General features: G+C 34.6%; 4 protein-coding genes across 6 annotated transcripts in view; 1 reads left to right on the top strand and 3 right to left on the bottom strand.

Moving 5' to 3' along the window:
• The window catches only part of LOC133306473 (probable polyamine oxidase 5), a 1,838-nt gene extending 1,607 nt beyond the window's left edge, over positions 1–231 (bottom strand). Inside the window, exon 1 of the mRNA XM_061506800.1 lies at positions 1–231. This exon is cut by the window's left edge and continues 1,607 nt beyond it. Coding sequence (XP_061362784.1) covers positions 1–228 — 228 coding nt within the window. The 5' untranslated portion in view covers positions 229–231.
• A 13,716-nt stretch (positions 232–13,947) lies between these two features.
• On the bottom strand, positions 13,948–22,417 carry LOC133306465 (WD-40 repeat-containing protein MSI4-like). Of its 3 annotated transcripts, XM_061506791.1 has the most exons (16): positions 22,216–22,417; positions 22,055–22,173; positions 21,914–21,977; positions 21,634–21,720; positions 21,458–21,520; positions 18,569–18,634; positions 18,394–18,468; positions 17,857–17,932; positions 17,544–17,751; positions 16,674–16,755; positions 16,266–16,339; positions 16,011–16,122; positions 15,829–15,903; positions 15,644–15,720; positions 14,828–14,927; positions 13,948–14,286 (listed from the first exon to the last, which is right to left on the bottom strand). In XM_061506791.1, exons 1-16 carry the CDS (start codon positions 22,321–22,323, stop codon positions 14,179–14,181), a joined length of 1,494 nt encoding a protein of 497 aa, XP_061362775.1. In that variant the 5' UTR covers positions 22,324–22,417; the 3' UTR covers positions 13,948–14,178. The 3 variants fall into 3 exon arrangements, with proteins under 3 accessions (XP_061362775.1, XP_061362773.1, XP_061362774.1); XM_061506789.1 differs by having other exon boundaries at positions 22,055–22,417; XM_061506790.1 differs by having other exon boundaries at positions 21,661–21,720; positions 22,055–22,417.
• Positions 22,418–26,344: 3,927 nt separating this feature from the next.
• LOC133306463 (receptor-like serine/threonine-protein kinase ALE2) lies at positions 26,345–36,054 on the bottom strand. The gene is given in 18 exon segments (XM_061506787.1): positions 26,345–27,502; positions 28,268–28,532; positions 28,625–29,014; positions 29,411–29,701; positions 29,781–30,152; positions 30,268–30,375; positions 30,536–30,607; positions 30,705–30,911; positions 31,581–31,709; positions 32,612–32,701; positions 32,866–32,955; positions 33,036–33,176; positions 33,271–33,396; positions 33,505–33,639; positions 33,762–33,896; positions 33,983–34,363; positions 34,471–34,590; positions 35,507–36,054. Coding segments are annotated over 18 exon segments (3,819 nt in total). The 5' UTR covers positions 35,595–36,054; the 3' UTR covers positions 26,345–26,823.
• A 32,152-nt stretch (positions 36,055–68,206) lies between these two features.
• Positions 68,207–68,925, top strand: LOC133306466 (pathogen-associated molecular patterns-induced protein A70-like). Its single transcript, XM_061506792.1, has one exon. The coding sequence runs from the start codon at positions 68,225–68,227 to the stop codon at positions 68,771–68,773; it is 549 nt and encodes a 182-aa protein (XP_061362776.1). The 5' UTR covers positions 68,207–68,224; the 3' UTR covers positions 68,774–68,925.
• The last annotated feature ends 3,164 nt before the right edge of the window (positions 68,926–72,089 follow it).

Here is a 72,089-nt window from a genome sequence, read left to right as displayed (position 1 = left end):
TTTGTGAATTGGGCTGCCTCCAATTCCATGAATCCAAGTAGCACCCATCTCAATCCGGTCACCACCAAACTCTGAAGTGTTGATTCTGCCACCAATCCTTGTTCCACCTTCTACAACACATAGCTCAAACAAGTCCTTGGAAGCAGTTGCAGTGTAGAGCTTGTTTGCAGCTGTGAGACCTGCCATTCCTGCTCCAATTATCACAATACGTGGTTTCTTTACCACCATATTTGCTAGCTTAGATTAGATAGCTTAGCTACTATGCTTATCACAACAAGCAAAGCAGAACAACAAAACAATCACACACGGGGAGAAAAAAACACAGAGAGAGTGTTACAACACAAGTGGTGTGAACTGTGAAGGTGAGATTTGAGTTACTGACAATGAATTTATAAATGGTTGCACTTTTTTTTTTTCTTTTTTTTTGGAGGGTGTAGTGAGGGCAATCACTAACTTACTCTTTTTATGTAAATAACTATTTCTATACTGATTAAAAAGAAAACACAATTCAAATTCACATACACATAAACGGGTAAATCTAAATATATAAAACAAAGACTAAATTTTTCAAAGATTTCATTCATGTCTCTAAATAGTAAAAATCTTATGTAATTGCAAGATAAGTGACATAACCACTTAATTCAGGGACCCTTTTATTTTATTTTATTCATATTGTCGTAGTTTACTAATCTCTAATAAAGACAGGGCTCTACTTTTTTCCTTTAGCTGTTTATTACAAGTTACAACTACAACTACAAGCAAATGGTTCAAATTCAAACCAACTAACTCAAGATTCACTTCAAAATTGCTATTGTTGCCTCTCTTCAACCATACCCCACTGTCATAAATGCCCACGAGTGAGTAATAATTCACTTACAGTCACTGACCACCTAGCTATATGCCTAATGACTATAAGTCTATATAACCTATGTCCAGTTTACCACTGGGGCAAAAAAAAAAAACAAAACAAGTTACATTATGACAAGAAAAAAAATATGAAAAATAAAACCAAATAAAAAAAAATTAAAGAAAAGGTTGACAGTGCCTTTCACCAACCTCACATGTAAATTGAGTTAGGAACGACCCACCAACTGAACAAGTCAATGGTCCTGATCAGCCGATAGGCTGTCCTTGGATCAGTCGTAACGAGGAGACCGTACAAATCTAACAATTATAATCAAATTGCTGCACACTACACTCCCATCCTTGGCCTTTTTACCATATTTAATGTTAAAAGGAAAACTTTTCCTTTATTAATTCAAAAGTTAATACATCATTCTTATACTGCAAAGCTCATTATACTAGGAAATAATTATTTCATATGTTTTATGAGATAATTATTTTATGTTACATGATATAATTATCTCATGCAACAGAGACAAAATAGGATTTATTATTTTATTTTATTTTTATGAAAAAGTAATAGACCCTATAATTTTATCTCTGTTTCATATAACATGAGATTAATAGATCTCTTATACAATATACCTATTATGTATCGTGTTCAGCAAGATGCATATCACCCCATACATATTAAGTCACGCACATCTCATACATATACGAGTAAATATCATTTTTGGTCCTCAGCAAATTTCACGATGCGTTTTAGTCCCTAGCAAATTGTGGTCTCTAAAAAATTCAAAATATACCTATTTAGTTGAAATCGTGGTACCTCATAAATTCAAAAAAGACTCATATTAGTCTTCAAAAGAACTAAAATGGGTTCATTTTAAATTTTTTAAGAACCACGATGGACCTTTTTATTTGCTAGGGACTAAAATGGATATCGTGAAATCTGCTGAGTACCAAAAAGATATTTACTCTACATATATCTTGCAGAAAACAATGTGGTTGAATTTTGCACAAATTTCGTATGAGATAATACGTGCGGAATGTGTCAAACATATGTTGGGTTTTGTATGGCTTGAATACTTGAATGTGCATATTATATATCTATTCGCATTAGATGATAAATTATTTTTTCAAAGAATTAAATGAATAAAATATTTCTGATTTTACATTATAGAGATAAAAAGCCATTCCTTTGAGAAACTTTAGGTATAGAAGAATTGAATTTATAAGTCTTATACCATAATATAATTTTTTTGAGCCAGGTTTAAGAGTCTTACGACAAAAGGTCTTGTATTAATATGAGACTAATTTTGAGGCTAGCGGTGTAAAGATTCCCACGTATCATAAAAGTTGATATTATACTTGAATCAACACTCTCAGGACATAATAAAATTTAATTTTTAATACATAAGAAGATGGGATTTTGTTAGCATTATATAGGGCCTAGAAAAACAAAATATTAAAGATATTGAACCAAATATCTAAGCAAGCATCTTTGGTATTTGTGGTCAACGGGTTGCAGACTTTACAAATGTTACTGCAGTACTATGACCCATCTTTGTTACTGCTTATTTATCGATTCTTTTGTCATTGCATCAAATAAAAACAAATCCCTTTTCACAGATTATTGTATCATGAACTTTCGTCTCGATCTTCATAGAAGGCAGTGAGGATACGTAAGTATCATAGAGAGAAAAGCTTGGAGACTACCCCATCTCTTTTTTTTTACCCTTGTTTACTTAACTAATTAATGTAGTGTACTTCTTAGGGGCAAGTGAACCATATAAAAATCATAACCAATCATATAAGGACAAATGCGCAATAAAATCAGTGGCATATAGAGTTCATCGTGCACAGTAACTCTACATTATTGAGTCAGATTCTTGCCAAAAACTTTTTGTTAATTAGATATAACGCACCATTATCAAAGTCTAATTAATCCCAAGTCAAAATCACATACACCCCCCATATATCATTCCACATCGTATGTCGTGAAAAATTTTCTTGAGCACTGAAAGGTATCACGTGTCTACTCTAGTGAAGGTTTACTTGCAAAATAATTGGAAGCTTAGAACACAATATTTTCTCCGTTAAACATTTTTATTATAATGTAAAAAAAAAAAAAAAAAAAAAACCCATACTTATTATTTGTTACTTCTTAGATTAAAGATAACCTGGTCACTATAATTTGGGCAAAACTTGTTAGCAAGCAACATGACTAACTTGTTAACAATTACACAAGTGAATAACTTCATCTTCATTTCGGCTTTTTGCTCTTCTGATACAAAATTCAAGACATATTAGAGGTTTAATTGTTTTGACAAATTATTTATCAATTTTAATACGAATGAAACACGTATTGAAAAAATATGCATTTAAGTCGTGCATTATCTTTATATGCGACTTATGTATAAATCAAAATACATTTGTCATGTATCATACTTTGCAAGATGCATATGAAATATGAAATGCATGTGCAATTTAAATGCCCACCATCATAATACAAGTCTTGGATTGAGCTGATTTTTGCTACTTAAATTTTCATATTCTTTATATGTATTTTACTCATATTAAATTAGTAAATAATCTGACATCAGGTTATATGTTTGTATTTTTACATAGGAAAATCATTTTCTCCTGCTATTAGAGAAAATGATCCATTCCTACACATACAATCATAAATGAGTCTCACTTTAGATTTTTTTTCTCTCACTTTTGATTTTTCTCTTTTCTATTCTCTTGTATCAGCCACATGAGAGTAGTTTTCTTCAATAAAAGGAGAAAACTAAACCCCTTTTACATAACCACCTTCATTTCGTATAAACGGTGATATGTTTGTATTTTTGCATAACATGGGTCAAAAAGCACCTTCATTTCTTGTAAACCATTGCTGGTCAATATATTCTCAATGTGGTGATAATCAGTCTCTGGTAGAAATATCAGAAAAGGTAATGACATCAAGTATCTTACAAGAATTTTGAAATTTGACCTATTTACAATCCTTGGCTGAGTTTTACTTTCGTTGAGTAAGAGACAAATGATTGAGACCCATATCTCACCCAATGTGACAGGGAGGGATTCATCTGAAGATGATTGTGTTGGAATGGGTACAAAAGGGGTAAAGGATTGGAATCATAACTCAATTTTTGTTGGGTCTTACTTTGCTGTGTCTTACATCACCAATTTAACTTTACACATCATGGTCGTCAAATCCAAAACAAATGCCATAAGCAGTTCAGCAATTCCCCTTCCTTATCTTTTTGGGTAATTTCAGTGTCCTTTCCTTTGTAAGTAAATTTGCACCCTTTTTTTCTTTTACAAATTTTATATATGAATTAATATATTACAAAAATTTAAGAGATAAATCTAATGATGTGGGTTAAAATTAAAATTAAAAGCAAAATACATAGGAGAAAACACTCATGAATGGAGGAGTGATGTGAGGTTTTGGCGTTTAGAGAAGCAAACCACATAGGCATAGGATTCTTGAGCCACAAACTCCCCCCTTAGCTGCTTTTGGAGTTTAGTGGAATACATATCCAAGTTTTTTGGCTTTTTTACTCTTATAACCCTTTATTATTAATTAATTACCAATTTGACCTTGATTATATACTATTTCAAAAATTTAACCCTCTCAAAAAACATAACACCAATCTGCCCATGTTTGACCGTTGACCACCAAGCCTACCCGGGTACACCCCTCTGTACTCGGGTATTTTTTGAAAAATTTTGTCTACCCGGGTAGGGAGGCGTGTACCCGGGTATTGTTCTTCGCACCTGAGAAATTGCTTGAATTATTTACCCGGGTAGAGAGGGGTGTACCCGGGTAAATCTTCGACCACCCGGGTATGATTACTCTTTGGATCTCCCATGCACTCTTCTTCTCCAAGCTTTGAATATGGAGGCACCCACTATCACATGCTCCGCCTCTGCAACTTTTTTGGGTCCGTAAAGCACACAAATATTTTTCAATGATTATTTTAGAAAGGGAATTCTCAGTTAACACTATAAAAGTAGACCCCATCATAATCGATACGAACAGGGACCGCTTTGATGAGCAGTAAAGTGTTGATGTATGGAAATTCCAAATCCATTCTCAAAGCTAAAAGCTCTTCAAATTGGTTAGGCATGCTTAACTTGATAATACTGATCTATCTCATTAGCTGTAAAAAAGAGAGAAAAAAAAATTACCATGAAACAATTAATTACACATCCGCAAATATAATTAACTTGTGGTAAAATCAAATAAATCATATCTGTTCTTATATCCATCAGCTACAAGTTGCCCCAGTTATAGCAAGTACCAAATGGGTGGTCGAAGATTTACCCGGGTACACCCCTCCCTACCCGGGTAAATAATTCAAGCAATTTCTCAGGTACGAAGAACAATACCCGGGAACACTCCTCCTTACCCGGGTAGACAAAAATTTTCAAAAAATACCCGGGTACAGAGAGGTGTACCCGGGTAGGCTTGGTGGTCAACGGTCAAACATGGGCAGATTGGTGTTATGTTTTTTGAGGGGGTTAAATTTTTGAAATAGTTTATAATCAAGGTCAAATCAGTAATTAGTTAATAATAAAGGGTTATAAGGGTCAAAAAGCCCAAGTTTTCTAGTTTACTCTTTTTTTTTTTTTTTTTTTTTTTTTTGAATAACAACTGGTTTTCATGTCTAGACCAAAATTCAAGGTAAGGTTACTCCTAATGTGTTATGTATCTATTGTCATAGAGTGGTCTCAATCCTTGTTCTATTCTAAATTGCTAAAGCTTCTAGGTTAGCCTTGATTATTACTATCAATTTATTTATTTGATAGTGTCTCTTTCCAAAGAGAACCAAACAAACAATGGCATGATGATACTTATCAATTTGATTGTTTTCAACATTGCCAAGTATACATCCATAAATTGGCTATCACAAATTAAGTGTGTTGAGATATATAGTCCCACATTGGTTGTATGAACAACTAATGTGGAGTTTATAAGACTTTGGGCACTCTCACCCCTTGAGCTAGCTTTTGGGGTGGTGTATCCCAAGGTTCCTTACATGGTACCAGAGCCTCATCGTCCCCCACTTTAAAGTGGAATTAAAACAAAAAGCACAAAAGGTAAACCAAAAATTGGGCCTGTGCATAATCCACGCTTCAAGCCCAAATGGCTCTTGTGTGAGGGAGCGTGTTGAGATATATAGTCCCACATTGGTTGTATGAGCAACTAATGTGGAGTTTATAAGGCTTTGGACACTCTCACCTCTTAAACTAGCTTTTGGGGTGGTGTATCCCAAAGTTCCTTACAAAGTGAACTATATATATATATATATATATATATATGAAATCTTATTACAACTTAATCATTGTCTATATAATTACCCGAGAAAAGTATAACCTTTTTTTCTTGTTTTTATTGATAATTTCCATTCAAGTGCAATATAGTCTCTTGGATTTTTCCCAAAGCTGTCCCTTTCCTTATTCTCCATTCCTATCTGTGAGGGGCAGACAAATATTATATTATTCAAAAGCGTGTAGAAGCTGGACGGACGTTTTTTTAATAAGCTTGAGCAATAAACCTTAATAGTAAATTTAATGTTAGACCTTAGTCTAAAACTTCAAGGAAATGAGTTTATAAGTATTTCACATTTATGGTGCGCTCACTTCAATCATTTATTGCTTCTGTAGGATTACGCTTACTATTTTTTTTTGGTAGGCTACGCTTACTATTAAATTTCTTACAAAAAACCCTGATACGAAAAAAAAAGTTAGAGGCTTATTTTAATACATCATCGGTTGCACTTAAATTTCTAAAAAAGAAAAACCTTACAGGTTAAAAAAAAATTATTCCAATACCTCAAAACATAAACGAGACACATGCCCATCTAAACCTATAAACTGTAATATCTCATTCAAGAACCGATTTGTTAATAATACGTATGACATTAAGCGCATTTACAATTACAACAATTAAATTAAAATACGGGTAATTTTTTTTCTTTTCATTAAAAAAAATATTTTTGTTTAAAATCAATTCCGTAATTAAAATAATTTCAAAGGTTGTAATCATAACTTGAACAATATGCGTAACACCTAAGGTTTATTGAACCATGCCATCCATCTCTCCCAATAAGCGCCAAATAGTTTCTTTAATCCAACAAAGCTTAAAACTCATTTTTATTCATATTCATCATTAAACATCTTCACTTTTTAATTACTCTAGGAATTCTATAGCTCCTATATCATCCTCTTCTCCCACTATATTATAGATCTTTTCGTTAGCTACATGTGGGTTCAAACCGCACTCAATTTGGAGCACCGTAGCTCAAGTTATGAATTTTTGAAGAAAATAATATTGAATTTCGAAGGGTCTTACACTGATAGTGCCAAATCTGCGCTAATAGCGTCACAACACTGACTTCCCACTATTTTACTGCACCGTCAGCGCCAACCCACTGTTTGGTAGCGCCAACAACGCCACGGGTCAAGAGATTACACTCTACTTTAGTATTTCACCTATAAATTGAGTTATACTTATCAGATTGACGCAATCTTGGTCTCGTTGGAAAACTAAGAAAAAGATCTATAACTTCCAAGAAGGCCAAATGATCCAAATCTATCATATAGGATATGAAAAATGGACAACAAGATATGATATCATTATATTTACATTGATTACCAACCTAAATGTCCTCTTTCACCTAATTGACATTGTATAACTACTACAAGACATAATCCTTACAATTTTACGGTGCACATTTATCAAAATAGGCATCCATACCCTTCCATCATATATACAATAAGTACAATATTCAAATGTCTTTAATACATAACCATGAGACTTAGCTACAAAACACTATGATCAAATCCTCGACTCTCATTAACAACATTAGACACCAAAGGAGGTGAGCATAGGCTAAGTCAACCAAAATAAATAAAGTATGATGTACATAAATCAAATGACTATCAAATATAAATCCTATACATGGGAACTACCAAATGACATGCATAACCAAAATAATGCAACATCCTCATGTATCAATTTAGTCCAAATATGGCCACTTGCCACCAGAGGCTCCTACAACATCTGTACCTGAAAAGGGATTCCAACAACACGGGGTGAGATATACATATATATCTCAGTAAACTAAGGGTCCTTAGAGAATTTCGCCACCCCAAAGTTCACTTGGCATAAAAGCATGACATTATGACAGTAAAACATATAAATATATAACAATGCAATGTGTGCAACAATGCATCTACTGGCCAAAGATCTATAACGTATGTATTACGCAAGGAAGCAACCGTCTTGCAACATACCATGCATAAGAAAACAACCGTCTTATGCCTCACACAAGGAAACAACCGTCTCGTGTGCCACACAAAACAATATACACAAAATGCTATACCTCACAATTCATGCAATTTACATATACCACAAAACCACAATCCACTTGGGACTTGGTGGGATAAATCCCAAGATCCGAAAGCTTACCTTGTAACGCTTCCTACCCAATGATTTATCCAAGCACCAAAGTTCCACAACCGCTAGCTTGCTCTTTAAGCAATAATCAATAACTTGCCAAATAATCACCTACTTGACAAGATTTAATTGCAATCAACATCAACACACCATCAATTGCAACTATGTGAATATCAACATATATTCACAATCAACAACACAAGGGAAACCACACACCACTCATATGGTCATGAACTCACCTTCACTTGAAATATCTCAAGTGCCAATATCAAGCTTCATTGGCTCCTCCAATACTTGATCAATCAAGATAGGTCCACTTGTCTCCAACCTAGAATCCTCCTAAGAGTGTTCTTCAACCTTCTAACAAGAGAATGCAACCTCCAAAGCTCCACTAGAATGAAGGGGCGCCACTTTTTCCATGGGTTTTCTCTCAATCTAAAGTTTTTTTGATGGATTATGGATTATGGGTTATGTAGAGGAGGAGAAACTAAGCATTTTTGCTCTTTACTTCATATGATTCCATCAAGTATCAAGGGAGATAGGTTTTTGAGTATTTGAGCTATGGCTTCTTGAAGGAGATGAAGTTTTGAAAAAAAATATCTTCTTTCCACCTTTTAAAAAGCATAAAGCAACTTCTCATCTATTGACTTCTATAATGACCCTAACTGGTAAATCTTAGTTAGAGATTTAATTTAAGGATTTAAATGCCATAATTAGATTCAGTGAGCGATTTCGAGTATTTTGACTGTAATCATGACTATGTTATGAACAGTGCGTTCTGCCGGAGAATTTACAGTTTTGTGAATTAACCGGTAGAGCTTAAAATGAGCAAAATAATTTTAGGAACATAATTTGAAAATTCTGATGACAAATATGAGTTCAGAACGAAAAATTGTATAGTCTGGCACTTTCCGTGAAAATCTCGTGAATAGTGTTTCTACCGGGTATTTTGTACTGCTGTTTAAGCAACCGGCAGAGTCCAGAAATAAATAATTGATGAAATAAGAATAAGAAAGTCCAATATATGCCAAGCAAGTCAATATAGGCCCAAGAAAATGATAAGTTTATAAGTTTTAAGTTTCGTAAGTAAAGGAAGTACAATTAGTGATGCACAGTGCATTTCGTCAAAAACGGTGCAAAAACCATACTGTGAATTATGAATATTGTTCCTTAGGAAATAAAAATTAATGTAAATGATTTTAGGAAATAAAAAATATGTTTGTAGCTTTGAGTTAGTTCCGGGTCAATTTAAGTTAAAATACGCGATAAAAAAACATCCGATGAAAATGGCCACATGTGCCTATATAGCCTTGTCACTTAAATGAAACACTATTCATTTCAGATTTTCTTCTTCTCTCTCTTGCATGGCCGAGCTGCACATGGAGGGGAAGGGGCTAGGGTTTCAAATTTTCCTTCTTTGATTTCTTCATCATCCATCCACCAAATCCAATGACCCACCACATGAAATTGATTGGAAACCACTCAATGAATCCATTCCACCTATCCATTTGAGCTATAGTTGAGTGTGTGAAGAGTTATTCCTCCTCTCATTTTCGAGTTACTATTCATTGGAGGAGAAAAAGTGAGTTTTTGGATGGAGCTTGGCTTGGAGATTGCTCTCTAGGCTTTGTACAAGTGTTTAGAGGTAAGAAACCTCTATTTCCATGATATTATTTTGATGATTTAAGTTATGAAATTGATGAGCATATTTTGTTGGGAAATAATTGATGTTAGAATGTGAAATTTATGATGGATTATTGTTGTTTAGGAAGTTATAGTGTTGAGTAAGCATCCACATGTGATATAAAAATTTAAAAGTCCTATTGCATATTCCTCCTAGGTTTCGGCCATCATGGAGTGAGTAGGAGTTATTGTGGAAAAAATTATATTATGTATTGTGAAGGTATAGTGTGTTGGAAATGAGTGAAAATGGATGAGTTAGTAAGAATGCCTAAGTAAAAAGGACTTGGTGTCTAAACTCAAAATAGGAATTTAGTGGAAGCATTCCTAGGTGTTTGCAAGTTGTAATGAAGTAACGAAAATGCATTGTAAAAGAGAAGGATCTTTGGAAATTCCCCTTGTAGGATTCGACCTATAGGGTATTTAGGGATATATTTTGTACATTTTATTTTAAATAAAATGTGTTGTAATAAATTGTATAAAGGTGATGAGTTTTGAAGAAAAATAGCATGATTTATGTTGAAAATTCCTAAGGGAATGGTTGATTAAATTAAAGAACACCAACAGTTATAAAGAGGTCTAGACTTGTGTATTGGCATAGGATTGGCAAAAATGCAAAGAAAGGAAAATAAGCGATAAAATGTATGCTTATGAAATAATTATGGTATTGCATCATTTTATTGATGCATTGTAAATTATTCTCTAGGTGTGCCTAGGGATTGAGAAGGATCGGAAATCTCTTGAAGCGATAAAAGTAACTTGTTCCACAAGTAAGCGTATTGGTAAAGCTTCAAGAGGTAAGCTCTATGTTTAAGGAGTCTTTTCCTGCTTGAGTGCTCCACCATGGTTAGTGAACTATGGTTGGACTGTATGACTGTGATTTAGATGCTTTGTATAGATGCATTCATATAGAGTTATTTGATAACATGATATGTTTTGCTCTGATATGACTTCTGTAATATGATTTCTGTAACAATCTCTGGCCATTGATTGTATAGTACCCGGACGTCCGCTTTGGGGTCCTCCCTCGGGACTGATGGTGTACTCCTCTGATATGTCTGGTTCCGCTTTGGGGTCCTCCCTCGGGAACACGTGCGTTGATTTCCGCTTGGGGTCCTCCCTTGGGAATGACGGCGCACATCTCTGATATGATATGGATATATGCTCTGTTCTGTTATGATATCTGTTATATGTTGTATTTGTATACTCTGTATCTGAATTTCATGCAGGAGTGAGCCAGGGGTATGGAGAATTCTCTATAAACCTGGAGCTTATTGAGATTTGTAATCTCACCCCTCTTTGGGGACACATTTTCAGGGGCCCAGATTTCCGGTGAGTCCTCACTAGGCAGGGACACGACACGTGGCTGAGGCAGTTGACAGACCGGATTTTGAGTGGCTGTAGGCTACTACCTTTTTGGAGTGTTTGATGTATTTTAGTATTTTCGCATTTGATGGATCATGATATTGATCCTTTATTTTGTATATGGCCTGTATATGTTTTGTACATGTCTATCAGTTGATGCATGTACATTTGAGTATTCAGGAACGTTATATGATGATGTAGTATTCAGATAGGTTTATGTTTTGATGGCATGCTGTTAGATTTAGTGGCACGGAGCCATGTTATGCATGCGCCCATGTATGGGTATTTGATTATATTTGGATATCTGGTATTTCTGAATTGATATGTTGTATAAACTGTTTATCAGGAAATGCTTCTGAGTGGGATTGGAAAATCCCCAGTTGTCCGATTTATAGAGGAAACTCTGCCCGATTTTCGTTTACGCCGAGTAAGAATTAAGTTAGAAAAAGAAAAAGTTAGCTCATATTTTTGTAAGTTAAGTCTTCCGCTGTTTCTGTTTGTATCATATGTATGTTAATTGAACCGGCTCGAGACGGGGATGTTACAACTTCCATGTCCTCTTTTTCATTTAAATTCTAATTCTAATTATATTGGTTCTCTTAAATGTATCTTCCCACATATTCACACACACCCCACATTAGTTGAACTAAATGCCCCACTTATTTTATCTACAATGTGTTCAATTAATATTTAATCTAAACTTTATATTATGCCTCTCACTTAATGAATATGATTAAACACGATTAAATCTTCAATCACAATTATCACTCCACATTGATTGAACTAAGTATTCTCACTTATTTTATCTACAATGTGCTTGATTAATATTTAATCCAATCATTTGTATTAAGCCTTTCACTTAATTAATCTGAATTATATATGATTAAATAGTTAATACCATACTATTAGACATATTTCGAACCAGGGTCATTATATAAACTATGATATATATGTTAGACACCTTTCATTTTCAAGAGTCTCTACATATGATAATGTTTTAATTAAAAAAATTTCCCTTGTAACTCAGTCTTCTATCACATACCAACAATGTTGCTTTATATTTGTGAGAATAAATATTGATTTTTTTTTGGGGGGTGGTACATATTTCGGAGTTGTGGCAAGAAGAGAAAACTAAACAACAATAAGAGCAACTCAAGGCATAGAAATCATAACGAAATCAACCATCAGAAGTGAAAAACTACCAACTGCAGACCTATCAAAAATAGCATTGTCAAAGTTGTGGTCTATACTCAAAGGAAAATAATTATCTCATGTTGCATGAGATAATTATCTCATGCAACAGAGACAAGATAATGAGGTCCATTATTTATTTTTTCTTTTTTCGAAAAAGTAGTAGACCCCACTATCTTGTCTCCGTTGCAAGAGATAATTATCTCATGCAACATAAGATTAATAAACTCCATACTCAAATTGGCCAACCAATCAAATTGGCCAACCAATCACCAACATATGTTCCCTTCTCTATAGGTATGCATGAAAGAGACATCCCATTGATTGGATGTTGGAAACTTCTAATCCCATTGTAAAACAATGGTCTTCAAGTCACACTCAATAACAACTCTTTTTGTAACCAGTGTCTCATTAAATTTGCGAAACAAGCAAACCACCCCACAATTCTGCTGACGAATAATGTGTTTAGAAAATCTACAAGTCCAATAGCCGTTTTTTTTTAATACAAATGGAAATTGAACACACAACCTACTTAAACCTCTCACCACTAGACCAATCATAATGACTTTCCAATGGCCGTTAATATAGCACGAAGAATACCACCACAACCAACTTCCCCAAGATTTCATCTAGATGCTTCATCGGTGATAAACCTTCACCCAATCATAAGGGGGAAAACACCACCCACTTTTATTTCTTCATATGTACTCAGGAAGCAAACATTCAGTTGGCACGTACAATGTCTGGTTTTTTTGTTGGAACATGACTTGCTCTATGATAAGGATGTGATCATGATGGGGTCTAGTAAAGTGCTGCTAAAAAAATCTCCTTATTTCCCCCCACATCCAAATCATCCAGCAAGTAAAAACCAAAACCTCTCTTACCAATTACGATTTTTGTAAGTGACTAAAGTCACCAGAGATATTAACATCAAACTACTATTTAAGATATAGGAGAAGAATTATGATATTTTGTCCGCGGCTATAAGTTGGGGTAAACTCTAATAATTGTCGTACAAGTGCCATCACTTCAGTTTTTTTTTTTAAAAGGCTTTTACTATTAATTTAGTTATTCAATCATGAAAAGCTTAATCACTTTAGTCCTCTAAAAGCTTTTTACATCAAATTAATTAGTCCGTTAATAGTACAAAGTTGTCCTTAATTCCATAATCATAAAAAAAATCACCACACTAGTTCTCAAGTTATGACTAATAAAATCATTCAATTTTTTAGTCAAGGAACTAACAAAAGAATGAGACTAACCACCTATTCGTTTTAAATTGACATCAACACTGCGCGTTAGATAGGAGTTGTGTTGCTCCTTTTGGCAAATTATATTCGGATGCATGCCAAATTTATCTATGCAAACAGAATTGTACCACGAGCAAAGGAACATAATCTTCAAACAGTAAACATAATTATAACAATTTGAGAAGACAATCACAAATCCTCATATCATTCTATGCTGCAATCTAAGATTACCTACTCCAGCCCACACGGGGTGGTTTTAAAAAGCTAAAAAACATCCACAGCAAAAGTAGATTGAATAAACAAAACAGCAAGAACGATATCCAGTGTCTAGACCACAAGCAAGCAAGAAAGAACTCAATGCCTACGAAGTATATATCATTTGTCGGACTTTGAAGCACACGCCACCACATGAGATTTGAATTTCTCCAGCTCTGCCAAAACCTCATCTTCTGGTCTGTAGATCAAATCACTCATGCGCCATATCTGCACAAAAGTGAATTTGAATGCATCAGCCAAAAGCATTTATGTTAAAACAGGCCAATTAAGCATATTTCAATCATAGTAGTTATTAAACTTGGACTGGACCACAATGGCAAGTTTGACCAGTCCATATGGGTAAAGCTGGGTACATAGCTAATAGATTTTTCTTTTCTGATTTTTTTTTACTCGGTATTAAACTTGGCCCCAAAGTTCAAATATTTGTATGTGTATAAATTGTATATAATTTCTTGTTTATATTAAATATTTATATATTTTTATTAATGCCATTCAACCAGTGCCTCATTCATTGAACCCCGTGCTTCAACTCAAATATGATTTCAATATTCAAATTTGTTTAGCATTATGTCAAGAATTGAAACAAATATTCTGATTGTGGAATAGGTTTAGCCTTCATCTGCACCAACAAATTTGGCCATCCCACATATAAATTGTTTCAACAAGTAGCATCCTCAATAATATAAAAATGAGATAAACAATGATTTTCTATACGTATGAGATGGAAAAAAACAAAAGAATTCCATACCTGCAAAGTTCCCCCACCGCCAGTACTTTCACAGTCATCAGACACACTAACAATCGTCCATGGATCATATGCATTCCAGTGAAAGTCAACTACTTTATCTCTGCATATAAATACAAAATTCATAAGCATAACAAAAATAACTAGGAGGGAAGGCGCTGGAACTAGTAAATATTTGGACGGAAACAGAAAATCATTTAAAACAAAATAATCAGTCCTGCATTTTCTGTCAGGCCCTCCACAACATGGGTTGAAAGATTCACAAGGGATAAACAGTCAAACAAAAGCTGCCTGAAGATGACAAAAAATGATATGCAAGACAACCACTACCTAGGTGCTATCTTACGGAGATTAGTTCTACTTGAATTCATCAAGAGGTCATGTGCAAGCTTGCAACCAGTACAGCTTGAACAGACAGGTATCTAGCAAGACTATGATCATAGCAAAATCACTCGTCAAGATTTTAAAGGGGGTGCAATAAGGGTTTGTGTCATTTATATTTGAGGTTCAGAATTTCTTCATGTTGTTGATATCAAACGATGTATGTGGAGAATTACAGATGAATGTAATCATGTATCAAAGATAGAGAATCAGGCAACATAAGCCACAAAGAAAAAACCAAAAGGTGTAAGATAAAAAACCTGAGGAGCTATATCAGATGACGAACAAAAACACCGAGAGATTCAGATTAAGAAAATCTTGCTTAAAAGAAGTTTAAATAATCAAAGTAAAAAGTAATCCATCAACTACAGAACTAGATGGTTGGAATAATTAACTCAAGTATATTTAAATGTACCAGAGGAGACAGAAGTTTCATACCTATGACCTGCATGTTGGAAAAACAACCCTGGAGGAGAACTTGGTGATTTTCCAGATCGTTCTATCTTTTTACCAACCTACATTACAGAACAAAAGCAAAAGGTGATGACATCAGGCATTATCTTACGTGACAAGAAAGCAGCAAAATACTATCCAATTGAAACACTATCTGATTAAAACAGCACCTTCTCATAGTCCCAAATATTTAAGAGACCATCTTCTGCTGAACTTCCAAATACAGATGATTTGTCTGGAGACCACTGAATTAAACAAACAGGGATTAGCATATGTTGCACCGTAGTAATAATAATATAATGCTAGAAGACATGAAGAATTATTAGAAAACAAAAAGCATGTATGGAATTACCTGAACACAAAGAACAGCAGCTTTGTGACCCTCAAATTTATGGATAGGAGACCCAACTCCATTAGAGGTAAGATTGCGGCGATCAAACATGCGAACAGAATTATCAGCTGACCTGGAGAGATACGGTGACAAGTCAAATGGGGGGATGTGATGCTTCATCAACTTTCTCATAATGATATATATAAAGTAGGGAGCATGTCCAAACTATATTAAATGACAAATTAATGACAATTAGAACTATACAACAGAGCATACCCAGTAAGAATCAGATTATCATCATGGGGATTCCAGTCAACACAGTGAAGATCAGCATTATGAGCTTTTTCAACCTGTCACCCAAATCATAACATGGAAAACAAAATTAATTTTTCTTCAAAGAAATAAAAATAAAAATAAAAATACAATGATGCGTTACTATGTTACACTGTGTATTACCAAAGTGGTTATGCATATAAATATCTTAAAAGATGGGTGCACAATTGCCCAGTTGATAAAACCTCAATGGCATGGTATACTCCTAACTCAATGAGTTTAGGAGTGAACTAAAAAAATATACTCGGTTCAGAGTTCACCAAAAAACATTCCTAAAATATTGTACTTAAATGAAAAAAATAAATAAAGGGAAATAAATTCAAATGCATGATTGAAGTATAAAGCATATACCTTTACCACAGGACTGGAGCCAACACGTGCATCCCATAATATGAGACAAGAATCATCTCCAACGCTACAGAACTCCTGTGCACTTCAGCATGATTATAATGATGTCAGGAAGATATGGTTATCCCATAAGCCGTGGAAGGCATATAAAAATATTATTATATCTCTTAAAATGCCTCTCACGTAAGAACTCTTTGGGCTTTGAAGCATAGATATTGCAAAAGCCATTTTTTTTTTTTTTTTTTATGTTTACCATGTACTGAAATTTAACTTTTATTAGCAAAAAATGGGGCAGCAAGGAACAAGCTCTAGACCACTTGGTCATAGGCTTTGATACCATCCGAAAAGTGAAAAGACTGCATTGAATTGATTGTTCCAGAATCCCAATCCAAGAGGTCACAATATATACAAAACTCTAAAAAGGAAATAAGAAAAGTAATTGATTACATGGATTTACCCTAATCAAAGAAATAATCAAAAGAGACCCGATTGATCCTTGAGAATAAAAACCTGATATGACCTAAGATACAAAGATATCCAAAGATATTCAACAAGTACATATTTAGTTCATGCTGTTATTATAGTACAAATACACTAGATCCTCAAACAGAAATAAAAAAGACAGAATAATTTTGCCCCCTCCCCGCCCCCCTCTTTCCTTTTAAGATATACTGGAAAAAGGATATCTAGGACATTAATAAAGGAAATATGGAAGAGTACGCCACGCGCGGGCTGAAGAAAAGAGAGGGATGTAGTTTCTGTCACTCTTGGACACCGTAGATTTTATCATAAAAGTGGTAACATGAGAATAGCCACTTCATTAAGGAAAATCACAGAAGAATGAAAGAACTCCCTATACACTATGCAAATTACCTAGAAGGGCAGAAAGTCACATCTTCAACAGTATCCTCATGCCCACAGTAAACACCTCGTGGTCCAACAGAAGGGCCATCGGCAGTTTTATCATTGCCTTCCCCAGATTTAGAGTTTGGTTTGATAATTGACCCACCAGATTTGGAGTCCGATGCAGCCGATGTTACATGGTCTTCAATACTCCACAACACCACCGTTCTGTCCTTTCCTGCAATGTAACTTGCTTCGTTCAGATATAGAACCACCACATCAAGAAATGAGCAGGAATTTAAAAACTTAAATTGTCTAAAGAAAAAACGGTAAGTATGCCAACCTCCTGAAAGCACATAGGGCTCAGTTGGGCACATTGCAAGAGCAAATTCTGCATTATCTTTGTGTCCAGTCAATATCTGGAAAAGAAGCTCTATGTGAATATATCAAGAAGCAGCAGCCATGCCAAATAACAAAAATAGGAGTTTTTGCATTAGGAGTTTCTTTAATAACGGATAATTCAAGGGAACTAAAGACAGGTGCCAATTAATTCAAAGTGGAGGGGCCAATTTGATAATATCCATTTGAATATCCAAGTTTTTGCACCCAAGGCCTGTTCTAGCCCCACTAATGCTACTCCACTCTTCTGTTTAATAGAGCCACACGCTCATATAACTAAAAACTACATTCAACAAAGCAGTCAAATGAAGCTGCGGCATGATCTAACTCACTCACATCACAACGTCCCACTTTTATCTCACAAAAGGAAAATATATGGGAGCATGCATCTGCTTCATTCTATCTCGTATTACTAACTGGATTGAAGTTTCAAGATGAAAAAAAGGTTACAGAACACGAATTTCCAGTTATAAAGCCATACCAAATCTGGACGAGAGTTTGTAGCTCCAAGGACAGCATGACGATTAGGTTGATTTTCAACATCCCAAACAAGGACCTGATATTTGAAGAGTTACAAATAAGGAACCATAAAGCCAGGAAATCAAACTAATTCCAAAGAACAAACACAAGAGGAAAGCAAACTGTAAAGTTCTTACATCAGGGCTGTCAGTGTGAGTAGCCACTATCTTAGAATTTTGAGGCAATTCCCTAATTCTGTTCACCTACAAAACAGAGCATAAAGATGAGATCAGCAAACACCAACATCCGGATTCAAGATAGTTAAAATTGAGATCTTATCTGGGATTGGAAGAGTGGAAGACACGTAACTCGTATGATCATAAAACAGAAAGTAAGATCTTAGTTAAGATACAAAATTATATTTAAATATATATAGAATAATAAATAATAACATAAAAAAAAAACCACTCTTTGTTAAACCTGACTAGTGAGCGTGGGGTGGAGGCAATCTTTGTACGCAGCCTTACCCTTGCATAATTGCAAAGAGGCTGTTTCCTGGATTCGAACCCATGACTTTTTCAGTCATGAAAGAACAGTTTTATCACTGCTCCGGTTTGCCCCCTTAATAATAAATAATAACATAAGTAAAAAAAATCTTAAAATCACAACTGATATTACAATAAACTCCAAATGAAAATACATAACAAAGTCAAAATCAAAATTAGTGTTACAATCTGTAATATAGAAGACGTAAAAAGTTTTCAACGTGACATAAAATTAAGAGACAGCAAAACACTCACAAAACACAGCCAAAACTTCGTGGTGTGAATATTGTAATGTTAGGTCTTTTGGGCCTTGGCCCAGACATGTTAATGAAAATAGAAAGACAATTTGTGGGTGCTTCTACAGAACACACCCAGTCACCCACGAGTCCGCGACTGAAATGACTCAGATGCAGGACAACACCATGATGAACCATGCAGCACCTTCAAGTTTGATTAATGAAGGGGAAGACCAAGAAAGAGTTGTTATCAATCTCATATAGCGTCGCGTGATGGCTAAGCCCAAAACCACAATAATGGGACAACGGGTAGTGGTATAAACGCTACAATGAAGTCCACATAAACACTATACCAGGCTGTACGCTTTTATAAAAAAATATACACTTACAGCACATTTATTTGACATTTGAAAAACTAATAGGCATCAAAGGATATTTTTTCATTTTAATCATAACAGTGTGACTAGATCTATTTTCTTTGGGTTTATCGCACTTCCAAAACACAATTATACATGGAAACTTATCTGATATTAACAAAGAAAACAACAAAATTCCAAATGTTTCAGAAATATATTAATTAGCATCATCATATTCCAAAAATAAAAAGGAGATAAATCAATGAAATATACATAGAAAATAAATTAGCACCATCCTATTCTTAGAAAATACGAACAAAGGAACAGTTGAAGAAGCTTGCCGGAACAGAAGAACTGACTTTGGTCAGACATGGAGCCAGGAGGTAGTGGGTAGGGTTGGCAAAAACGAGCCAACCCGTCGGGTTGGCTCGCAACCCGTCCTAAATGAGTCGGGTTGGCCTAAATGAGCTGCCAACCCGATACAACCCTAACCCAAACGAGCCAGCCCTCGGGTTAAACGGGCCAGCTCGCGGGTTGGGTATTTTTTTTAAATTAAAAAAAATAAAACGTTTGGTTTGAGCTTTTTAACGCTGAAGACCAGAATCCTTTTCCAGCATCAGGGCGCTAAAACGTTTGAGCTTTAACGTTTTAACGCTGAAGACCTGCATATTTCTGGCTTTGACGTGCAGCAGAACGCTAAAACGTTCTGGATGGACGTTTTAGCGCTCCAGACCAGTATCTTTTGGCTCTTTCTATCGCAGGGCGCTAAAACGTTCCGGATGAACGTTTTAGCGCTCAACACTTAGAATTTTTTCTCTTCTTCAGAATCTTCTTCCTTCTCCTAGAGCCAACCCGCGAGCTTTTTTCCGAGCCAACCCGTGAGCTGATTATCGAGCCAACCCGCGAGCCAACCCTAACCCGGCTCGGGTTAGGCTGGGTTGGGTTTTCTGGCTCGTTTATTTTTTTGAGCCAACCCTAACCCGACCCGATTTTTACGGGTTGAATGCGGGTTGGGCCGGGTCGAGCCGGGTTGGCCCGTTTTGCCAACCCTAGTAGTGGGCTAGCCCCGAAAATTGAGTGGTGGGCTTCCCAGAACAAAGAGAGAGCTCGATAGGGTTTAAGGTCATAACGGTAACATATCAGAAAAAAGGGGGCTGAAAGTTTGACTCGCCCCTAAATTGCTCCAGGGAATTGCACAAACAGGGGCAAAGGAGCGATTTGCCCCACATTACATCAGCACAATTTGCGGCCGCTACTCAAAACCGTAGCATAGCAGAATGAGAATAGCGGAGGGGAGCCACTGAGCAATGCTGCGATGGCAGCGCAAACGCAATGGCATACGATTGATAACCTAGGCCATAGCACACCACTCAGAGTTGCAGCACCACCAACGCAGTAGGATAGCAACTCAGATCGGTGGGCAAACCAGCAGGCAACAATGCCCGTGAACAGAAGCAGAAGCTAGATGGATAACACCATAGAAGACGTAGGAACAAATACGAAATGGGGGTTAAAAACTGGGAAATGGTCAGGCTCTTCAGTCGGGTGTGCATGGGTGTTTAGAAAATGAGTTTTTCAGGATTGGTGGGATCGTCCGATTCTAACATCCCACAATCAAGCGCGGCAATCCCACCCAATCCTACCAAAATGCATTCCAGGGTATGAATGAAATCATGAGGAGAGGCAAATCGTGTGATCGGACGACCTTACGAGCATACTCGCAATTTTGACTACCTAGCCCTGATTATCAACATAATGAAATTCAAGCCAAAATATAAATCATTGATGGGTGGCCATAAATAAACAAAATACAGGAGAAAAAGGAAACAAAATTCTCAAAATCAAGGCAGATTAAGGAACAAAGTTAAATTTCATTCATCTTCAGATATGCATCAAATTCGTCCAATTTTTAGCTTATCCATCAGTGTGAAATGTGAATATATACATACCTCTCCTGGATGTATGATGGTCTTGTACTTCTTAACAAATGGCGACCGCGCCTCTTCATTAAACTGAAGGAAAAAAAAATCCTAACTGCTTAATCAAATTTCAAACATCAAAGCAAAATTATTTAAAGATAAAAGACATCACTATCCACATGCACATTCACATAACAATAATTCACCTGTGAAATGTGTTCGGCAGCTGCAACCCTAGGCTTCACAACCTCACAATTCGCAATAACCAGAGTATTTGGAACGCTACCATCAGTCTACAAACAAAATAATAAAAAAAATTAAAAAATTGATCTTTTTCCTCTCTTTCAATTAATCACAACAGCATATACACATTTCACCATCACAGAACAAGAACATAACAAAAACAAATTTCATCAACTTAAAACTAATAAAAAGGTTCAATTTTTTTTCCCCATAAAATTAAAAAAAAAAAGGTTGTAGCGTTGCCTGCTCGGAAAGGTAGAGACGCTGGCGATTCTTGTAAGTAGCTTGTTCCAGCTGAGGGCCCCACCTGTTATGAGATTAGTAGTGAATTAGATTATAGATTAGAGATGAAAAACCAAAAACCCTAGAGAGAGAGAGAGAGACCGGCAAGAGAGAGAGGGCCAAACGAGGTTGTGGTTGGCGAGCCAGTCGTAGAGGACAGGTACAAGGGACTTCCATTGTGTGTACTTCTCGTCCACCGAAGGTTGATGTTGTTGTTGTTGCTGCTGTTGTTGTTGCTGTTGTGTTTTCCTCGCTTCCTTCGCAGTCTTCGCATGTTGTTGTTCCTCTTTCTTATCGTCCTTCGGCTTAGGCTTTCTGCCCCTTGTCTCCTTCTTCTTCACCACACCTTGCTGCTGAGGAGTTGTCTCCATTTTTCCCCCCCTTTCTCACTAACTCACTTTCTCTGCGCTCTGCAAGTACACTCTAGTGCTTGGCAGCGCTACTAGTTATTGTTATACCATTTGAGAAAGGGTTAATTTTATGAAAATATCGGGCAGTCTACTCGCTTTATATTTCAAAAAATATATATATTTGAAGAAAGATACTTTAACAATTAATTAGAGCCTGTTTGGATCCTCTTATTTTTAAGCTAGAAGCTACTTATAAGCTAAAGCTAAAAAAAAGAGCTTAAAAAAAGAAGCTAGAAGCTGTTTGGAAATTATATAAAAGTTTTAGCTTAAAAATGACTTAAAATCACATATTTCAAGAAAATTATCTCTCTCTCTATCTTTATCACTTTTCATTTAAAAAAAAGCACACAATTCAAGAAAAACAGATAAGAGATTAAAAAAAGCTCCTCCTAGGAGCTTTTAGTTTTCAGCTTTTTTCTTCATTATAAAAAAAAGAGCTTTTCGTTATAAGAGCTTTTCCCAAAACCTGTTTGGCCTAGCTTATACTTATAAGGAGCTTCTAGTTTTAAAAAAAGAGAATCCAAACAGGCACTTATTATCAATTAATTTTATCATTAAGTCGATTATGTTGATCAAATAGTTATATTTATTTTTATCATTATTATTCTTCATATTTAATATTTTATATTTATTTTCACCTTTATATGTTTATGATTTTTCATATTTAATACTTTCACATTAAATATGGGGAATCATAACTATATCAAGATAGAAATAAATATTACCGTTGAATCAACATAATCGATCTAACGGTAAAATTAATTGATAATAATATTGATAGTAATCTTAATTAATTGTTACAATATCCTACCTCTATATATGTATCTTAACATTATTTTATATCAACATAAGTTATATTTTTAATTATATTATTGATTTTATTATAGAAAAAAAATATTTTTGTTAAAGAAAATATTTTTTTGTCACACTCACATAAAATAAAAGTGAACGAGTCTCGTTATAAAGAGAAGAGGAAAAAAAATAAAACTCACTCATTTTTATGTCAATGTAATAAAGAAATGTTATTGGTAGTAAAAGAAAAAATGTTAAACCTTTATATTATATTTAGCTGTTCTAAATTTTTTAATTATTCAAATCATTGAATATAAATTAATTAATTATTAAAAATGGGTATAAAATAACATTTTTTTATTTTTATCTCGTGTAAAAATATCTTGCCTTTTTTTTATGTATATAATATTATTGTATTATTGGTTAATAATTTTTTTACTATTATTTATGCGGGGAAGATTATACTTACAACATATTTTTCTTTACAACCTCTTACAACTCTTATTTTAACTGTTGATTTTCGTCAATCAACGGTTAAAGTTTTCACAAATAAAATTTATTAATTAATTATTAATTCACAATAAATGATAACCGTTGATTGGTGAAAATCAACGATTAAGATATGATTGTAAGAGGTTATAAACGAAAATAGGTTGTAAGGATAACCTTTCATATTTATACATATAAATGATCTTACAGGTTTGATCATTCCTAGATCAAACGTAACCTTTATAAGATAGTCTTTATTTCCTCTTGCCAAACGCTCCCGAAATATATGCAATAAAGTTTTTGAAGAAAAAAAAATTTCTAAAACAAACATGATGTAAGGAAGATGAACCGCTCTCAAGATAATGGAGAAAGCAATGTAATTTATATTTAACATTTAATTTATGTGTTAAAAACGCATATCATATAAGTAATGTCTAAATTAATTGCTGGGACCTGGGGCTGGGGTATAGGCTAATAATTTCTTCTATGACTAACCATTTAGAGTTTAACAGTGCAACAGATGTGGCATCAATGTGCAATTATGTCTACTCACCACCTAGTGTGGGACTCTGTATTATCAAATGGATAAAAAAACAAGATTGATCAGGAAAATGTTGTTTAGAACGATGGGGAAGTAGGATGGAAAATGTTTTTTTGTCCACGTTTGGTATAAGATATCATAATTTACTTCTTGCAAAAAAAATTCTCCCGTCAATCCACTTTTGCACTAACCATTGGAAAAAAAGAATTCCCCCCAACCTATGGTATTTTTTTTCCTCATATACTCCGATTCTGATTTTAATGAATTCATACCATAATGCCCTCTTGATGTATATGTAGATGTTTACTGGATTCACAACCACTGATTGTGGAATATCTCAAAAAACATTAACAGAGCAAGATCTTAAGTATGGATATGCTGGGACAGATGCAGCTTGCAGCTCGTTCCCAATGTTGGCTCCAAACGACAATTGTTGAGGTTTGCAGTTGGTGGGTTTCGACAGCAAACGAGGTGGGGGACAACCAGGTGTGGACAACAAAGGGACAGGGCAGCCTAGCGCTTTTGCCGGTGTGGATGAGTTCTCGACCGGATGGAGGAACAGAGATGATTTCTCTGATTTTCTAAAACAACCATTCCAACCTGGACATAGGGAGACAACGCACAAGAGGAATGTTTGATGACAGAGATACAAATTCAAAATTTATGGGTAATTTGGTCACTGTTGAGATTCCCTTCAATGTTCTACCATCAACCAAACATACCATCAATAAAATTAACCTCATTTGCCCACTAAAATTTTAGCATACCAAACACTTTTTTGTTACTTTCCTAGAAAAAAAAATTCCACCATATTCTTAGAAATCTTTTTTTCCCGGTAAAAAAATATCTCCGGTACCAAACACCTCCCAAGAGTTATTTTTGATTTAATAATAAGCACTTAATTCTAACATTAATGCTAAAGATTAGAGTTAGTGGGGTAAATGGGTTAGGTAAGCCTACGGCCTAGCCTATATTAGGTCGGTTTTGACTTATATAAATAATCAAATAAAACAGGCCTAAGATTTAAAAAAAAAAACCTATTTAGAAAGCAAGCCATAAGTTTTTTCATACATGTCAGGCCTATAAGCCTACAGGGTGACCTATATCATATTATTTATTTTAAAGAAAATAAATAAAATTATTATCTTAATAATTTTGAATAATAAAGTAAATTATTTTAGTTATTTTTTAATAATTGAATGTTTAATAGGCTTAAACAGACTAACAGGCCTAGCCAAGATTTTAAATTTTTAAATATAGGTCAAACCAAACATATAATTTAGACCTACACAAGGCTAACAGGCCGGGCCATGCCTAAGTATTTTTAATAAGGCATGGCCTATTTAAGCCAAAGCCAAACCTAACTTAACCTAACCTATTTACATCCCTAGATAGAGTCAACCCAAATCATGTAATTATAGAAATTAGGAAATTGTATAGTTGTATTTTATCACATTAGTACTATATATGCACACATTTGGTTGTATAGTTGAGTCACATAGTTCCTATGTAGCACCGATACTGACACGAGACACGTGACACGACACGACACGACACGACACTCCGACACATTAATTTTAAAAAATGTTAAATTTCGACACGTTAGGACACGTTTTGATATTAAATAATTTTTAATTTATGTAGTATATATTATATTTAATATTCAATAATTTAACAAAAAAATGTATCTAAACTTATAATATTCATAAATTTTGCAAAGAAACATAAGATATCTCAAATATTTATATTAAACTCAATAAAATAGTAATCGTAATCCAACGAATCTAATAATTGAAACTAAAAACTCAACGCAACTTAACTTTTGAACCTTTTTTTGAATTTTTATAACGCGTGTTGGAGTATCGAGGAGTGTCGGAGTGTCCAGAAGTGTCGGACACGTGTCAGAATTTTTGAAGTGTCGGTGCCTCGTAGCATAGTTCATATGTTGTACTTTAGCGTATTTTAATATTAGCAAGCCTTTGTCTCTCTTTGTAACTCTCAGCATCATCAATAGCTAGTCTTGAACTTTATTATAGACTTCACTTCAGTACTTTAGCAGATGAAATGAAGATTTTGAGCGAAGTGACACTCAGAAGTCAAAACTGCACAAAGACGAAATATGCTAACAGATTCGTTTACATTAAAATAAATTAAAGCACATTTCATGTATTAAGGGATAGGAGTGTATGGGCTTTAAATTAGGCCTAAAGCCATCGTTCAATTCCACACAACTAATTAAACAGATTCCATTCCGTCCTCATCTAACTACAAGTGGGAGTATTGACAACTTGAACATTACAAAACTCTTCTGACTCGTTTTTATTGTGCTGCATCTGCAAAGACTGCATTTTGTATTTGACAATGAAGGTCTTAGTAAAAGCCAACTTCAGTCATCATCTATTATCAAGCTAGATTTGCATTGCTTACCCTCTTCACAGAGTTAGTACCAGTTACATATGATTTTACAGGTTAGAAGAAACAAAACATGTCACATCCTATTTACAATAGGCTTGTATTCTATTTGTCAAACTTCAAAGGGCTCAGGCAGAGAAGCAATGCCTCTAGCAGAGTTGTGAACTGCAGATTAACAAGTTGAAGGAGAGCAATATGCACAAAGAAAATTCAAAAAATGCAATGACTCAATCAGAACCTGGTCATAACTTGAACATTCTTCCATGTTCACTGACACTACCACCAGAAAGCTTTCTAATTATCTGCCACAACCGCCTGCTTCTTCCGGTTCTCAGAGGACCCGAATAAGAATGTCTTCTAAATGATCCAGAAGCTTGCCTTCCAAATCTTGCTGACGAGCTGAATAACTCTGATGCTGACAACGCATTTTCGATATCAACTCCAGAATCGTAGTTAGTGGCTGAGAATTGGCTTTGGAAATTATCTGGTAGTTGTCCAGAAACATTATTCAAATCAACAGATAAACCCTCCTGGCTAGAACTTCTTGAACCTGCTTCTTTTGCTTCATCACATTCATTACATACGAGTTTTAAAGCTTGAACAACCTCACCCATAAAAGGACGATCTGATACCTCTGGTTGTACACACATTGAAGCAATGGCTGCAACTTTAGCCACACTATCAAAAGGCACATCAGTTCCGAGAGATGGATCTATTATTGCTTCCAATCCTTCTCTACTTGTGAGGAGTGGGCGAGCCCATGCAACGAGATTCTCTTCACCAGGAGGTTGTGACATATCTACTGGCTTTCTTCCTGTCAAAAGCTCAAGAAGAACAACACCATAGCTGTAAACATCGCTCTTCACAAGTAGATGCCCAGTCATTGCGTACTCCGGAGCCACATAACTGAATTAGTTTTTCAAATATGAAAGAAAATATTTATCAGTGAATGCATGATAGTAAAACTCAACAAGGAATTACAATAGTTGTCCAATGACAACAAGCACTAATGATAGCAACTGATAAGAAAATAGGTCATTAGAAAGCCACTAGGATTGGTCTAGTAGTGAGGGGTTTGGGTAAATTATATCAGGTTATCTGTTCAATTCTCACTTATATCCAAAAAAAAAGGGGGGACATTAGAAGGTAGACAACTGAAACTAATCAGGATTAAATATCATATATCCTCTCCACTTCTCGTGATTGTTTGTTCATCTTATTCAAACGTATGCTCGAGTGGTTAATGTGCTATGCAATTTTGAGATCATAGTTTTTTGGCACCGAGACTTTATTAGTCACTTATCCAATGGGATAACTTAGACGCAAGATATAGGTGGATATCTAGTTCCACAGTGAACTACCAGAAAGAGCACTGACCTGTGTTTATTGTTATACCTCCACTTCAAAAATAAATATCAGTTAAAAATTATTTCAGACAGTATACAAGTTCGAAAAATTGCAGATTCTTAATATAACTGATTACAAAAGCAAATGTCTTTAGATATGGTGAATAAACTAGTTAATTTGATTTAACTAGTTTCAACTTGAATCAACCTTCACATATTTATTATGTTAAGAGTGACAAGCCAAAGCCAAGGGTACTGAGGTGAAAAGATAACTTGTAGATAAAACTTTCCAAAACAAAAACAAGAAAGTAAGAAAATTGTGTACCCAAAAGTTCCCATGACACGTGTCGATATGTGTCTGTTCTCCTCATCTGTTGCTGCTCGAGCCAATCCAAAATCAGATACTTTTGGTGTAAAATCATCTTCCAGCAAGATATTGCTAGACTTGAAGTCCCTGTGTATGACATGAGGACTTGAATCTTCATGCAGATAAGCCAGACCACGAGCAGCGCCAAGAGCTATCTTTATCCGAGCACTCCAATCAAGTGTCCGAGCACTCCAATCAAGTGGGTTGTTTTCCCGGTCAACCCCTACCAGAAGACCAAATATAAGAAAACCATTATCTTGAAGAACTAAACAAATTGGCATGGTACTTGAAGATGAAGCAAACAGATTTAAGTACCATGTAAATGGGATTCAACGCTGCCATTTGGAATGAGTTCATAAAGCAGGCAGCGGAAGCTGACCTCTGCACATATACCAATCAACTTAACCAAATTTCTATGGTGAAGGCGGCTAAGCATCTCAACTTCAGATAAGAATTCACGATCACCATGATGATCCTCCCTTTTTAGAACCTTGACTGCCACTTTTGTTCCATCTTCAAGGATACCACCATAAACACGCCCAAAACCACCTTCTCCAAGTATTCTAGAATCATGAAAATTATCAGTGGCTTTCTCAATGTCATTCATACTGTAAGTCTTAGCAGATCCTGTATAAGCAGCAATGCTAGATCGAAATGATGATGAAGCTGAAGCACGCCCGCCTCCAGCTAATGACCCAGCAGTACCTGTTCAATTCATATGCTTGCCTCTTAATCAAAATGGCTGATAAATGATAAAACAATCAAATTGACACAGTAATTGGGTGATAAAGAAACACTCAAAATTATAGGACACCAATTATTTAGTTTCAAAATACCATACTTGTGAAAATGATCTTATTTATTTAAATTATTGCAACTGAACTTTTTTTTTTCTGCACAAAACTCTGCCTGCCATTTCTTTCTTAATTCTATTAAATGAGATAAATACTAAAAATCCGGTTAGTAATTTGTAAATACAGCGTTTTTCTTTTATTTTTTGGTAGAACATAGTGCTGTTTTTAATGATCAACCAAGACAAAGGTTCTAACAGGGAAAAATGCACTAATCTACCGAATTATAAGACATTACCACTTGTATTACCTGGTGCTTTGGTGAGAGAAGGCAAAACCCGTGGGGTTGATGTTGGTTGACTTACATGATCTCTGTGCTTGAACAAGGCCCAAACAGCAGCAAAGCATAAAACAACTGCTAGAAAAACAGAAAGAGCAATAATAGCTATTATGCCCTTGCTAAGTCCACCTTTATGCGGCCTCTTCTGTATGTCAACCCCAAGGGGCTTTATTGTCCTACCATTATTTCCATCAGTTGAATATGGGCCACCATCTATCATGGTAATGCTTGAAGGTGGTAAAGGAGGAGATGGGGGTAAACCTATATTTAGAGGACCCCATAAAATTTCTAACCAAAAATGTCATGAAGAGAATACAAGAAATTGAGAATTTATATATACCTGGATAGCTCACATACAACACGTCATAATCACCAAAGTAAGATGCTTTTATAGCAACCTGTTTGTGCCAAAATCTCTCAGAAGTCAAAAAGGCTGTAGTGTTATCAAATTCTTCCCCAAGTGGTACCAAATCAATGAGGGCAATAGTTTTATCTGGTTGCTGGCTTGCTGCATTGGCTCCCATAATGCGAACTTGACTTTGTCTCATGAAAACCCCAGAGGCAATTTCAGAAGCAAGCTCTGAAACCAAAGGGAAGAATGTATACAGAGAAACACCAAGGCGAAGGCCAACTTTCATGGGCCAGACACATCTACAAGGGGCTCCAGGTGGAGAATTTGTGTAGGGCTCTGAGCAAACAGTTGATAAACAATCTAAAAAAATGAAGAATTGGCATGCATATTTCAGAATGGTGAATATAGTAAAAAAGTACAGATATGAGCAGCCATAAATCCTGCAATAAAGAGATTAAACAAACAAAGTGCTAACCTTCATTGGGAGGTGGGGGTGGCAGTGCTTTAACTTGAGGCAGGACTGGCATCTTAGGGCTCTTGGAAGAAGGCCGAGAAGGAGATACTTTAGGAGGATGAAATTGAACTTGAAATGACAAACACAATGAATGGATGCAAACGGGTGAGTGGATGATAATGAAAAGACAAGATTTTCTAAAATATTTGTAATAAGTATGGTATTTTAGCCTTTCTTACTTTTGGTATATAAGAAACATCTTAAAACTTCACCACATTTTTATAGATACCTGTGTTCATTGGTGATGGAGCATTGTGTCTTCTTCCACTTGTTGGCAGTAATGAGGGAGGAATTGGTTGATCTATATAAAATAACCAAACAAAAAGTAGTATATATTCAATTGCAGTTAAAAAAACTTAATTTGTGGCACAATGCAATGAACATTTAACAAACCAAACCTTGGTGTTTCGAACTGGGAGGAGAAACCAAATATGATGATGCAGGAGCAGGACTGGTTATTGTGTTCCTTGTATGGTGATGCTTATAAAATGTGGTTGAAGGTGAAGATGCAGGAGAATGATCTTCTTTATTCAAAGGAGATTTAGGAGATGAAATCATTGGCTCAGGAGCATGACGAAATTGCCTTGCTGTATGTGCAGCAGGAGCTACAGAAGAAAAAATATATATATAAATAAATTAATTGTGTCTGTTTGTGTGTGTATAGATATATATTCGATTAGGGTGTATGTGTTTTATTATTTACATTCCTTGTTCGCACTATTTTCTATCAGCTAAAACTTAGGTTTTGAGTCAATTATAGAACTGAACATGGTATAAAAGAATGGTAACGCTTAAGATCATTTTAAATATTGTAACTACATTTCCAAAAGAACTTAAGCATATAATTCCAATTTTTTATTTTTCCTAGAAAAATAATATTCCTATGGTGCCACCAAAAAAGCTTAAACTTTTAATGGAGTAAGTTTTGACATGACATTAGAACCTTTTTAACCAAGTGATCATAAGCGCAATCCTTGCCATCTCCATTCACCATAACCAGGTTGAATTTCAATACAAGGTAAAATATTCTTGAGTATTTTGTCCACTTTTCAAAACTAATGGACTCTTGCGTGAAGAGATATTTAGAGATATAAAACCAAAAGCTTAGGTTTTGGGGAGAGTAAGAGAGTTGGTCTTTGACAGTATTACTTAATCAATTTTGAAGTTTGAACTGTATTGTTACAGAAATCTTTCAATATTATGCTGTTAGTACAATGGACAACCCTCAGTAAGAATTTGCAACTCATCAAAAGTAGTTTAATGTTACCAAATACCTTGAGCAGGGGAGTGTACTATAGCCGGTAGTGGCTTTGGAGTTTTGTACAAAGGTGCAGAAACTGGTTCTCCACCTTTTTTCCAATTGAAGCTTCCGGAAGGAGTTAATGCAGGAGAGACAACAGGAGCTGCACCACATGTTTGTGCCAATTATGTGTGCATGAATTGAAGAGTGATTTCATGATAGCATTAAAAACGTAAAAGAAGTTATCGCAATCAGATACAAATTTTGAACACTCTAGAATGATATTTATAGAGATAAAATCAATTAAATAAATATAAGAGGTTCATGAATAAATGTTGAGATATATAGTCCCACATTGGTTGAAGAGCAACTAATGTGGAGTTTATAAGGCCTTGGGCACTCCCACCCTTTGAGCTAGCTTTTGGGGTGGTGTATCCCAAGGTTCTTAACAATAAAGATTCTTCATTTTAAAGCTACTAACTTAAAAGTGCGAATGCCGATAGTTGTAACTAAACTCATTATGAATAAAGGCATTTTAGTGGCTACATATTCTGCATGCGTAGTAGCAATTTCATCATTTTTAGTTCTCTTGAATATCTTGCATGCATAAGTACTCATAAACAACATTTTATCTGTTACACAGCCTAATGATCATTCTTTATTGTTTCACTTTGCATGGAGCAAAAGGTAGGCATGTTAAGGAAACATTACATACCAGTCATGATTGTTAATTTTAATATCAATTAAATTGTTAAGATATCTAATACACATTCCTCAACTCATCGTCATATTACTATGTGATACTGAAATGAGAGATACAATCACATCTCTTTCTGGATTATCAACAGTAATAGCAATTCAGACCAGCAACAAAATATACCATTCTACATAAGATTCGTTTTAAACTTCCATCATTTAAAGTGTAGAGTGACTATCAATGTGGCAATGAAGAAATTAAATGATTTAACATAAAAATGCAACTATAAAATATTTTAAAACAAACAACAAATTTCACTGGGGCAGGGGGGCGGGGAAACAGAACAAATCATTTCTCAAAATTTTCACCTGGTAATTTGGATGGAGATGCTGCTGGTATGACTGGGTGGATCAATGGCGGATGAACTGGAAATGGACTTGTTGGTGATGTAACTGGTGCTGCATGAATACAGTAAAAGAATAAACAAAGAGACAAATACAAATGATTCTCTGATAAAATTAAAAATAAACAAAGAGACAAATACAAATGATTCTCTGATAAAATTAAAAATAGATGTTTTATCTTTCACCCTTCTTTCATCAAATAAGGTAATAAGATTTACCAGGTAATATGGATGGAGTTAATTCTGGTAAAATAGGGTGACCTACTGGCTGGTTATTTTCCATTTTCCATGGTGGGGATGCAACAGATTCTGTGCTTTAATGAAAAATAGGAAGTTTAGAACCATATAATTGAATTTTAGAGATGATTTGATAAGACTATATAACATACGTGGTGGTACTGGCCCTGGGGTGTGAGCATGACCCATATTTGCAGTTCTTTTATGAACATTAGGTGGAAAACTTCCATGATGAGTTGGTTGGCTGAGTGGTGAATTTTTTGGCAAAATTGCAGGAGGTATTGAAACTGGGGCTGCTCCAAATGCCATGGAAAAGCATATTCAGGGCCAATGCCAGCTGGAAATTAGCAATGAAGAAAAAAAGAAGTTATAACCAAGTAGAATCACCTTGTGAAACTGGCTCCCATGCGTGACTCGAGTTGGATTTTCTTCTATGAACAGTTGGAGGCAAACTTCCATTGTTAGTTGGCTGACTCACCGGCGAATATTTGGGCAAATTGAATACAACAGGAGCTGTTCAAATTGCATTAGAAGAGCATACTTTTGGGTCAATACCATATGGAAGTTGGAGATGAAAAAAATGAAATTTCAGAAGACTAAATTTTCACTTTTATCACATGCCTGGTGAAATTGGCTCTGGGGTATGACCTTTATTTGCACCCTTTCTATGAACATTTGGAGGCAAACTTCCATTTTCAGTTGGTTGCCTCCCTGGTGAAATTTTAGGCAAATTGGTAGAAGGTATAGCAACTGGCGCTGTTGAAATTTTCAATTGAAGAGCATATTTTGGGTCAATACCAATTGGAAGCTGGGGATGATGAAATGGATATCTAGTAAGAATTCTATTCATCACATGACAATATTTTTTTATCACATACCTGGTGAAACTGGCTCTGGGGTGTAACTCTTACTTGCATTCCTCTTATCAATCTTAGGAGGCAAACTTCCATGTTCTATTGGTTGGCTGACTGGTGAAGTTTTTGGCAAATTGCTAGAAGGTATTGCAACTGGAGCTGTTCAAGAAGCAATAGAATATCATAATTCGTGTCAATATCAATGGCAAGGTTTCCCCCAGAAAAGAAACTTCTCAGTCATGTACCTGGAGCAATTGGTGTGGATACGGGAGGCCTAACAGTAGGTGCTTTCCTTTGAGGTGGACTTGGTTGTATGGACGGTGGCACATTCTCTGGAGCAGTGGATGGTGCAGGAGGAGCCATATATGGTGGTGATAATGTTATGGTGCTTGGACTAGGACTAGGAGAAATGGATGGTTCAACTCCTTTAATCTTTTGAGGAGTTGGAGCTGACTTAGGAAGTGGTAATGTAACTGGAGGGTGCAACAATGACCCTGGACCATTTGGTGCTTCTGGAGAGCTTGGGGAAATGGTTCTCCCTAGATCTCTTGGGGGTAAAAGGCCAGGCGCTTCACTGGGGGAAGGATCCACAGGTAAGGTTGCTGGAGATGGGGATAAAACAAACCCTGAAGAAGGAAAAGAAGTATCAAATACTAGCAGATACTAATAGGGACAGTGAATAATCATGTTCAAAATTCAAACCCGTTTTGTATGACATTTAGATTAGATATACCATCTGGATCTGAAGGAGAGCTTGGTGCACTGCTTCCCCATGTCTGTCCATGATGGATGGGACCAGGTGTTTCTCCTCTAGGATGAATGACAAATGCTGGAGATGGGGATATAATAGACCCTTGAAGAAGACATTATCAGTTAGAAAGCCAAAAATTCCATGGGAGAAAAGGAAAATTATTCAAACTTTTATCAGCAAGCCAAAAATTATTAAATCAGATGACTCAGACTACTAATCAAGCAAGCATATGGGCTCATATAAGCAGTATCTTCTGCAGAATTTCACATTTTAGAATCTTGGTATTTCTTTATCTTTCGATTGGGTTTGTACTTTGTAGTGTATCTGGATAATTAAATTTGAAATAAAAGCAAAGGATCTCTGTGCCAATGAAAGGAAAATTTTGAACGAATTCAGAGTTCATCTTTCTACTTCTACAAATTTAAATATAGTAGACCGTTAGATTCTAAGGAACAACAGTACCTTCCTATAATGGTCATTTAAAGAGGGACAAAAAAATCAATCCACATGCAAAGAGTACCCTCACTAGAAGAACCTCTTTGGTCTAGCAATGATTATGGGGATTATAACCTTCTTAAACCAGTAAAACCTATAAGCATTTATTTGTATGCATCACAAGAACAAGAGTGAGGGTGCAACAATGGGTTCAAAATCCACCAGCAGCTTGCCTTATTTAATATATTCAAACCAAAATTAGATTTTATAAGCAATGCAAGAGGACAACCAAAAAAAAAACAAAAAACAAAAAAAGAAGACATCAGATGCCCCATTTGGTGATCTAAGCTTTTAAGTATGAAGGTTTAAATCAACAATTTGATTGCAAACTCAACAATAATGTTTATGTTCTCTATGGTATTATTATAATAACAACAATTAAAAAAACATGTATGCTGATCCAGATCAAGTTCTCCAAGCCTAAGCATAAATTTGGTCATAAATCAAAATCATTGAGATAAACTATGGCCAGGTTTCTAAAATGATAAACTTCAACAAAGAGTTCTGAAGATTAAGTAGATACCTTCGGAACCTTGGAATGCAACAGTAAAGCCAATGATGTAGAGCTTCACCAGCTGAAGAATCAGTGCCAAAACCAGCCCCATCTTCATACCACAACCTCCTCAAAAATAAGTTAAACACTAATAAATTGGAGAATAAATTACAGATTTGGAAGTTGATAACTTTAAGGAAGAAAAAACAGATGTCAAATTGAAGAAGCCCCCCATGTAGTGACACCAAAGCAATGAGAAGGAAGGTTATGGATCAACCCAGAACAGTCTTTGGTGAAAAGGGCAAGAGCCAGAACAAGTGTATCTTGAGAACATGAACTCAGGAATTGGCAGAGACAGAACTCAGATAAATCCATGGCAGAGGTAGAAAAGTTGAACTCTTTCCACTTGAGTTTGCAACTTAGATCAAGTTTAAAATTGCTACAAAGCAATAAAAATATGAACTTTATGTATTCAAGAATCCACTCATGCTTTAAGGAAACTCAAAGAAAGGAAAAAGTGAAGTAACAGACCCCTTCTCCTTCTCCTTCTGAGAGAGAGAGGGAGAGAGAGGCAGTTGGGGTGGGTCAGAGAGAGGCTCAAGAACAGAAAGGTCTTAATTTGTATTAAGAATATATATAAAAGTATATATTTTTTGTTTACTGATTTTCAGTGAGAAAGTTGAATTAAAGTGTTGTTGTCAATAGGGGATAATTACCAAACTTTACTTTGATTTAAGTTCAATGGAGGTTGCCTAGTTGCTTTTGTTGTCATCTGGCAGCACTTGTTAACCATCTTGAGAAAGTGATTTATTGATAATAAGATGTGCCATGTGTCTAAATCTTGTTCTGATACGTCCTCAATCAACCCCCCCACATGATCTCATATTATTAATGGTTAATTGACTTCCGTGACACATAATAATGATCATCAATTAAGTTATTGGTTGAGTTTTAAATTACATGTTGTTTAGGGGAAAAAAAGCAAAGGGTCTAATCCAACCATATTTGTGCATAAGAAAGAAAAGGAGTTCAATAAAATGGATTAGCAAGAAGTGACTAATTCATCCCCACCCATTGAAGGCTTGATAAGAAGTTGTATATATTTAAGGTGGCATACTCTAGAGTACTTTGGAAGATGAGTGGAAAATATGGCACCCGTGACATTGCTATGTAATGGACAAAAAGCAGAACTTTAGGATCATTTTTATCAGTTAATAAAGTAAACATCAATTCAATAGATAATGAGAAATTAGACAATAGCAATGGTCCCATTAAGAGTTCTATGGCAGCTCATATTACACTATCCGATGACCTTTTGTGGTTGATTATTGCCTAACTATTATCCCTTGGACTTTTATCGAGCATTACAATTGTAAACCGTAACCCAAAAATCTTTCTTGGGTAATTCGATGATCATTATGATATTAGGAGTGTTTTCATCACAGAAAAGTCTATGAGAAGATAGAGATTGAAATACTTTATGTGGAAAGATTAAGTTGAATGTTCTCCCAGAGCAATTTTCTTTTGAAGGACGATTTATAAATATTAAGGTAAACTATTATCAAGGTGACATGTTATTAATTTTAAATAAGACAATCTTTCTTTTTTTAATTTTTTTTTCTCTAAAAACAAGAAAGCTTCTGAGAAGGTAATCAATGTCATAAATTCCTGTCCCATAACTATGTAATATGTATTTCTGGAAAAAAAAAAAAAAAAAAAAACCTTCAATGCAGCACCGGATGCAGGTATATTCATATTTAAAAATGTGAGTTTTTGGGATTTGAAAAATAATATAAAGAAAAGTATGAAAAAAAAATCTTCCTATCTAATAAAAAAGAGTACCGAATTCGATATTCCAATACCATTAAAGAAATTTCGGTATTAATGATGTGCATATGAAAATTAAAAACAAAACAACAAAGTAAATAAAAAATGTAGAGTGAAAGAAGACAAAAACGGGGTCATTGTGGGAGGAAAGAAAATGGTACATGAGCGCATATATTTGATTTTCCCAATATTTTTTTTGGGAGAAATTTAAAAATTTTATTCTGAATTCACCTCAAATAAAATTGCTTTGTGATTTTAAAAAGAAAAGAAAAGAAAAGATAGTACATGAGACTGAGTGAGACACTTAATAGTAGAGGAGGGGACCCTGAAAGAGGGTGAAATAAAGACCACCGAGCAAGGGTTGACAGTGATGTTTTTCTTGGATTCTAGTGAAAGAGCAATGGCCTCAATATGGTGGTGGTCTTGGAGTGGTACGCAAGCTTTGCTATCCACAATCACATGCACCATTGCAACATAACATGATCCAACCGGGGTAGGGTCCATACGCAAAACTCGTGTTTTGCAATTTTTTTTTTTTTTGGATTACATCCGGGTATCTTCACGGCTGATAGTCATGAGACTAATCTCTCGTCCCGAGTCAGCGTATAAAGCGGTAAAGAGTTGGCTACAAAATGTTTTTCATTCACAAGAGTTGAGGTTCAAACCCCCAACTACTTGCTTAAAGAATGAGATGCTGAACTATCACACCTACCCACGTAGTTGTGTTTTGCAAATTTTCATCTTCATAAAGTTGTCTCAACAAGTATTAATTATATTAATTGAACTGATGAGTGCTTAGATGCGGTATCGAGCTCACAAAGGCAACTGTCCTTATTTGGGGACACTGCCACAACAAGGACAACTCATTTAATCATTTTGCAGTTGCACGATATGGGAATTTGAAAATGGAGATAGGAGAATTTACTTTCTTAAAGATAGCATAATACAATACCTCAAGTAAATTTTTTACGCCCCCGTGCCCTTTTGATTAGATATTCTTTTATACAAACTAGTTGATTAAATTAAGGATATTATAAGAGATAAAATTTATTTCTTACACATATATAAAAAAATGTGAGATTCATATGGGGTTATATAAAGAAAAGAAAGAGAAAAAAAAATATAAATCTCACACATTTATATGTATGTAAGAAATAATTTTATCTCGTTTTATCTTCTATAACATGAGAAATATTATTTTCTTAAACTAAACATCTATATTAATAAGTTTATTTATTTGATGAATAAATATTCAGTACGAATTTGAATTAATTTAGTTAGTTTAAAGAAAGCTTTATAATTAGTATCTACAATAATAAACTTTATAAGCCATTAGGATTGATTTAGTGGTGAAGATTTTGAGTAAGTTATATTAGATTATGTGTTCAATTCTCACCAATATATTCAAAAAAGAAAGCTTTATTATTAACTTTTAGGACACCACACCAAAAAAATTAAAAATTAGGACATAAATATATATTTATAATCATTTTATCTGTCGATATTATAAAATAATTTTCTAACTTCATACTAATTATACATTGATCAGTTTTATTTAACGACATGATATTCTAACCAGAATATCTATTTACTATGTTATTTTTATAAAAATATTGACGCATCTTATGTTAATATTACGGATTTGATATTTGTCATTTTAAATGACACAAGTTATGTTATTTAAAAGAGAGATAGACACAAAGAATAAAAATCATGGGAGAGAAAATGATTGATTTTTTTTTAAAATTTAAAATTTAAATAAAAGAAATTATTATGTGTCTATCTCTCTCTTAAAATGACATAATTTTATGTCATTTAAAATAACAAATACTTTTTCCTAATATTATTAGTATAAATAAATATAAATCCACCGTAGACTCAGAAGTAGGAATAGTATATTATACGGTTCTTATTATATTTTTCATTAGGGGTGGTAAACGAGCCAGAGGCCTTTCAGGGGTCTTTGGCTCGGCTCGTAAAGGCCTGAGCTCGTTTAATAAAAATTCGTGTTGGAACCAGATTGGACTTGTATAAAAGCTCGTTTAATAAAAAGGCCTCAGACTCTAATTCAGAAGCTCGGCCTTAGAGCCTCCCAGGCTAACCTAGTATATAAATATTTATTTATACTTTTTATACTACTTGTAATAACTCTCTCTCATCAATTTATTTCACCCTATTTTATTGGTTTAACAGACTTTTTGAATGATTTTGTTCCATATTATGCTATTTGGATATATATTGAATTTATGTATATTTATGGAATTAATAGTGTTGTTCTATTTTATCCTTCATCCTCCTTCACACAAACATACCCACAAAAACTCATTTGTTCCACTGTGCACTGCTCGTTTGTGTCAATTTATTTTTTATTTTATTTATTTTATTTTTATTTTTGTTGGCACTTTTTTTATAATGAGCTAAGATAATATAACATGTTATCTATCTTCTCTCACTTTAATTTTTTTTATTTATTGTAGACTTTGTAAATTATTGCTGCAAATTGGAAGCTATGGTTTCTATCTGGAAATTGATTTTTTGTGGAATTCTGTTCTCTTATTTTTATTCTTTAACATGCTAACAGGCTAAGACAGGCTTCACACATGCTTTTATTTTTTGTAAATAAATCAGGCCACAGGCCAATATTATATTCGTAACAGGTAACAGATAACCGGCTAAGGCCAGTCAGACACGTTTAAATACAGACTTGGCCCGTTAAGATCAAAGCTCGGCTCGGTCCGTTAACACCCCTATTTTTCACATCTCTACTAACAGTGTTATCTTACGGGAATTTATTTAAATATTCTTATTTTTAACATCTTAATGATTAACATTAAAAAATATTTAATTTATACACATGTAATAAAATAATATTTTATAATTTTTTTAATAATGTATATTTTTATGATAAAGTATGTGTTTTTAATTTATTAAAAATAAATATCACTATTTTAAAATATAAAAATGTTAACCACTAAGCATATAAATGAATTGACATGAGTTATTTCAGCTTAATCAGTGTTTTTGAGTTTAAATTTTTGATATGCAACTATGTTAAAAACTTGGTAGAGCTCTTAAGGTGCTCAACTCGATTAATCAATGAACGGTGGATAAATCTTCAAAAATTATAAGAAAATTAAAAGGTTGAGAAAGATGAAAAAGTAAAAAAAAAAAAGTATAAACGAAAGAAACGAAATTTCTAAAATCAAAATAATATTTATAAAATAAAAAAGAAAAAAAATCAAAATTTAAATAATTATGATCTGCCAATACAGTGAAAGAACTCTTACACAGATAGATACATAGAATATAAAATTTATCAAAAGATGCTCGAAAGATTCCTATCATCAAATAATAAGTTATTAAAAGATTGAAAAGGACACCGAATTCTTCTTCGCTTACCCTCCGTTACAGACCTCACTAACAAACACCAACGTACGTAGCACGTTAAATACTGAAATGTGTCATTAAATGCCAAATAAATATCCACTACTGCAGTACTATGCATTATGTCCCCCCAAAAAAACCTATTGCTACAATGCTATTGCTTTCCAGGATGGTATGTAAATAAATATTCAGCATTTATCATGTAGATTATCCATCACCAATACTTCAATAAAAAGCAATTCTTTCTTTATTACTATTAATATTTTTTTTAAAGTTATAGTCGTCAAACAAGGGAAGGGTATTAAATACTTTTTTTAATTTATTTCAGTTGTTTGATCATGAATTGAGTTTTACAGTACACAATTTTGAAGATCAAAACTCAATATTATAAGGCAGCGAACTTATAGTTCAACTGATCAGTATAAGACTGAAGTGTAAGAATAATATATTAATATTAGAAGTTTAATCTTTCACGAAGTTTATCTCTTCTTACATTCGAATACATTTTAATTTTGGTTCATTATAACTATAAAGTCATTTATTATCACATAATTTAAAAAATTTAAATTATGATAGAATAAAGATTATACCTTAAACTAGCTAGCTAAATTTCAACTGCGGCCAGGGATATATAGTGCAAACTACCCAACATGCTTGACAACTACCAACAGACTTCATGCATCAAAATGGTATTGATGTCAAGGCCACATGAAGTCAACAAACAAGAAATGCATGTTGATAATTCATTATTCTACACAAAAATTGTCGCGGTTCACAACACACAAAGTGGAACAAATCGATATATAAAGTATATAATTAGATTTAGTTGGTACCTAGCTAGCTTGTCCAAGAGTATCATTTCATACAAACAACATACCAAACTTCCACGTCAAAGGAATCAACCATATTAAGCAAAAGAAGAAAAACATCACGTGGTATGTGGAAGTAGACAAGTAACGAAGAATATAACCACGTATACACGAAATAAGGTCCACTTAATTTAATCTTTGAAAATACTCTATTTTCTTCTTAATTTACAAGTTCCAAACCCCACACAAAATATATATATACACTTTCAAACTTTCGACTCGTAGTTCAAAAGGAGCAAATTAAGTAGAATGTGACGCATGCATGAAACAAAAGGTTTCCTTAGCATCCCTTCATTTTCTTGCTACTTACTCCACCCTCTTACCGCTTTTGACCCTTTCTTTTCTTTATCCTTTGGTACTATCCGTTTTTACAGTTTCAGCAGATACTTCTTTGACAACCTTTATGGCATCGCCTCTAAAGAGCTCAACCTAATGAACTTTTTCCTACGAGATAACTATCATGTTACCGAGGGAAGAAGGGGACCAGCGTAAAAAGAGTTTCATTCAATGATTAAAATCATGTGCAACAACGAAATGAGTTGTTAACTTGTTTTTTAATGTAGAAATTTTATATTCCATACATAGCTTTAGGATCTTCCCTTTTGTTAAGGCTGAAAGGCACGTGCTCTTGAAGAACATTCCCCACGGTAGTTGAGTTGGCTCCTTCCTACGAAGCTGAACAACGAAGAAACCTCTATAAAATATTGAAGTATAATTAGGCCATCGGCAGCCCAAATGGTGAATATATATATATATATATATATATATATATATATATATATATATATATATATATATATATATATATATATATATATATATAATGAGGTAGGATCCTTTGACACCGGTGTCAAATTTGAAATTTGACACTTAACCTGAGAGCCGGGGGATCAAAAAAGATCAACGATTCTGATTTGTAAGCATGTGACACCATTGATCTTTTTTGATCCAATGGCTATCAGATGAGGTGTCAAATTTTAAATTATATATATATATATATATATATAGAGTGTTTCTCAGGTTATTGGAGATATTTTTATCTCTTACACACATAAAATTAAGTGTGTGATGCCCATGTTTTTTTTCTCTTTTTTTCACATGGGTCTCACACACTTTTATGTGTGTGAAGGAAATAAAATATGTTACACAACATAAAAAAACATTAATCTTATTACCAAAAAAAAACATTAATCCGAATATATATATATATATATATATATATATATATATATATATATATATATATATATAGGATCTTTTGACACCAGTGTCAAATTTTAAATTTGACACCTCATCTGAGAGCCATTAGATCAAAAAAGATCAACGACTCTGATTTGCAAGCATGTGACACCATTGATCTTTTTTTATCTAAAGGCTATCAGATAAAGTGTCAAATTTAAAATTTGACACTGGTGTCAAAGGATCCTACCTCTATATATATATATATATATATATTCGGATTAATGTTTTTTTTTTGGTAATAAGATTAATGTTTTTTTATGTTGTGTAACATATTTTATTTCCTTCACACACATAAAAGTGTGTGAGACCCATGTGAAAAAAAGAGAAAAAAACATGGGCATCACACACTTAATTTTATGTGTGTAAGAGATAAAAATATCTCCAATAACCTGAGAAACACTCTATATATATATAGGGCTTATCATTTCTCAAGCTACTTGAGATAATTTTATCTACGGCTACTAAATCATAACTGTACAAAAATGGATCAATGGTGATAAAGGAAGAGAGAAAAAAGGAATCATAACCATTCAAAAGTGAATCAATTAATATAAGGAAATAAATAAACAAAACGATGTAATTTTGGGGTAACGGAGATAAAATTATCTCAAGTTGCCGGAGAAATATTTTTCATATATATATATATATATATATATATATATATATATATATATATATGATTTAATGTTTCTGTTTTTGCAGCAGAAAAATATACATGGGTTTAATAGTTTTTATGTTGCAGGAAATAATTTTATTTTCTACATACAATAAAAGTGTGTGAGGGCTATATGCGATCATATGAAGAGAAGAGAGAAAAATAAAACATGAACCTCATGTACTTTTACATGCGTATAGAGACAATTTATAACACACACGTGCGCGCGCGCACACATGTATAACATGATTATTTTGACAATTTATATCAGTATAAGACTAAGAAGTCTTAAACTTAATATATTAGACTTATTACACATGTTAATTAAGATTTCATTAATATATATTATATAATGTTTTAATTTCACCAAATAGTGTGTACGATTATAGTTTACATGCAACTGTTCTGCTTTTAATGTATACTGTATCCCACTACATACGAATTTCTTTATTAGTTGGTCCCATGAAGTTGTTTAAGTGATTGAGCTGGCGGTGCACTGCGTTGGAAGGAGTTTATATATATATATATATATATATATATATTATTTATCAGTTCATCAATTACTCGATTAGTCTAAATCGAGTAGAATAGAATCACATGAGCGATAAAGCTCTTCTTACCATGTTTTAACACAACTGAATTTCTAAGAACTCCAACTAGAGACCATTGGTTAATGTTATGTTGGTAGCAATTATTTATCAGTGGGAGCCGCAATTTTTTGAGACAATTAATGCAAACAATTGCAGCCACAAAGCTATCACCAAGAGCCAACAAAATTAGCCACTGTATTGAAATCAGGCGCAACTTTGTAGCCACCATATCAGCGCAAATCTGACTGATTTTTTGCATCAGTTCACACCTTGGTTTTGCATCTAAAAATATAGGTTCTTGCATTTAGTTCAAAACACGGTGAAAGAAGCAACTCTTGTGCATTTGAGAGTTTGATAGAAAACACTCATTTCCTTTGGTTTATTTTGTGTGCCCAATTTAGAGTATTATCCTTGTGAGGATTATTGGTTGTATTGAGATTTGGGGTTTGAGTGTTAAGCTTCCACTTTTGTAATCTACTTTATCTTTAGTGGAACTTTTGATTTGTCTTCGTCTTTGGATGTAGGCACACTATCGAACCATGTTAAATACTTATGTCTTATGTATGTGCCATTTATTCTCTCTTTTATTGTTCTCTATCTCATATTTAGCTTGAACTAATCCATTTTCACAATAAATTGGTATCAAAGCTTTCTTAATTCTTAAGCCTTGTGATATCTCATAAAGATGTCGACTAAATATAAGATTGAGAAGTTTGATGGTAAAATTAGTTTTAGCCTATGGAACATCAATATGCGCGCTATTTTGCTCCAACAAGGACTACAAAAGGCACTTTGGCCAAGAGAAAAATTGGCCGAAGAAAAAAGAGCTGATGGTGAAGCTTCGACTACAAGCACAACAATTGCAACAAAAACAGTGGCCATTACGGAGTTGGGAAATTGATGAGAAGGCTCGTAATACAATTATTCTCAATCTCTTAGACAAGGTATTGTGTGAAGTTGTGGAGGAAGATGTAACACCCCGTATATATCCGGTAGTGTTATCATTACATCGTATTAAGCTACGCTTAATCAAAAATGTGGAATATTCTTTTTCTTTTCAATTATGACGTCATTATCAATTACCAACTTGATTACTTAATCAATTTTATAAAATATCGCCTGAATGTAATTGCAATAAGACATCTACTGAAATACCTCAATATATCAAAAAGTGAGTATCTAAGTCACGGTATTACATCACGTAATCCGGACAATATCCTGATACATTGATACAACTCTACTTAAAACAAGACATAACAAGTCTACGTGGCATGGACAATCCCCATGCTCACCAAATCAACAGCGTCTCAATAAGATAATCCAAAATCATAAAATGAAGGTAAAAGCATATAAGCAGCAAGCATATCCAGCATCCAACAAGTCAGCATATAATATCATCAATATCTAACTCAGCTCCGGCCTCCTGCCGCCTGGGGCCTCAACCCCGACATTACCTGATCCTGAAATAAGCATTCCCCAAACGTAGGGTGAGATCTCTAAACCAGAAATCTCAGTAAGACTAGGGGTCCTCAAGGATCTTCCACCTCAAACTCACTTACATGTGCAATATAAGTTCTAAAAGCATTTATATCAATATCAGTTCCAAAACTATGCAGTGCAACATATATTCATGTCATGTGTGTTTATCACTATTCATGCCACAGCCTCACCATGTTGTATGTACCACATACTCAAGCTTACCGTATAGGTGGAACACCACATGCATATCATAAAGACACTAGCATATAACAACTCAATAGTATTTCCAAAACATCAAAAGCATGTAACACAGCATGCATATAACCATACCCCCATGGGACATGGTGGAACCACAACATGGCTAAACCGAGGACACGAAAACTTACCTTGCAAGCTCACTATCCAATGCCAAGAGTCCTCATAGATCAAGTCCAACACACAGCAGATCACAATCTGATTTAGGACCAGCAAGTGTATCAACATACATAGCTCAAAAGCATTAACATAAAGACTAGGTTCTCTTTTTACGATTTACGTCTTAAGGCTTCCAACAAAGCCACAAGCCCTTAATCACATGATTCTGACTTAGTTCATTAATTACAGAAGTTCAACGTCATCAATCTAGGGTCCACAAACCCCCAATAGCCTACTGAACACACAGCACAGCTACTGTTCTTTGAAAGCTCAGAATATCAGGATATTCCTCGGGGCATATCCGGATATCTCACTGACAATATCCGGATATCCAAATCCCCATATCCGGATATCAATATCCAGATACACATATCCGGATATCAATATCCGGATATTTCACGAGCAAATATCCGGATATTTCGCGACAGAATGCAATTTCTGCATTTCGCAAAGATATCCTTCAAAGGTTGGGTTTTTACCGATTTTAGACACTAACACATGCATTTCTAGGCGTGTTAAGCATTACCCAACATTAGTTTATCATCTTTTAACCATTACATGCATCAAGGTTCCATTTTTACACACTTAAACTCAAGTTCAAGGTCGATGATCATACCACAAGCTTAAACTCAGCAAGAATAACTCAAGGAGCTCACCAACAACCTTTCCAAGTACTGTTTCTACAGGTACACGAAAATGGACCAACAAGATGAATTCTTTCCCCACCAAGGAAGCTACTTGGAGCTTTAAACCACCAAGAACAAGATGACTCTCTTCCAAACTCTCAAACTCAGAACAAGAACCTCCTAAACAGCAGCTTATACACTCAGAAAGGTGACTCTTTTCTGCTCACAAGACTCACACCCTCACGACCAAGTGTTTAGGAAGAGGTATCATGGAGGTAGAAGGTCACAAGGCTCACACAAAGGGAAGAAAGCACCAACACAGAGCAAAACTGATCAGCCACCACAAGAACCCACGCATAGAGTCAGTTTTCTAGGGCTTCGTGCCCTTAATAAGGGTATATATAGGCACTTAAGCATTAAACACACAATATTAACTTTAATTGCTACGCTCAGCATTTTAATCTCAAACTTTGGATTCTTAACCTACACAATTTTACAAGAATTATCATATTTTTATTATATTTTTCGGAGCACCCTTTCGGTACGCGCTTTTCATAGCCAGTATCAGTTTCTGGCACCAGTTCTCATTATTTGGACTTGAAACTCGTTTTACAAGTCCTATATATTATTCTAGTAATAATCATGCACTTATTATAATTTTCTGAGATACTATTTCGGTACGCATTTATACCGACTAGCAGAACCGGTATCTGCATTTTTCTTCCGAAAAGCGACTTTCAGCATTCTTAATCACTTATCATAATTATTAAAGCCTCTTAATAAATATTAGGGTCAATTATGGAATCATTTCCTAATTTAACATAATTAATCAGTTAAATTCCTTAGTTAACGGTGCGGGTTCTTACAGAAGACATTGCACTCAGCGTGTGGTAGAAACTTGAAAGCCTGTACGCGACAAAATCTCTCACCAACAAGTTGTACCTCAAACAAAGTCTTTACATGCTTTGAATGAAAGAAGGTACGCCTATTAAAGAACAATTTGATGCATTTAATCGTGTAATTATAGATCTTAGAAATCTTGATGTTAATAATATTGTTGATGAGGATCAAGCCTTTATTTTATTATGTTCTTTACCCCTTTCATATGAGTATTTTGTTACCACTTTGCTCTATTGTAAAGACTCTATTAGTATGGAAGATGTTAAAGCATCCTTCAATTCTCAAGAATTGAGAAAAAAAAGGTTTCTGGCAATAACACCGATGAAATTGGTGACGATTTTATTGCGAGGGGGAGGAGTCAAAATAAGGGACCACTAAATAGAGGCCGGTCAAAATATAGATCAAAGAAAAATATTGAATGTTACTATTGTCACAAGAAAGGGCACACTAAGTGGAATTGTCCTAAATTGAAGAAGAATAACAAATTTGACAAAAAGGATAATAATAATAATAATAATGAAAGTTCTTCTAATGTTGTTGGAGTTGTAGAGAAAAATTTCTCGGGTAATAATGTTCTTTCAGTCACTATTGATGATTCTAACTCAAAAAAGAATGGGTTCTTGATTCAAGTTGTTCTTATCACATGTGTCCACATAAAGATTGGTTTGCCCCTTATAGATCAATAAATGATGGAACCGTCTTAGTGGGTAATAATATGACTTGCAAATTTTTTGGGATAGGTACAATTCAAATTAAGATGTTTGATGGTGTTGTGAGAACTTCGACATATGTTTGACATGTTCCAAAGTTAAAGAATAATTTGATTTCCCTTGGTACTCTTGACTCAATTGGCTGTAAGTTTTTCGTTGAAGGTGGAACGTTAAGAGTTACCAAATATGCTCTGATTGTGATGAAAGGAAAAAGAAGAGGTGGTCTTTATTTTTTGCAGGGTGATACAATTTATGGCTCTACTTCAGTTTCCTCAACAGTTGATCCAGATTCAAACACTACTCGTTTGTGGCATATGCGCTTAGGGTATATGAGCAAGATGGGCATGACCGAATTGAGCAAACATGGTTTTCTTTGTGGGCAAAAAACAGGTAAAATTGTCTTTTGTGAGAATTGTGTTTTTGGAAAACATAAAAGAGTTAAATTCGATACTGGTATGCATAATACCAAAGGAACTGTGGATTATATTCATTCTGACCTATAGGGTCCTTCACAAGTTCCCTCTCTCAGTGGTGCAAGGTATTTATTGACTTTTTTTATGATTATTCACGTAAAGTCTGGATTTATACCTTGAAGAATAAAAATGATGTGTTCTAGAAATTCAAGGAATGGAAGGCCATGAAAGAAAATCAGACCGGTAAAAAGGTGAAGTGTTTACAAACTGGTAATGGTTTAGAATTTTGTTCAGGAGAATTTAATGACTTTTGCAGGAAAGAATGCATCATAAGACACCGTATGGTCAAAGGCACTCCACAGCAAAATGGAGTTGCAGAGCATGAACAGAACTCTTTTGGAGAGAGCACGTCGCATTATCTTTACTGCAGGTCTGCCAAAGAAGTTTTAGGCTAAAGCAATCAACATAGCTAGTTATTTGGTGAACAAGTCTCTGATGACTACTATTGAATGTAAGACATCTGAGGAACTATGGTAGGGTAAACTTGCTAATTATTCTTGTTTAAGAATTTTTGGTTGTCCAGCCTATGCTCATGTTAGTGAAGGGAAATTGACGCCTAGAATCAAGAAGTACATTTTTCTTGGATATGGACAACGGGTGGAAAGATACAGGTTGTGGTGTCTTAATCCTAAGTTACCCGAGTTTCTAATCAGCAAGGATGTCATTTTCATTGAATCTTTTATGCTTCACCAGAAAAAAGATTCAAATGATACAGATGTAGGTTGTAGTGAAAGTGCCAAACTTCAGGTGGAGTTGGAATTTGATGCTTCAGAGACGATGCTTGAAGCAACACCAGAACAGACTATAGAGGAAGATGTGCAACATGAGGAAACACCACCATTGCAACAGGACACTATTGCTGCTCGAAGATAGTGCAGGAAGATCAAGCCTTCCCAGAGGTATGCTTATGCAGATCTAGTTGCTTATGCTTTGACTATGGCAGAATCTTTTGAAGAGGAGGAGCCTTCCACTTACTGTGCTTCCATTACAAGCAAATAATCTGCTAAATGGATTGTTCCTATGACTGAAGAGATTGAGTCTCTTTATAAGAATTAGACATAGGAGCTAGTTAAATCGCTAAAAGGCCAAAAGATTATTGGCTGCAAATGGGTCTTCAAAAGAAAAGAAGGAATTTCTAGAGTTGAAGATGCAAGGTACAAGGCACGCTTGGTAGCAAAAGGCTACAGTCAAAGAGAAGGCATGGATTTCAATGAAGTCTTCTCTTCGGTGGTAAACCACATTTCAATTCGTGTTTTACTTTCATTAGTTGCCTTGTATAATTTGGAGCTTGAACAGCTCGATGTTAAAATTGTTTTTCTTCATGGTGAGCTTGAAGAACAGATTAACATACATTGACCTGAAGGTTTTGTTGAACAGGGAAAGGAATATCATGTTTGCTTGTTGAATAAATCATTGTATTGGTTAAAGCAATTCCCACGACAGTTGTATAAGTGGTTTGATTCCTTTATGATCGATCATGGTTATTATAAAAGTAACTATGATAGTTGTGTGTATCTTAAGAAGCTATCTGATGGTTCTTTTTTGTATCTATTTTTATATGCTGATAGCTGCTAATGATATGTTAGAAATTTCAGCTCAACTCAGAGTTTGGGATAAAAGACTTAGGTGCAGCTTGGAAAATTTTGGGCATGAAAATTCATCGAGACTGTGAAGCGGGAAAACTTTGTTTATATCAGAAGAAGTATATAGAGAAAGTGCTTGAGCGGTTCAGGATGGAAATTTCCAAGCCAGTTTGTACACCATTTGCTATGCATATTCACTTATCAGCGAAGTTGTCACCACAGATCGATGAGGAGAAGGAACAAACGTCACATATTCCTTATGCTAGTGCTATTGGCAGTCTTATGTATGTCATGATATGCACTCACCCCGATATTTTACATGTTGTTAGTGTTGTCAGCAGGTATATGGAGAACCTAGGAAAAGAACACTGGCAGGTGGTGAAATGGATACTTCGATATTTGTGGGGTACTTCAGATGTTGGTCTGGTCTTCAATCATAGTAGTATTAACACTTCTGAAAGTGTTATTGGTTTTTGCGGACTCGGATTATATAGGCTGTTTGGATAAGAGGAGATCCTTGACAGGTTACATTTTCACTCTCTGAGGATGTATTGTTAGCTGGAAAGCAACTTTGCAGTCAATCGTTGCTCTTTCAACTACTGAGGCAGAATATATGGCACTAATTGAGGCAGTAAAAGAAGCCATCTGACTTAGAGGTTTGGTCACTGATTTGGGCTTAGAACAAAGTCTATTAGTTGTCTATTGTGATAGACAGAGAGCTATACATTTGACCAAAAATCAAATGTATCATGAACAGGCCAAACTTATTGATGTCAGGTTTCACTTCATCAAAATATTATATCTGGAAGATTTATAAAAGTTGAGAAGATTGCTACAATAGATGATCCAACAGACATCATGACAAAGCCTATCACAACAATCAAGTTCAACCATTGCTCGAACTTGGTTGGTGTCCGCAAGACATAATTATTTATCAGGATTTCATAGAGAATATTGTATCAGAAGTTTTTTAAAGTACAATTCCTTTTGCTGCTTTATCTCCATTTCTGCTGAGGGGGAGAATTGTTATATTGGTAGCAATTATTTGTCAATGGGAGTCACAATTTTTTGAGATAATTGATGCAAACAATTAAAGCCACAAAGCTATCACCAAGAGCCAACAAAATTAGCCACCTATTGAAATCATGCGCAACTTTGTAGCCACCATATCACCCGCAAATCTGGATGATTTTTTGCATTAGTTCACACCTTGGTTTTGCAACTATAAATATAGGTTCTTGTATTTGGTTCAAAACACGGTGAGAGAAGCAGCTCTTGTACATCTTAGAGTTTGATAGAAAATACTCCTTTCCTTTGGTTTATTTTGTGTACCTAGTATAGTGTATTATCCTTGTGAGAATTATTGGGTGTATTGGGGTTTGAGTGTTAAGCTTCCACTTTTGTACTCTACTTCATCTTTAGTGGAACTTTTGATCTGTCTTCGCCTATGGATGTAGACACATTGCCGAACCACGTTAAATCTTGTGTCTTGTGTACGTGTCATTTATTCTCTCTTTGATTTTTCTCTATCTCATATTTAGCTTAAACCGATCCATTTTCACAACAGTTAAGCGGGAACAATCCCTTACCAGTTGATCCACGTGCTTTGTAGTTGCGTTGGAAGAAGTCAACTAGATAAATACAACATATTCAACAGATTCAGAAATGTAATGGTTGTATTGAAAATAATAAAATAATTCAGACTATAAATACAATGTTGAGATATTTAAGTTTGGTGAAATCTTACAATGGTTGGTAATAGGTTAAGTGAGGTTCATATTAGTGGAAAGATCCAAGAACACAATGTATTGCCTTAAGATTTTTAGTTGAGACATAGTGTAGGACCTACTTGCTACAATTAGAGTAGCTTAACCCAAATTTGGTATAACGTCTCACATTGGTTGATAATGAATAAATAAAGTCCATATAAATGAAAAGATTCATGAACACAATGTAAACACTAATATTTGTCCGTTCTTTTTTATTTTTGATTTTATTTAATTTTTTTTCTTTACTCAAAAAGAAAAAGCAACAAGCAATATCACATAAAAGAGATGAGGACAACGACAAGTCTTGGGTATGAGGGTCAAATAATCAGGCGCCCAAACAAAAAAAAATAACGGTTAAGCTGGAAGTGGTAGCAAGCAAAAATAAGAATAGAGAAAAGAGCTTATGAGATCAACACCAAAATAGTTAGTCAAATGACATCGTTGCTCACAGAAAATGACACTGTATTATGTACAAGCTGAACCACTTTAGATTTTCAGAGCAGGTATATTGGGTTATAAAGAATACACTTTAGCAGCAAGAAAAAAGAGAGGAGGAGGCCTTCCCACTCACCTTGACATTCCAATTATCCCCACCCTAAAATTCTTCTATCATCAACATCCTCTTCTTAAAAGGAGAAAAGGGGGAGAAAGCATCTACCGATTGGACGATCCTCAGCTTACATCAACACTAGAATATCCTTCACGGTGAAATACCGTCAAACCCAAAAACACCTTCAAATCCAAAACCCAACACAGCCAAGGAGTGGACACCGACTAGAGCACAACCATCTCATCACCACGCGTGCGATCTTGATCGACTGGTCCTATTCATCACATATACTGTCGTTCCACCATGCATATAACCTTACCAGTCTGCCAGTCTCCATCTTTCTGCTATAGGTTTAATATTTGCCGCTGCCAGTGCTTTCATAACTTGAAGCTTCACTATATTATAAAGTTGTTTTGTCCACTAAAGGTGTGGTTTTTTTTTCTTTACCTTGTTTGTCTCATGCCTTTTTTCCCCAGTAATTTGAAGGGTATCTGTTGCGAATAATCGGCAAGTGTACCGATCGTTCCAAGTAATAAAAGGGTAAGTAGAGTATCGTCTCCACGAGGATTGAGGCACCGAATTTATTATAACTATTCCTTTCTAGTTGGATTAATAAAAATAGTTTAAGAATAATTATGGTTTATAAAATGCGAGAACAATTCAAGAAAATGTAAATAATTCAAAAGTTCTTTAGAAACTCAAGAACAAAAGATTAAAAGTTAAGAGAATATTTGAGAAAATATTGCGGTAAAGAGACACCAACACCTTTATGATCCCCACCTTATAACTTGAATTAACGTTTAAATTCAATTATGCAATTGATCAAACGATTCACTATCTTTTATTTAATTGGTTAAGCCTTAATTCCTTAATGATCTTAACCTTATCAACCCTATTAGAATCCTAATCCCTTAGAAATCCCCTTTTAAGTTGAGCCTTCGAATCAGTGAATCTTTCACATTTGCGGTTCATGTAGCCTATCTCTAGTGCATACATGAACAATTATCTTACCTCTTGTCAGGAATTAGAATTCTAATATTCCTATTGAAAACCCTAACCCTCGCAATCCTAAAAGAGTGATCAGTTCTAGAAGAATTATAAGATGAAGAACAAGGTAAAATAAACTCAATTAACATATATGAATATAAATTTAACCAAACTACAAGGGGTTCACATCAAGGGTTGTGACCCTTACCACAATAATAAAACTAGCCAGACATATTCATGTCTGACAAAATAATCATAAAAGAAAATAAAATTAAGAACAGAAAGAAGAGAAAGAAGATGAAGATCTTTCATCTTGATCGATCGAATCTTTGAAACTCCAAGAAGCTCCCAAGAATTCTCCCTCTCTTTGTTATTTTTCTCTTCCTTGTTGTCAAAAGTCCTTCCTTCCTCTGTTTCTGATCCTTTTATTAGGTTTTGGGAAAACCTATTTTCAATTGCTCTCCAATTGGGCCTCTTTTTTGAGTAATTCGCATCAGATAAGAGTTAAAAAGTATCGCCCACGCACTTTGCGCCAAGTTTGGCGCACTTTGCATGAGAAAACAGAAGGAAAACTGTGAAATGGCGGACCGTGCGCCAGGTCCGCGCACCGTGCACCACCTCCAGCGCACCGTGCGCCAGGATGCAGGGGCGAGTCGAATCAAATGGCGCACTTTGTGCCAGGTCCCGCGCAAAGTGCGCCAGCTAGGAAACTAGACTTCTCTCCTTTACTTTTTTTTTGGTGTCTCCTGCTATTAAAACACATAAATTGAGTGAGAGAATGATTGAGAAAGAACAAACCATATTTCTTGCATTTGTGACTTATTTTCACACATTTATGATTAATTCCTTTCCTTTTTTAAGTTAGAAAGCATCATATACTAGATGCACATCAAACAATTCCCAGATTTAGATGTTGCTATCGTGAGCAATAAATAGGATTAAAACATAGGAAGCAAGGTTCAATTAATCAGGCATAACATTGCACAAACAATCATAAAGATTACTATACTAAGCATGAATGATTCCCAAGTAAATATTTAAAATGATGCTTATCAACTACATTCAAATATCAGAGTCTAACTTGATTACCCCTCACAAGACATAATATTCACTCATCACTCAATATTTAGGGGTATTCATCATCACTCATTCCATTACATTCGTTACACTACCACATGCTTGATCTTTTTTCTCAAGTTCCTGAAGATGAGGAATATCAACACATGCATGATTGATCAAAATAGCTTCTCAAGGTTATAACTTGGCTTGGCTTAAGGTTAGGATCTTTTGGAAAGTAGCTGAATAATCATTGAGATTGAAACACCATTTTCATTAAGACTCAATCATATCTCAATTCAGGTTTTAGCTCCACTATTTACTTGAATTCACGATTTATCCTTTTTCTCGCCTTTTTCTTCATCATTGCTTTTTAATTTTTCAATTTATTTTTCTTTCCTCTTTGAATTCATTTGAGGACTATTCTTTTCTTTCCCTTTTTCAACTGCTTAACTTCTAGTGGAGCTTACCTCACTCACTTCTAACTTTTGATTATTGACTTTTCAATCTCAATCAAGGTAAGTTCTGGTGGAAGTGGTTTAGACAGTTTAATCAGGTAATTGAACAAAAACAATCTCAGGCTCAACATGGCTAGCAATGGAAAAAATTTCAGGTGGCTATTTGGCCATAAGCTAGTAGAATAGAATGCCTTTATCACCTCAATCAACACATGCATTGGAGAGAATTAGATCAAGTTCTAGAGTACTACCGCAGTGAGGGCTCTCTAAAAAAATTTAACTGTATAGGCTCAAACCTCACCAGCTGTGGTATCAAACCAGACTCTTCCTAATTTTATTTCAAGCATCATTATCCATTATTAACATAGAAATCAACAAACGAGCAATCATAATCTCTATTCATGCTCTATGCAATGCCATGACAATAATACATATCATACAACGCTTCCTCATTTTCAACCAAGGAATTGACTGAGTAGCACATCTAAATCTGAAATGTGCTTTCGCATAACAATTATAAACTCTAACAGAAAATAAAACTAAAAACAAAAAATTTACTACTAAAATGAAAATAAATTGGAAAGGTTAAAATAACTCCCTTGAAGTAGACATTAATCTTCTGATTTTCTGTTGAACCTTTCTGTTGTTCCTCTGTGTGATACCTCAAATAACGCGTATGCGGCCAATTCCCAGATTTAGAACATTGATGTCCTCAACAATAACTAAACTAGCCGGAGAAAATAACTGCTGCGCAAGTAAAAACAACACACACATGTGAAATATCAGGCAGAAAATAACATGACCAATGTACTAGAGAATTACAACCCAAAACACTAAAGATGTCTCAATAACTCAAAAATGGACTCAAAAATTAACTATTTTCTAAATTTTAAAAGACTCAACATAATTAAATAAAAAAATGACTCAAAAATTATTGGGTTGCCTCCCAACCAGTGCTTGTTTAACGTCATGAGCCCGACATACTCTATGTGATCATGGTGGCTGGTAACTCGGGCTCAGTGATGACACCATACCCTTGCTCAGAATTTGTGTCCTACCATGGTTATACTCATATGCGTGTGGATAAGGAGGAGGGCTTTCAGAAACTTTAAACTTAGTTTTCACATGCTTTTTCTTGCTCTTGGGCTTTTCTGTAACAGCCCGTTACGTACCGGTATTGTTAACATTAATTATGATATTAAGCGCAGTTACAATCACAGCAGTCCATTTATAAAAATGCGAATAAACTTTTTCCGATTATTACGCGAGCATTTAAAACATAAAAGCGTAATAATTAAAAGCTGTGACCGTAACTGTAAACTCTTGCGGAAGACTTATTTAAACTATTTTTATAACTTACATTACTTATTATAAGTGACTAAGGAGTTCCCATAAACTCACTTAGCCAATTTCCAACTTTACGTTTTTACCAATTCGAACATGTTTCACTCTAAATTTTTCTGCGACCAAACCGATCGCAACCAACCCTTCTTCTCAGATTATATTTTTTTATTACTTAATTCCCTTTTTAACAAGCTATCATACACTTAATTCGGAGCTCATTTGCTCCGGTTATCGCCGTTTGAAGTTGGATAAGCAATTAGCCCAAACAACCCCAAAACAGCTCCAAACCACTCACATTGCTCGAATTACTGCACTCAATAGACTCAACTATTTGCTCTCACATTTTTATCCTACAAACTAGACATATCAAACTTCATTTTGATATATCACACGCTTAATTTGACGGAGAAACGAAGCGGGAATTAATTTCCCAAATCCGGTCCAGAATCTGCCTCAGGTGCAGGGGCACATGGGTAGTCCGTGTTTCTCTATTTTTTTCAGGCCGAAGATCAACCCAGAATTTCCTCAAATTTTGACACAAGATATATGACATCTCAAACTTTAAAATGGCGTATGGCACGTCCCTAGGGGACCTCTATGGAGGGAGATATGCTCTCCCGAAGTTCGCCTAAAATCTGCCAATTCTACAGAAAATTCGCCAGAGTTTCCTTTGTTTTTCCAATAATCCCAAATTGTAAACGATCATTTAAACCTCAAATGTACCTAATAAACACATGATAATACAGTAATAATCCAATGGGTGGCACACACAAGGACCAACAACGCCTTGGGGCACTTACAACCCAATCCAGTTTATAGTTATTAAACATAGAGTCCATATTAATCATTCTTAAGTAGTTGCAATCACTAACACCTTTTTCATGCATATTTCCATCATACATATTATCATAACCTAAAATAGGCCTAAGGCCCTTCCATCATAATTAGACATGCATCAATACTATTACAATATGGCTTTACAAATTACAACTTGAAACTAAAACTTCAAATTACATTCTTCTAAAATTTCGACTTAATTAAAGGACAACATAACCAAATACATCACTACTAGACTTAGGCAAAATGATATGAACAAGATGCTAATGAAGCTACTAATAAATACAAATGACATGTTCATGCCCTAAGTCTAGCCTAGGCCACACGGCCAACAAAATCCAAAATAAGAAGCGCTCCACCGCTCACTCTGCGGGCCTCTTGCCCGAGGCTCCTGCTCCACTGCTACCTCCTGAAATAAATGCCCCGAGACGGGGTGAGATATACGAATATATCTCAGTAACCAAGAGGTTCTGGAGAAAACTCCACCCAATGGTTCACTTCGATGCATATCAATAGAATACAACAACCACTTTGAAAACGGGATATAGCAAGGGATTTAGAGAATGGGGAATATAAAGAAAACAAAATACGACGATACGGGATGGTAACCCCAATTCCACGTACGCCCTCGGCATATATAAGCCTATGGGTATCATCCAAGGTGTGTTCACAGAAACCACAACCATGATGCCCAAACCAACCAAAACGCCAAAGACATTCCTAGTGTGCTCCTACCCGGATCACACACCATGACACGCAGTCAACTGGAACTCCCTCCTGGAGACCTATCCAGCGGAAGTCCGAAAATGCCCGAAGGCTAATAAAACTGTCTACTGGCCAGAGACTCGGTACATAAGTACCCATTGTAATAATGCATGCATGCTCATGTGTTCTACACTACTCATATACACTTCCTACCGTTGCCATCAACTGGCAAGGTGGAACAGAAAAGGGGAACAAGCCCCAGTACCAAGAGGTTACCTTAAGTAATTTCCTCACTAGCTCCGCAGCAGCTTATCCCATAACTTGGTACTCAGCGGAATGCCTACATAGAGGACATTCTCAATCTCTTATAATTCAAACAATACATGCTAATTTATAATTATACATGCCTTGAACTAAATACATACCTCAATCCACTTGGTCCAAGACCAAGGGTAACTCCCAGATTCACGTTTCGGGATTCAAGTCAACGTACGGCAACCTATACAATTACGTACATCCATCAGTACGCGTCAAATATCAACAAAACGCAAAATCACAAAAATCCTCCCCATCCTCCCTTGATGGTTCGGCCATTCAAGTGTAAATTTGAGATTTATTTTTCTAAATTTTCTTTCTCATTTTATAACACTTCCTTAGGTTGCTTAGAGGCTAGTTCAATCGTCGTTTTTCCGTTTTATGACATTTACGCATCGTTTTGCGAAATATTTCACTTTAGGCTCATTTAGGTCTCTAAACACAATTCATTTTTCCCATTGATTCAAACACTTGCCAATCACAACAACCCATCTAAGCACTATATAACTACACAAATCATCATCCAATTCATTTTTCAACATCAATTTCTCAATTTTTCCTCAAAGGTTCGAATTTTACCCTATGACATTCCAAGGAATTTCCATTCAATTTTAATCACTCCAACCTTCACACAACCTATTATATCATCATACCATCATGCCACAATTCATCATACAAAGTCTCAACACCAAATTTCAAAAGTCCAAAGTCATGATCATCAATTTTTCTAAGTTAAAAATCCATATTTTTCACCAATAATTTTCATGGCATTTCTAGCTCTAACACATCATTCTAAGACATTATCATCTAATACACATTTTTCAATTGAGCTCTCTAACATCACCAATCACGAAATCAAGGTGTAGGGTTCATGAAAATAAACTACAATCAAACCATGTAAATGGGATGGAAATATACTCACAACCAAGGCTTGATGCTACCCCAAGACTCCTCCAAACAATGGAAGCTCAAATGACTCCATGAACCTCAAATTTCTCCAAAAATTCGCAGCTGTAAATGGGCAATAACTCACCAAAGAGAGGGTTTCAAGGGAAACTAATCGGTGGAACGGGTTCGGATGATGATTTCCATCGAATTTCAAGACAAGAATCGATGGATTCGGTGGAGAAACGACTAAGTTATGATGAAATCAAATTTTTGCACAATGAAGGGGATGGAGGGGCTGTCACCGTGAAGAAGAAGGAGGGGAGGAGAGAGAAAGTGTGAAGAAAAGGTGAGTTTGACTCACTTAAGTCACAGGCGGGTCCCACACGCGTTTTAACTTTAATCAATCATCTAATTTCAACCACAAATTCATGACCTACGTATTTTTCTTGTTCATGTCATATTTTTGTTTCCCAAAAATCCTGATAAAATTTTCACGCTTATCGGTACAATTATACCGCAGTATTTTTACACCGGAAAATCACTATTCATCAATTTTTCCCAAAAAGACTCAATTCCATCAAATTTTATCAAAATCGTATTTCCTAACTCAACAAACCATTTATAACTCATATTTGAAACCTAGAGCTCAAAATTCAACTGGCACGTTTTACGGTGCAATCGTAACGCGGTATTTTTACCCGCAAAAAAAACACTATTCACTGATTTTTCTGAAACTTGCCTGTCCACTCAATTTTTCGTTCTGAACCCATTTCCAAGGTTATTTTTACCATCTGAGACCTTCTACTCAATTTTTATCTTCCTAGGGTTGCGTGTTGGCTAATTACCGTTTTGCCCTTTCTTTGTATTTTGGCCTAATCTTTAGGATTTTCACTAATCCATCACTTGACTGCTCACTTAATATTTTAATTACTTGATTTAAAATTGTGAGGTGTTATATTCACCCCAACTTTTTAGAATTTTGTCCGCAAAATTAAATCATACTTGTCCGCTAACTCAGGATATAGCCGGAGAATCTCATCCTCCCGCTCCCAAGTAGCCTCCTCAAGTGTGTTCCTTTACCACATTACTTTTATCAACAGCATGATCTCCTTTTTATGATACTTATTATCCTTTGATCCTTCACAATCACTTGTCTCTCATGGTTCTGTGACATTTTAATTCACAATACTTTAAACTTTCTCTGGTTTACCGTTTCTCTTTCGCTGATTTGTAGGTAATAATATAACCATATTACGGATTTGTCGGTATCAATTTACCTCATTCTCATCCTTATCCATCTTTCTGACCCATGGTCGTTCTCAAAAGCATCTAATCGCTTTCATGCACATTCACTAGTTATTCCTGGAGTATTTCCAACTCACACGTTCTTTAGTACTTAACTTTTTTCGTTGTCCTCATTGTTCTGACAGTACCCCAACAACCATTTCTTTCCACTACTGTTACTACTCTTATCATTTCGTTGTTTTCTTGGTTTCCACCCAAGCACATACTTTCTAGTTTCAAAGGCACTTTGTCGTGTCCTTCAATTCCGACTCACATTAAATTCTATACTCATATACTTTATTTTTCCTTGTCACGTGTCTTCACCTCTTTTTAGGTACTCACAACTATATCTTTCTCTTTGTGATACGAAACTAGCAATACTCATACTAGTTTATATTTTCGATTAGCCCTATAAGGCCTTTCGACCACAAATACTCATGAAATTTTTCCATCTACAAACTCATATTCATAATTTACACTCATTGTTAAACTCTTTATTAGCTTAACCATCTCAACCAGCTCAACTCCATACTTAGACCTCTCACAGTCTAGACACAACTCTCATCAATGATTTTCGTATCAAAGGTCTTATGCCTAAGGTTTTCACCAAGTAACCATTTTTACTCATCATTCTGTAACAATATTATAGATTCAACATCATCATTCCTTCGTTTATACCCCCACTTCTTCATTATCGACATTTTTATCATGGATGTCCACTTTAAAATACTATAAACTCACAGCTTTACTAACTTCCACCAATCATCTTGGTTGTTCGAATCAAACAACCACACCAAGCCATTTCACTACTAACTGATGGACCCTTAAAAATGCCATGTCTCTCACATGCAAGTCTCATCCTATAGGAATCTTTGAAACTTGATTATCAAGTCACATAAAACTAAATCCATCATTGCCCCTACTTATACAATTCACCACTGGTTGGTATATCAGTCTCTCGGAACATTCGAAGTTACCACAAGCACTCGACCATATATTATTAGTACCTAACCAAAACAACGTCAGCATTGTGCATTTTCCATACACTTTCCACCATAAGTGGTATATGCGATTATATATAACACTCCTCAATCTACTCCACCCGTAAGTCAGGCTATCAAATTTTAGGTAACCAATTACAATTCCAGTTTCCAACTATATTTACACATTCGTGCTTGATTCCATCACAATTTACCTTTTATAAGGGCTAATTATTCACCGTTTTAACCTGAATTCTTGATCATCACCAGCCTTCTTAGAAGGACACTTACTCCATCTGTCAACACTAAATCACACTATTATCTCTTTTATCATAAGGCGAGGATTCCAACAAACTTACAACCTCACTTGGAGCCGATATTATTTCATCGAACTTACTTTACACCCACAATAGTGCTTCACTATCACACTACAAAATTTTTACCCATTATACCTCATCTCTTATATTCAAATCTGACATATTTTGTTCATTTACAAACATCTGACCTCATATTTTGCGTTAATCACATGGAAGAACTCTCTCAATACAGTGGGTAACAACATTCACAGGTTTTAACCGCTCGAGCTCTTGCTGTCCTCAGGGCCCCAGATGTAATGACCCACCGATCAGAGAATCCACCCATATAATCCATGCAGTAATGATAACCTACCACCTGCTGACTGTGTTCTATTAGTATTCCCAACATTTCTTTTCCATCTTAACATTTGGCTTGTGTTCGTCATGCCGCTGATGGAATTCCTTCTTGTTCCCTTCCTCAATTTTTTATTAGCAATGTAGTTGACTTGATTATTAGATTGAGAGGCAGGCAATGAAGGAGCTTCATTTATAGGTACCTTGAATATTGCTTGCTCTCCATCCACGCGCATTATCAACTCAACCTTAGGTACATCGATTAATGCTCCTGAGGTTGCTAAGAATGGCCTCCCGAAGATCATAGGCACACTGGCATCTTCATCAATGTCAAGAATAACAAAATCGGCAGGAATTAGAAATTTGTCTACCTTGACTAGCACATCTTTCACAATACCATGTGCTTGCTTTGTTGAGCGGTCGGCCAGTTGAACATTCATCCTGGTTGGCTTCACTTCATTAATTCTCAGCTTCTTCATCAGGGTTAATGGCATCACATTAATGCTGGCACCAAGATCGCATAAGATTCTCTCTATAGTCGTCGTGCCAATTGTGCATAGAATACTGAAGCTTTCAGTATCCTTCAACTTTGGAGGCATATTTTTCTGTAAGATTGCACTGCACTCCTCTGTTTGTGTAATCGGTTCATCCTCTGTGAGCTTCCTTTTCTTAGATAATGTTTCCTTCAGGAATTTGGCATATGAAGGCATTTGCTCCAGAGTTTCTGCAAAAGGAATATTAATCTGCAATTTCTTAAAAATATCTAAAAATTTAGAAAATTGCTTCCTTTGCTCATTTTGCTTGGGCCTCATTGGATATAGAGGTTTCTCAAAACGTGAGAAATCTCATTGCTTCTTTTGAACTGTAGGAGGTTGTTCCTTTGCTTCTTCTTTATCCTTTTGAGCTTGTTCATCCTTGTAGAAACTTCAACTTCCTCTTTTTCTAGCTCCTTATTCCTTGTAGTGATGACATTGCATTGCTCCTTTGACACTGCATTGCTCCTTTCTTGACTCATTTCAGCTAGTTGTCTTGAAAGTTGGCCAAAGTAACCATTTTTTAAACGAACGGTGTAGGGTGCTAACACCTTCCCTACTCGTAATCGACTGCCGAATCCATTTCTGTTTTTCAAAGACCAATTTTCAAACAAAAAGGGTTTTTTCAATGTTTTTCCAAATAAACCTCGGTGGCGACTTCATTGTTTTTAAACTTTCTTTTCTTTCGCCGTCACGTCGTGATCCAGTTGCGAAATCCAATAAATTAAGGATTTTGGTTAAGAAATAGTATGGAGTTTACCTTACTGCCCTGACTCGCTTGACTCTAATAAGCATCTGTATTTTGTTTTTTATTTTATTTTGGGGCATTTAACTGAACTGTAATCCTTTCTAAAATTGCCCTTTTTAGTTTGGTTATAAGTAACAATGTAAGTTTTTTTTTCTATTAAATCTAACATAAAATAAGTTTTAAACATAGAAAGTATTTCAAGGGAATTAAATAGTAAAAAATAAATATCAAAGAGAGTAAGTTAAATCACATGGTTTACGTGTACTTTATGTTCGTTTGATTTAATTTTTTTAAAAATAAAATCAATTTAATCTAAAACTAAATTTCGGGACAGCTAAATGATAAAAAGAAAAATTCAAGAGAATAAGTTAAGAAAAGCTATACTTTAAGGAAGTAAAATGTAGTTTATATTTTTATTAATTTTTCTCCTTCTGCATTTAGAGGTGTAAGTAAGGATCAATCCAAGAAAGCATCTGTATATATTTATTTTAATTTTCTATAATACATTAGAGAGGTAGGAATTTAGAAACGAGAGGTAATATGTGGGGACCGGAGACTATAAAATAAGATTTATTATTTATTTATTTATTTTGGATATGAACTGTTATGGATTTAAAACCAATGAAGGTCGGGCGGAACAGAATACAATAAAGTAATATTTATGATGTTATTATTACATCTCTATAGTTGGCATTATCTGTATTTTGTTCGGTTGTGTTGTAAACTGTGCATTTACGAAACTCATAACTGAACATATTGCAAGTTCTTTTTAGCGGGGGAAAAAAGCCTAGCCCAACAAAAAGGGAATGTGACTAGTGGATCTCTTTGTTGAAATGCATATTGTGATTTGGGCTTTTAATTTAACGGTATTTGGGCAGAATGTCATTTTTCTGCACCTAGACCTAACCCCGTATTTCATCCTCACTTTCAAATTATATATAATAAATGGAAAAAATATTTGTCATTTTAAATGATATAAAGTTATGTTATTTTAAGAGAGAGATAAACACAAAATAAATTTTTTTATTTAAAATTTAAATTAAAAAAAACTCATCCACTTTCTCTTCCATGATTTTCATTTATTGTGTCTATCTCTCTCTTAAAATAACATAACTTATGTCATTTAAAATGACAAACATCAAACTCATAAAAAATAATTATCTCTTTCTATAAATTTTTCTGAGTAGAAGTGTAATTCAATTCTTGATCTAGAGCAGTTGGCACATTTCCTGATGGTACAGTTTATGATATAAAAAAAACAGGATATTAGGTAATATTTAAATTTACATAGTCAGGAAATTGCAATAAAAATTGCTATAATAATAATAATAATAATAATAATAATATTATTATTATTATTATAAACATAAAAATATGCGGAAGCAAACATACTTTAGCATTTCTTTTCTCCTTTGCATTCTGATTTGCAATTCTTTTTTCTTTTTTAATATAATAGTGAGAATTAAATATATAATCTAATATAAATTATTCAAATCTCTCGTTATTAGACCAACCCTAATGACTCGTGTTTGCAATTCTTCTTGATCTCTTGTGCACGTCCTTTCGAAAGGTTTCTCCATAGTTTTTTTGGCAATTTTTTATTAATTATATGTATTTTTTTATAATTTTAAATATCTTCTCTTTTAATCTATATTTTAAATATTTTACTGAAGTTAATATACGTATATCCCTTATAATTTTAGTGCTTTTCCTCAAAAATATTTAAATTATTATTATTTTTTGAATAATTTGACATAACTAATTTAATAGTTGAAGAAAAAAGTTCAAATGTTAAACACTAAAGACATATGCGTTTACTGTGAGTTGACAGGGCTAGAAAGCAAAGAAGAGGTAGGTACCCATTTTTTTTCAATACCGCTAGAGTATCAAATTCTGAACTCCCATTTTCCAAAATTAAATTTTTTTATACCACTTAAATTCATGTCTTTTTGCATATTTTTCTTCTGATATTTTATTAATTTGAAAAATGATGCAGATACTATAATATACCGAAAAAGCTCTAGGTAGGTACATGGTCTGACTAAGTCACTGTAATGATTTGCACCTTGAAGTTTAGAGTGTGAACTTGCACACTTTAGTTTTGAAAGATATAATTAATCAGTCACAAGGACAGTCGTTTTGGACCAAGAATGATGTCTTATGATATAATTAAAGTATCGGTTTAGCACATGACAATTATTCCTGGTGAATGACAATTACAATACTTTACAATTACAATACCATTTTACATGTCAGACTATAAGTCTACAAGTTGATCTATATCATGTTATTTATTTTAAATTATATAAAATAATATTATTTATAGTAGTAACAAATGACGATAGTTCAATTGGTGTATTTAAGCTAAGCAGGTGGGGAAGCACCTATGTTCATTCCCTCACCAATACTATCTTTAAGAGTTGCATAAGATTTGTACAATCTCTACAATAACAATCTCTACAAGTGTTAATATACGATGGAGATTGGGTACATAATAAGTATGACTTAAAAAAAAATAAAAGGTATAAATTTAATCAATTGAAATTATTTTATAATTTAATTATATTCGATTAAATTTTAATAGAAATTTGACTTTATTTTTTATATAGGAAGAAACAACATCTCAGTATGTAAGATTGCCTATATGAATCTATTAAAAGATTTTTTGTTTCTTAATCTTTTTTTTTTTGTTTCTATTCTTTATTCTTGTTTTTTGTTTTCTACATTTACAAATTATTTGTCAACTTATGTAATCTTGGAATTATATTTGTATGGGAGAGACGATGAAGAGAAATTTTTGGCTACTACAAGCATCATGATATGTTTGTTGGATGTAGTTATTTTAATTTACATAATATAGATTTGTTTGTTGGATCTGATGAAATCTATGTTATTTAGTTTGAGCATTTTACTTTTGAAAAATACAGATTGTGATGAGTTTTGTTGTGATTCATGGTTCTGTTTGGACGTTGAAATTGTGATTTTTGTTTTAGCAACAAAATTTGAGTATTTTTTGAAGTTGATTCATGATTTTGCTTGAAAGTTAAAAATTAACAGGCTAATGGACCAAGTCAGTCCATTTGTTTTTTTCTATAAACGGGTCAAGTTAGGCTAATAGTTAGACTCGTACTAGGTTCGGGCCAGCCTAAATTGAAATTTTTTGGCATAGTTTTGAGCTTTTCAAGACGAAGCTTGTCTCAGCCCAGCCTACTTTCACCCCTATTTGTACATAACATAGACGTGTGATTGGAAAAATGTCAACTGAGGCACTCGAATGTCGAAAACTTAGAACAATCCCTGTAATTGAATGAGATGACCGAAAGAATATTCTTTACCAAAAGGCTCTTCAAGATTGAAAAAATTTAATATGCTCTAGGCCCACCACTTATTCAGTGGTCCCTTTGCCATAAATGAAAAATTTTCTTCCATTTTTATTTCTATCTTTTTGATTTTTTTCATCTTCAATTCCTTTTTTTTTTTTTTTTTTCTATTTTGGAAAGGAATTACTATGGTGCAGGCCCACAATAAACCTTCTCTCCAAGATTAAACCCATAATTTTTTGCAGTCGTTTATCATGGGACTATTATTACCACTCGAGCCATGAAACACTCTTTACTTTACAAACTATTCCAAGAGGCTTGTTTACGGTATTTGCACAAATTATCATGAGTAATTAAGACTATCTGTTTGGTGGTATTCAAAATACTCACGATACCAAACTTTCAAATATATATTTCCAAAAGCATGTAGATAGAAACATTGATTAGCTTGCTAATCAAGCAAATGTTTAGAAATTAATCGTGTAAGGATAAATATGGTGAGTGAGGCTCAAGAAATTGATCTCTAGTCAATTTCTTAATGGTATTATTACATACCCAAAGTTCAAATCACTCATTAAGTGTCTATAATATTCAAACAATATTCATAAACACGTGTTGCAGTCAGGTTTGTCTGCGAGGAATAAAAAGATGACGTTATTAACATTGCTCAAAATTACCATTCCATTAAAAATTACTAACTGATAACTACCAAGTCATCCAAAAAAAACAATATAATTAAGTTAAAGCCAAGTTCGAAACAATATAATTAACTAGACACGAAGAGTGGTTGAAATATGGCCAACAATAAATAATAATATGCACGAATACCCAATCCCTTTCTAATAAAAACAAATCCTAACTAGTCATCAAAGGTATAGATTATATATGAGCATTGGATGCGTATAGCATGACCAAGCTTTACACCGATGTTTTCGTCACATTCTTTTGGAAAAGTGATGTAACACTATATAAAATGTTTTCTGCACCAGCATTTTCTCATTTTAATTTGGCTTTTTTTCTTTTTAAGCAAACCAAACAAGAATATACATAAAAAAAAAAATAGCCAAGAATTTTAGAGAATACAAAGTTGGTGGTTAAATGGAATAAAATAATAAAGATAAAAAACTTGCCATATCTGTAACATATTTATGTTAATAATATAAGGGTTTGTTTTTTCTACGATTAATGTAGATAACTTATTTACATTGAGTCCAAAACGATGTCATTTTATAGTGAAAATCAATATATTTTTGTAATTATTATTTATTTTAGGGTTATAATAGTCTTTCTCATTATAATTTTTTAATTTTTCAATTTAAAATAATATCATTTTAAAAATAAATATAGATAACTTATCTACATTTCAGTTTAAAAACGTTAAAGCGATAATATAATGCAGTTATGGGTCGTTGAAATTGAACAAATGTATAAAAAAAGAAACTCAAAACATTAATTACTACATGTATAGCCTCACACTTTTTATGTATATATATAACACACCTCCACGACCATTTTCATATAGTGCAACACACGATGGGTGAAGAAGGAGAAGGAGCAGCTTCAGTTTACGCTATGATAGCGAACTTGTTAACACCCTCTGCTATATTCATCTTCGTCAACATCGTCATCGGCACCATAGCTATCACTTCTCGTTTCGCCAACACCACAAAAACGAAACGCGACTCGCCCACCCAACTCGTCCGTTCTTCCTCCTTGTTAGACCGAGTCATGTCCTTCAATCTCGGTTACTGTAAACACGAACCCACGACAACAACGGAAACCCACTGCGTTGTCGACTCGCCCCGGAGGGAAGAAGCTCCGAGTCCGGATTCGGGTGACCCGACCCGGAAACATATGACCCGCCCTCCCTCGCTCCTTGAGCGGCTGAAGTCCGTGAAGCTATATAGATCGGAGTCGATAAAAACAGAGGAGAGACCCGAACCCGGATCCGGATCCGAACCAGAATCTGGATCCGAACCCGAGATTATGGGTAGTGAGGATTCGGTGGATGAAGGGGTGGATGCGAAGGCTGATGATTTTATCAACAGGTTTAAGCAGCAACTGAGGTTGCAGAGGCTTGACTCCATTCTACGTTACAGAGAAATGCTCAAACGAGACTGAGAACGAGAGAAGAGATGAAGAACCCTTTGGATTCATCATTATTTGAATGATCTATGGGTAACTGAGAAGGATGGAGAGAACGTTTGGCATAGTATATGGACACAAGAATTGGCCTAGTTTGTTGTTTATAATTTGCATGGTTGAGATGTTAAAATTAGTTGATGGAACTTATAGTTGCTGACGCTAGAAATATGTCTAGCTTGTTAGTTTCTGATTTGTAATTTCTTTATGTTTCTGGGGCTTAGCCCCTCTTTATTTACAAAAGAAAAATTAGTTTGGACGAATTTTAATAGATAAACTACAATTAATTGCATAGTTAGAGCTGTCAAAATACGCTCTAGCCCAACAACCCCTAGAGAATTATGAGATGTAATTTACATTGTTGATATATATGTATATGTAGATTGTTGCCTTGGTTGGAGAAAGTGGTAGTTATCAGCCTCTTAGAGAGATTTTGTGACCCTGCAAATAAGCTAATTCTGATTAAGTACTTTAGCTTTGTTGTTAGAAACATTATGTTTATAGTTGTATCTTCTGGATGATTGCTTAATCATATCATAATTTTCTCAAAATATTTGTTTGGGTAGCTTCTACAGTTGCTCATGATTTTATGCAAAATGCTTAAGGTGGTGTTTGGTTCCAAGCTTTTCAACATTTTCCTATGTAAATGAAGTAGTGTTTTTAGAAAGCCAATCTTTGGTTCAACGGATTGTGACAAAATGTCCATCCATCCCATTTACATGGCTTTTTCAACTTTGCCTTTGAAAGATTGGTATCGGCACTCTTTAGAAAGCTCTTTTGAGGGTGATTTTTTTTTAAAAACCCGGGTGTGCTCACTGTTGACAAATTTTTTCACCCCCATTATACCCTCGACAGTGCTTGGATCACGATTCTCATCATCGCCGACATCCAATCAATCTTAGTTGTTACTGCAAACAAAACACACACACAGAGATAGTGATGGTGATGATACTGAGTGAGAGAAAGAAGAAACTGGGATCGTAGATGGGATCGTTTGCTTCTCAAACAAGCTGGGATCGACATTTCAAAATGTAAAGATTCCACCTTTTCAGCGATTCAAACAAAAAAATTTAGATTAACAGCAAGGAAAAACGATTTTCAGTGATTCAAAAACAAAAACAAAAACAAATTAAAAGCAAGGAGAAAGATTTTTAGCAATTCAAACAAAAAAAATCAGATTTTCAACTATCCCACCACATCGTCGACTAGAAGTTGCAAGCATTCCTCTTCAGATTTGCTTCTCCGAACCAAGGCTATGTCCCATCGATGCCTGGTCCGCTACACCGCCTACACGGATTGCTTCTCCGAACTCATAAGATAAGTTGAGAGAGAGGAAGATCAAATACAAGGTCACGGACACCTACACGTCGCAATCCTTATCTAGCATCTTTTATTTTATTTTTTTACATATTCCAATACAAATTTTTCACTTCAATCTCATTATTTTTCTTTTATTTGAATTAGCAGAGTAGTTTATTTGTATAATTAATAATTAATAATAATTAATTTCTTCTTTATAATTTGATATTTTTAGTTAAATGATGATTTGATTTAATGGTTATTGAATATATTTGAATTAATTTGGATTAATGGTTATTGTATATTTAAAAAATAAGGGTATTTTTGTCATATCACATTTTTTTCCCATCTATATTTTACCAAAACCCAAACATAGACTTTACAAAAGTTATCTAATTTTCCCGGTAAATTTTTTTTCTACCAAACAACTTTTTTTACATTTTCCTATCAAACCCACTTTTCAACCATTTCCCCACTAATCTTATTTTCCTATTATTCATAAAAATTTTCCCTCAACCAAACGCCCCCTAATTGCTAAATGCATATTGCACTGATGTTCCTTGTTCCTTGGGTAGGCTTTTTACTTTCCAGTAACAATAATTGCTTAATCTGAAAATAAGATTTTTGGCCCATGGGCTTGCTCTATTATGTTGTATTATTTTTTGGCCTGTGCAGACTGTTTAAGATGCGGATTTTTTGGCATTGGTCTACACAAATAAGGTCTTAACGGATTGGGCTGACTCATTTTGACGACTCTATATATATTATATGAACATAAGCATTGGCCTGGTTTGTTGTTTATAATTGTATGGTTGAGATGTTAAAATTAGTTTGAACGAATTTCAATAGATAAACTACAATTAATTGCATTCATATTGAAAAATTATTGGTTAGCTTTACTATTTTGCAGAAAAAAATAAGGTTACTTGCGTTAAATTAGGAGAAACTTTTACTGATAGAATGAATATGGAATGTTGTAACTAGGGGTGAAAGTGGGCTGGGCTGGGCCAAGCTTTGCCCCGAAAAGCCCAAGCCTACGTCAAAAAATTTCAATTTGGCCTAGCCCAAGCCTAGTATGAGTCTAACTGTTAGTCTGGTTTGGCCCGTTTATAAAAAAACAAATGGCCTGGCTTGGCCCGTTAGCCTGTTAATTTTTAACTTCCAAGCAGAACCATGAATCAACTTTACAAAGTACTCAAATTCAGTCGCTACACCAAAAATCATAATTTCAACGTCCAAACAGAATCATGAATCATAACAAAACTCATACAATATGGACTTAAGTCATTTTCGAAAGCAAAATGCTCAAACTAAATAACATATATTTCATCAGATCCAATAAACAAATCTATACTATAAAAATCAAAATAATTACATGAATCCAACAAACAAATCATGATGCTTGTAGTAAGTATAACTCTTCCAAAAATCTTTTAATATATTCATATATACAATCTAACATGTTGAGATGCTGGTTCCTCCTATATAAGAAATAAAATAAGATTTCTATTAAAATATAATCGAATATAATTAAGTTATAAATAATTGCAATTGATTAAATTTATATCTTTTGTTTTTTCTTCAAGACATACTTACTCTATTTTATTTTATTTAAAATAAATAGTACAATATAGGCTGGCCTGTGGGCTTATAGGCCCGACCTTTTGAAAGTGGGCCTACGGCCTTTTTATTAAACAGGCTTTTTTAAGGTCCAAGTCCGCCCTATTATACAAAATATACTAGGTCAGATCTGGTCTGATGTAGGCCGAGCCGTAGGCCCCTGTAGGCCGGCCCGGCCCAGTTTCACCCCTAGTTGTGACCTAAAAAAGAATGAATGTGGTACAAAAATTGAATAATGAATATGCATCATAATCAGAATGCTAGATTCTCTTAAATTGAACAATTTCTAAACAAATACTAACTCTTCCTCCTCGAAACATGGAATCTATGTTAGTATGCATACGTTGAATGTTCGAGATTGTTAGGGCTTGATTGC

Source organism: Gastrolobium bilobum, unplaced genomic scaffold, assembly GCF_033153095.1.
Source record: "Gastrolobium bilobum isolate Gb01-03AN ecotype WA unplaced genomic scaffold, APGP_CSIRO_Gbil_v1 utg1261, whole genome shotgun sequence".
Classification (NCBI taxonomy): Eukaryota; Viridiplantae; Streptophyta; class Magnoliopsida; order Fabales; family Fabaceae; genus Gastrolobium; species Gastrolobium bilobum.
This window is presented reverse-complemented; position numbering and strand designations above follow the sequence as displayed.

What these genes read in the sequence shown, in the direction of transcription:
- LOC133306465 (XM_061506789.1), bottom strand. Translation starts at nt 22,323, where the DNA reads ATGGAGACAACTCCTCAGCAGCAAGGTGTGGTGAAGAAGAAGGAGACA. An exon ending in GATAATCTGATTCTTACTGG is followed by an intron (nt 16,123 to 16,265) that starts GTATGCTCTGTT and finishes GTATCTCTCCAG; the next exon opens with GTCAGCTGATAATTCTGTTC. An exon ending in ATATTTGGGACTATGAGAAG is followed by an intron (nt 15,721 to 15,828) that starts GTGCTGTTTTAA and finishes TCTGTAATGTAG; the next exon opens with GTTGGTAAAAAGATAGAACG.
- LOC133306466 (XM_061506792.1), top strand. Translation starts at nt 68,225, where the DNA reads ATGATAGCGAACTTGTTAACACCCTCTGCTATATTCATCTTCGTCAAC.